Source organism: Maylandia zebra, linkage group LG5 (assembly GCF_041146795.1).
Source record: "Maylandia zebra isolate NMK-2024a linkage group LG5, Mzebra_GT3a, whole genome shotgun sequence".
Taxonomy (NCBI): Eukaryota; Metazoa; Chordata; class Actinopteri; order Cichliformes; family Cichlidae; genus Maylandia; species Maylandia zebra.
In genome coordinates, this window is record NC_135171.1 from 18,598,217 (window position 1) to 18,649,818 (window position 51,602).

Below are 51,602 nucleotides of genomic sequence, written 5' to 3' on the forward strand. Positions count from 1 at the left end.
ACTGAACAATCACTATTCCATGTATGCTCCGAGCTAGGTGCTAATGTCAACATGCTAACATGCTTACAATAACATCAGTTAGCAATGTCCTGTATGAATAAATACAAAGCTGAGGAGAAAAAACACATTTAATTTATATTCTGTCTTGAAACACAAATGATCACAACAGTGCCAGAGGAACAAGGACCAACACAATCATGTAATCATGTGTACATCACTTCATTGCGCTGCTAACAGTAATTTACCACATGTTACGGTAAGCACGATATAAGCATGGTTTAAATTGCTGCAGTAAATGAAGTGACAGCTAGATTTCAAAGCTTTCCTTTCACATGTGAATATAAAAATAACACGCTTTGAGATCCTGCCTTGCTTGTAATTGTGCGTTTTTGGTGGGGCTCTCTGATGTGCTGCAGTTTGACTGTCTGGAAGCTGTCTTTTCCCCAAGCCGGACAGCAGGTGGGTAACTAAACCAAAGCAACAAGCAGTGAAGGGAAATGGGCTTTGAGGTTATCATGGTAATAAGAGCGTTATGACCCAAACAGTCTCTGGGATATTACCCTAACCCATGCTGCTGCCCGTTGGTTGACCCCCCCAACTGCCTTCACACTAGCTGAGGGCTAGGTCTGGTGTTTAAGTCAACTGGACCATTTCTGTTTGAATTTCTGCCATCACACACACACCCACACTGCTGTTACTGTGTCCGGCCTCTTTTCTTTTAGTCAGTAATGCACATATACACAGACAATAGTCCAATAGCGGCTCTTGCTGACGAAGGACAGGAAATAAGTGTTTATGCAGACAAGGCGCCCCTTCCTGTGTGTTTCCACAAGGTGGTATGAGTCTATATGTGTTTCTGCATGTCACCTCCCCTTTAAAATGTTAAATTTGGATATAATTCTTTCTGAAAGATATTTTTCTCATATTTGATTTTCCTATTTCTGTCTTTTTTAATCCACACTGTGTCACCCCCTCCTTATTTCTCACTGCTTTTACTGGCTATGGACAACAATGGAGTTTTGTTCATGGATCTACCTTCACGAGAGTTTTTTCCCCCCCAGATGAGTAAACATCTTCATATTGGGTTTTTCAACCATGAGCCCAGTGCTCCAGTTGTGCAGTATAGGTCACTGGTGAAGTGCTGTAGACGGTAATGTGGTGAAGCCAAACAGAGACATAGCAGAAAGCAGAGAGGTTGTTTAGGCCTGTAAGATGTTGACGTGTTACCATTGCATTCTGCGTGTGTGAGAGTGTGTGTGCATGCATGCGTGTCTGTGCATAAGGACAAGGCTCTGGTCTGTGCTCTCTGTTTGCTTAAGGTGGCATGACTCAGCTTGACTCAAAAACAGAAGCCTGTTTTCGCTTGGGCAGCCAACGGCCTGTCTGACATTTAGTTAGATTTCTCTCTCACACACACTTTCACACTTGAACACATACTCACTTGGCAGCAAGTCAGCATCACCGCCCGGAGCCAAACTGCCCCTCTTGACTCTCTCCGTCTGCAGTCTTCACCTTTCATCTCCTTTTCTGAGCTCAAATGTCCACCAGAAGTTATAAGAAGTCAAGCAATTTCTTTTCTAAAATTTTTCATATAGAATGAAAAGAAATTGTAAAGAAAAGAAACTTAAGAGATAGGATAAGTTGGATGCTGAGAAACAGTCATGATGGTTCTGGGCACATCTAATGCCTCAGGCAGGATGGGAGAGAGCTGGGACCTTGGGTTGGTGTTAGGGGGTGAGAGGATATGGATATCTTATGGTGAGTCTCCATGTCTCTTGAAGTAATGCTCCTTTGAAGAAATGCTTCTGCGATTATGAAGCTCTATGTAAAAGGGTTTGGATGAGAAGTTCTGCAATCGTGCCCTTGAACCAATGGGGTGCCATTCCGCTTCACCCCTCGCTGTCTTTCTCTTCTTTTTAGTTTTGTCACTTTGTTTTTTATATTTTCATTCTTGATACGTTTTCCAGTGACTTTTAATCTATTTATATTTTTATATATGACAGTCATTCCTCTGTCAGATGAAGAGTCCCTGTTCAGTCATCAGTTATTATTTTGAACTGTTTCATTATGACATTATGTAATTACACAAGAAAAGTAATGTATTACATCTTACTCATTACCAGAGATGGGCAGTAACTTTTAACGTGTTACTGTAATCCGATTACCTTTTTCAAGTAACGAATAAATAAATTTTTGCTTGATGCATAAAGTTAAAAGATTAAAACTTAAGTGCATATGAGAGCATGAGGGTGGGAATGGATGTTTGTATATGTGTGTGCCTGTATTTCTGTGTCTATATGTCAGGTTGGGTGTCAGGCGCCACCTCTCTGGGGACATCTCAGGCCCTCCAAGGTTTGGAGGCCTATCTCCCCCTACCACCACTTCCCCTGCCAGTGGCGGACTCCCTCAGACATCGGTGCGTTGGTGGTTCTTTGTGTCCGGGGGTGGGCGTCCAGGTACACACCGGCTCACTCCTTGGCGACCGCTTATCAGGGCCTGGAGCCTGGGGCTCGCTCGGGCCACTTCGGAGGTGGGGTGCCCCCGGCCTCTCGGCCTGGGGCTCGGTCACTCAGGCACGGCTGGCTGCCGGCGGAGCTCACGGGCGTGTCACTGCAACCCCCCCTGGCTTCTGCTCCGCGGCTGCTGAGTGAGCCCTCATCTGGGACTCTCCTCAGCTCTTTCTGGGACAGTGGCGCGGCTGCCCCTCTGTTGGTCTTCCATGGTCTCTTGTGTTCTGGGGGCCTCTGGATGTCTGGAGTTTTGATCTCCTCCATACCTGCTTCATGCCCTGGAGGATGGGGCTGTGGCCCCCCCACACCCTCTAGCAGATTATTACATGAAGGAACCTTTTAAAAAAACAAGCACGTCCATGCTCACAGGTGTACACACGGGTGATCACACCCACAAACTACACCCTTTTTGGCTCCTACCTCAAAGCACACTGTGTTCTGTTGATCTTATGTGCTGCACAATAATGTTTAATATTTAGTATTTACTGTCATATTCCCATATATCATTATGATGCTGTTTATTCTATTACTCTTGTTCTCTTCTGCTTGTTTTCTTTTTTCTTTCTCAGCAGGTGATCCAGGTGATTGATATATGCTTTTTTTTTTCTTTTTTTTTCTCTGCCCGTTCTGTTGGTTTTTGTCTTTTGCCCTTCTCCCCCGTCCCTCTTCTTAGCTGTTTCTCTTTCCCTCTTTTTTTCTCCCCTTCTTTCCCCCAGTCAAGTCTGTCCCGTATTCAGTAAGTGAAAATAAAATAAACAATAAAAGGTGAATCAAATGGACCATTACGGCAAGGCTGGGATGGTCAATTTGGTAAAGTAAATCCGTTGGGCATCTTTCTTTGCCTTTAGACAACAATTCTGATGGCAAAAGAGCCAAACGGGACAGGCCAAAAGAAAAAAAAAAAAGATTAAAACTAATAAAACACATTTTAAAAAGGGACTTTTCCATTTGATTACATTTTGTATGATGGATTATGTAGAAAAAGTAGAATTGGGCTGAAAGATCTATTGCTTTATCACCTATTCAGGTTGTAAATCGTGTTTTTAAAAAGTAACTAAGTAATTAATTACCTTTGAAAATAAGTAATCAGTAAAGTAACGGGATTACTTTTTGGGGGAAGTAATCAGTAATTAGTTACTGATTACTTTTTCAAGTAACTTGACCAACACTGCTCATTACATATAGAGTATGGGAATTCCCAGGTCCCTCAGGGAATCAGCAGTACTGAGAATAGTGGGTGCATTAGTGGGAGGTGTTGAGGTAACAAAAGGGTGTGCACCAGGTGTGGCAGGCCTTTGTCTTGCTCAGTGAACAGGGTTGATTCAGCACAGTCCTCCAAGCTATGTGCAGTCGATGTACTGTACTATTGGTAAGTGATATTTTGATGTTTGGTCAGTTCTCAATGCTTTTAGCCTTGCTGTACTAGGAGCTGGTGTGTTATAGGAACACTATGCAAAATTATCTCCTCCAGGCTAAATGAGTCGCTATAGGTGATTAACTGAAACCTTGGGGGCTGGATGTTTTCTTTAGGGGTATGACATAAACTTAGTTTAAAAAATAAAATAAAATACAAACTGGTGTTAGTAAAGTACATTTTAACTGTGCTGCAACCTCCGTCTGTTACCTTGTTTCTTAACTGAATTCCTAGCAGGACCAGTGGATGTGTTTCTTTGTTAATTGATTTACATTTTTCTTGTGCTGGACATTTCGACTGCAGTTTAAAAAGTAAAAAATAAATAGTGGGCAACAAGGTTATTATCGTTAACGAAAACTAACGAAATAACGAAAACTAGAAGTGAAAAAACATTTTCTTTAACGGAAATAAAAATAAAAACAAAAAAAGGAAAACTAACTAAAACTGTAATGAGTGTTCACAAAACTAACTAAAATTAACTGAATTTATAGCAAAAATGTGTTTAGTTTTCATTGATGTGTGTGTGTCATACAATAGTCAAGAGTGAAAATGAAGTTTAGTTTCCAGATTTTTTCTTGCTGTCTCATTATGCCAGCAGGTGGCAGCACGTTAGTCGAGTCGTCTGTGTTGCTGCTCCGTCCACGTGCAGAATCATGTCAGGAAAAGTCGGGAGAAAGCGCCAGAGTCCAATTTGGGATTACTTTGAATATGACTGTGTTTTGGATAAAGCAAGTGTCTTGTAGTGGAAAGAGACAAATTATGAGGGACATTTCTAAAGGGAAAAAAATCCCACAAACCTTAAAGTGCACTTGAAAAGCTCACACAAGAAGGCTAAGCTAGCTTACCTTGAGAAGGTATGGGAGCATGCCTAACCCTCATCCCCAGAAACAGAAGCTAACCCCAGGCAAGGCAGCGTGATGCATCCCGAGACAACAGGACAGGGATATCTAGTCAACTGCCTTCAAAAAGTTTATCAATTCACTTGAACCAAAATTACGAACACCCGGTGCTGCAAGAGTTAATAGTCTCATTGGGGCCAAGATATACATTTTATAGTTGCCTGGTATCAATGGTTGTTCATCTGCCCTAATTTATTTATTTATTTAAAGAACCCATAGGTGGGAATGTGAGTTGTCTGTCTCTGCGTGTTAGCCCTGCGACACCTGTCCAGGGTGCAGGGTATGGTAGCTGGAATAGCAACATACCCAAGGATAAGCAGAAGAGCATGACTGATATGATGAAACTGGGATTTTGTTACACTTAATTATTGCAAACACAACTAAAACTATAACTGAAACTAATCAAAACTAAACTGAAACTAAGGATTTTCAAAAAACTAAAAACTAAACTAAACTAGCAAACAATTGGTAAAAACTAATTAAAACTTATATAAAATTGAAAATCTGAAGTCAAAACTAAATAAAAACAAACTAATGAAAATTGCAAAACTATTAAAACCCTGGTGGGCAACTGTCTACATGACCAGAATTACTTTCTTATTAGTCTGTAAAATGATCTGAAACAATATTAACCTACAGGTCTTAGCTCCACACAACAACACAACTTCGACGTATAATTGTTCTTCTAGTGTTTGCATATGAACACAAAGCCAAAAACACAAAAGCTCAACGGGACTTCAAAGTGATCACCAGAGTACTTAGCCAATACTTTAGAAAGTAGAAACAAGTAGGAAAAGAGGCTACATGCCTGACTGCTCATCGCTGTCTTTGTTACCTGTTTAAGTTAAGAGTTTGGCTGCTGGGCTGTGGTTGGCATTCACTCAGCTTTAAAAAAAAATCGCTCTGAGTTTTTGGCTAGGTTTGTGTTAGCACACCGGCTCTGCTGGTGGAATAAATCTTGGATTAGCAGAATAATCTTGGAATAAATCTTGGATTAGCAGAATAATCTTGGAATAAATCTTGGATTAGCAGAATAATCTGGTTGTTTCTGTCTTGGATGTAGTTTCCCCTTTACCAATATGCTCATGTCCTTTTATATCAACTCCTTCCACCATTGTTCTCCTCCGGCACACAAATTAAAGTCAAGACAAAAAAAAAGCATGTCTTCATGCATGGTCAGTCATCCAGGTAAATAAATCCCAAGAGGTTGATTCTGTTCATCTGGACGTAGAGTTTTCAGTGGGAGAAATGTTTCGTCACTCATCCAAGTGACTTCTTCAGTCTCAGCTGACTGCAGGTTTCCCCAATCTTATAAACAGTACATTGCACAATGACTGAGACTAGCACCATAGAAGGAGCAATGGGCTGGGAAGTTCCTTGATCCTGTTGTTGACCAACCTGAGCAACAGAACCGACCAAGTGTGTTTGCTTTTGGAACTGTGTTTTCATTCCACCTACTTCAGATACAAGGGTCAGTTCTACAGGCCCTTATTTTTGGGGGACATCTAAAAGCTGATGTGTACCGTAAACCTATACATACAGATCAGTATTTAAGGTTTGACTCTCATCATCCACTGGAGCATAAACTGGGTGTCATTAGGACGCTACAACACAGAGCGAACACCACAGACACAGCGGCCAGGGAAGCAGAAGAACATCACATCAAGAAGGCCCTGAGTAAATGTGGTTATCCCAGCTGGACTTTTGTCAAAGCTGGGAAGGCGCCAAAAGAAAGCTCCAGTCGATCCAGGAGAGAAGGACAACCGCTGCCTAAACTAAAACCTGTAGTGATCCCGTACGTGTCAGGAGTATCGGAACAGTTGAGACGCATTTTTTCAAAACATCGGGTCTCTGTGGCTTTTAAACCCCAAAACACGCTGCGCCAAAAACTGGTCCACCCCAAGGATCGGGTTCCCCGACACAAACAGAGTAACATACTGTATGCTGTGAAGTGCCAGGAGGATTGCCAGGATTTATACATCGGGAAAACCAAACAACTCGTCAGCTAACTCGACAGGCCAGGACTCTGCAGTCTATTTGCACCTACAGGCCAGTGGACGCTCTTTCATTGATGAGGATGTACACATCCTGGACAGGGAGGAACGCTGGTTGGAGCGTGGAGTAAAGGAGGCCGTTTACGTGAAAAGGGAAAGACCATCTCCGAATCGAGGAGGGGACCTAAGGGTACATCTTTCACCATCTTACAATGCTGTGATTGCAGCCATTCCCCAACTCTCTGTGAATGGCACTCATGGCCATTAATCAGTGGTCTTTGATTAATATACTTTGATCAGTAGTTGTTGATCAATGGTCATGAGAATTTGCATTTTAATGCTCAAGGAACTGACCTCCCAGCCCATTGTACCTTCAGTGGTGCTAGTTTCAGTTATTGTTCAATGCACTTTTTATAAATCAACAAAAGTTGATTCTGTTCATCTGGATGTAGCATTTTCAGTGGGAGAAACATTTCGTCACTTGATTGGCATAAAATTATTTTTTTGCAGTAGTAATAATATTGCCTATTGAGAATGCGTCAAGACGATACTGTTTATAAGGCTGGGGAAACCTGCAGTCAGCTGAGACTGAAGAAGTCACTTGGATGAATGAATGAACAGAATCAACTTTTTGGGATGAAAAATGTTTGTTTCCTCCTATCCGCCCAGCATTCAGATATTTGAAGATCCTTTGTAGTGCAAGTAATAGCACAATTGAAACTGTAATGTAATTAAACTGAATTTAGTACAGAAATGCAATACATTACTTTGATCTATGAAACATTCAAGGATGAAAAGGCACCTTAATCAAGGGATGAACTAGTGTTGTGTCTACACATAAAAAACAACTTAGTAAAGAACCAATATTAAATTACGTCTTTACACACTTAATTATTAGTGGCCTATTTCAAAACTGCATCATTTCTTTCTCATTTCTTTAATTGAAGCCACAATATTTCAAAGATAATATAACTTGATTGGCATAAAAACATTTTTGCAGTAGTAATAATATTGCACCAGAATTGGACAATGGCTAGCTGGATAATGCCCACAGTGCTATTAGCTGAAAACTTGGCATAGGCCTACCTATGTGTGGTGTACAATGTGTTCTACAAAAACTGTGAGGAAACTAGAAATGTAAAGAACATAAGTGTCAGGCCTAAAAATTCATATCTGCAGCAGATTAACAGTGTCTAAAAGTCACGTTCTTAGGAAAAAGAAAAAAAATCCACTCACTACAAATGCTCTCGATGGAAGGGTGGCTGTCAAGAAGTCATTCTTAAGGAAAGGTAACATGGGAAAAAGGCTGACATGTGCCAAATTACTCAAGATTTAGACTTAAAATCAATAACAACAGGTCTGATGGAGCCATCTGTAAAACATGGTGGAGGCACTGTCGTGGTTGCATGTTAGTGGTGTTGGGAATCTTGTCAAACTGAACGAATTTGAACACAGAAAACTACAGTCAGATATTGATCTACCATGCAGTACCACCTGAAAAGCATTAATTGGGAATATCTTCATTTTTCATAGGCAGAAACAAAAATGCATATGATCACAGCACAATGGTTGAGCATGTTCACCAAAGAATAAATTAATATGAATAAACAAATGAATAAGTGCCACAGGTGAAACCAGCAGGAGTTGACTGGAATTGCTTTCCAGTCAAGGCAGATGGATACAACATGACAACCAAACTGCAACTCGTTAAAAATAAACATATAGAAAAAAAAATATTTGAGCAAATACATCAAGTGAAAACAGTGACACATTTGAAGTGGCTTATTTGAAGAGTTTCAGTCAGGTTTCAGAGCTCTCCGCAGTATAGAAACAGCTTCGGTGAAGGTTACAAATGATCTTTTTATGATTTCTGACAGTGGACTCTGCTTCTGCTGTTGACCATAATATCCTACTAGATTGATTAGAGCATGCTGTAGCTATTACAGGTACTGCAGTGGTTTGTATCAAATCTATCTAATAGACTCCAATTTGTTCATGTAAATGTCGAGTCCTCTTCTCACACCAAGGCTAACTATGGAGTTCCACAGGGTTCAGTGCTAGGACCAATTCTGTTTACATTATACATGCTTCCCTTAGGCAGTATCAGTAGAAGACACTGTTATGCAGATGACACCCAGCTCTATCTGTCCATGAAGCCAGATAACACACACCAATTAGTTAAACTGCAGGAATGTCTTAAAGACATAAAGACCTAAATGACCTCTAATTTTCTGCTTCTAAATTCAGAAAAACTGAAGTTATTGTACTGTATTGTAACTGGAAATATTCTGTCTCAAAGTGATGCTGAAAAGCTAGTTCACGCATTTATTATTTCTAGGCTGGACTACTGTAATTAATTACTGTATTTAAAAGTAGAATGGGAGGCGAAGCCTTCAGTTTTCAGGCACCTCCTCTGAACCAGCTTCCAGTTTCGATTCGGGAGACAGACACTATCTCTGCTTTTAAGATTAGGCTTGAAACGTTCCTTTTCGGTAAAGCATATAGGGCTGGATCAGGTGAACCTGAACCCTTATTAAGTTTGCAAGAGGTGTAAGCTGCTGGGGGATTCCCATAATGCATTGAATATTTCTTCTTCAGTCACCTTTCTCACTCACTATGTGTTAATACAGCGGTCCCCAACCCCCGGGCCTCGGACCGGTACCGGTCCGTGAGTCGCTTGGTACCGGGCCGCGAGAGTTGAGGCTTTGTATGGTTTTCAGGGTTTTAATCGGTTTTCAGCGTTATTTTGTTATCGTTTTTATCATTAACTCGGTTTTCCTGGGTCTTTTCACGTGCGTTATGAATAAATCTTCTTTTTTTCGGTACTAGTTTTATTTTGTTGTATTTATCCGCGACACCTTAAAGGCCGGTCCGTGAAAATATTGTCGGGCATAAACCAGTCAGTGGCACAAAAAAGGTTGGAGACCGCTGTGTTAATAGACCTCTCTGCATTAATTAATACTAAGCCTGGCTCTGTCAGAGGTTTTTTCCTGTTAAAAGGAAGTTTTTCCTTCCCACTGTCACCCAAGTGCTTGCTCATAGGGGGTCATATGATTGTTGGGTTTTTCTTTTTATGCATCATTGTAGGGTCTGCCTTACAATATAAAGCGCCTTGAGGAGACTGTTGCTGTGATTTGATGCTGTATAAATACCATTTTTATGTGATCACACTAGTAGAACAGTACAGAAAAAAATAATATTTCACACCCTGAATATTTCATTACTCACTGTAAGCACATGACTCCCTCTTGCAACAGTATGTCACTGAAGCCATTTGGCTTGGGCAATCTAGGCTATTTGGCTGAATATGAAAACAAGCTGAGAAGATTTGCACTGATGAGAATAAATATTAATATCAGCTATATGAGTTTTACTGTTTTTTAAGACTATAAGTGTGCCATCAGTCCAACTGCACAGGACTAAGAAGCAGCCAAACAGGAGGAGCACTCCTTGCTAACCGAGAGCCAACATGTAAGCAGTCTCTTACTGTATAGTACTGCCAGCGCTAGGTATCTGGCATCTCCCACCCACACAGATGAAAGCCAATTCCTAAGTGGCAATGTCTGCTCTGAATGCACCTCCCATGTCTGACATAGGAGCCCTGCTCTCAGGGAAAGCGAGAGGGAGAGAGAAGAGTGCCAAAACTGTGAGGGAGCTAATATGTGTGCGGATATGTGTTTGATAACATGGCATTCATTATGTATTCAGTTAGGAGTTATGTCTCCCCCTACTCTCAATTTCACCCTATTTATAGTTCGCTTTTCTCTCCTTTTATGCTGAATTCACAAGCAGCTGGGGTGGATAAAGCATTTTAATCATCCCCAACTGATTTCAGCATTCGCTCCTAAACCCAACTTCAAGTTGAGACAAGAGTAAAGTTACAGTTGTGGTTGAAATTTCCACGAGCAGTTGGTGGAGTGGGGATAGGTTTCTACTTCAAATCCTGGAGATTAGTTTTTGTCCATGCCCTACACTGTGGATTATACCCAATACAACTTTATGCTGATTATATTTATAAACCAATGGATATAGATAACCATTTATTTAATAAAAATGGTTTGATGAAGCAAATAGTTTGGGCTCAGGTGACACTGAAACATACCTTAGTTATGCTGCAATAGGCTTAGTGAGTATTTCTTCCTCACTCACCTCTTTTCACTGGCTGTGTGTTTATACACCGCTTTGCATTTAATAATTAGTTATTATTAAACTCGGTGTGTCTTTTGTCTTGTCACCCTCTACTGTCTTTTTGCACCTGATTCTGCCAGAGGGTTTCTTCCTGTTAAAAGGGAGTTTTTCTTTCCCACTCTCACCAAGTGTTTTCTCATAGGGGGGTTGTCTGATTGTTGGGATTCTCTCTCTCTACAGTATAAAGCACCTTTAGGCAACCGTTGTGATTTGGTGCTATATAAATTAATAAATAATTTTTCATAAGTCTTGCAAGAAAATGACCAAACTGACCACAGAGCAGCATATCAGATTGATCAGAGACTTCCTGCTGCACTATAAAGGCATACATAACCATTAAACCAAATGACTTTACCCTGTCTTAGTGCAAAATCTTTCAGGTGATTCATCAGTGATTCATTATCTAAAGGATGTTCTCACGGCAGAGGGATCTAGCTCACTAGATTAATCTATCTGTCACCTTCTTATAAGAATGATAGATGGTCATTGTTCATCAGAGTAGGGATGAAGTAAGGAGGAGGGTTTGTATCAGAAGCAGACAGACATTTTGTAACGAGAACATCACTCCAAGCTCATACTGGAAGTCAGGGGCTCTTCTACCTGTGGACTATAATAAAATGTTTCTTTTGAATATTTAGTTTTTTTCTAAAGGGATGCTGTTGCTTTCTTTTTGGTCTTGCCTTCTTCACACCAAATGACGTCAAAACACATATCAGATATCCTGGGATAGCTTTTAAAGCACACATGTGAATGGTCATCACGGCTGCCCAGGCTGTGTTCCACCCACTCGAACTGCACAAGCCTGCTGCTCTGCTGCTGCTGCTGCTGCTTCCGTGACACTGAAGTAGAAACAAATGTCTCAATCCTGCCAGCTCTGTGTGAACGTGCATTTGTATGAGTGTGCATATGTGTGAGTGTGTATTCCATGAAAGCCCACTGAGCTGAGGCTCGCTCAGCCGTCCTGCAGCGGCAGTAACTCGATACAGTACACACACATTTTTGTTGCTGATCCAAGCTTGTCTGCTTGCCACGATTTTGGTTTAGTTCAACTTGTTGTAAAAGCCTGCTGAGCGCTGTTAAAGAGGAGAACGTGTAATCAGCATCTAATGAACACAGTATGCTATGTTTTGGAAGATGATTATATGACCTTTAATGAAATTGATTTGTTACTGTGGACTTGTATTTAATTTAGCATTTTAATGGCCTTAAATCATATTTTATTGCAGTGTTTTTTTCCACTGTTTCAGAAGAGCTGAACTGAAAATCTCTATAACCCTGTTCTAAATTTTGCATTATATAGAGTCCTCTCTTTAATACCCTCTGTCTTTCTGTGCGTCTGCCGCCCACCCCCTGTCTCCCATGTAAGAAGAAAAGATTTTGTTTTGAAGGAACTTACTGGCAAAAGCTTAACTGACTCACACAGCTGCCTCCAAAGAGCCCCCTCTCCTCCTGATTTACAACCAGTTGTGGTATTACAGATTTCTGCTTGATATTTACTTTTAGTTTATCTGTATTTCTACAGAGTGTTCAGAGGTGCTCTTTAAAAGTACAATGTGATGACCTATTTTGTTCAATTACTAAGGTAATCAACCAGTGGTCATGTTGTTTGATGAGAAGTAGCAATGATCTGTTTTGCAATTTTATTTTTGGAGTGTCAGACATTTGAAATGCAGCTGAACTGCACCCCATGACCATGTATCATATCTGCTGCTTTTGCAAGCATTTTTAAAGCAATCTCAAATTAATCTTACATAAAAAATGTTTTAAGGCCATGGAATGAAATCTGAGAACCCAGAGGAAACCCATATCTGCACAGGTAGAACATGAAAGAACCAAAGGCCTCAGTCATTAAGGAGGTGATCAGCTAAGGCCGTCCGTGTCAGTTATCTGACAAATACTGTAATGTTGCTTGCTGTGCAGTTCATTGCACACCTGCACATGAAGTTTATGTTCAACTTTTGGTGACTAAAACTCTGTTTTATCTGCATATTCTTAGCTGAAAAATCTAGAGTTTGTCAATTCTGGCATAAAACCCCTCAGTATTTTTGGGGTTGTTTTTTTTTGCACGCCTCAAAAAAAAAATTGGAACACTCAGTCATCATAGTACAACACAAAGTCAGTTAAAACTTCAGGGATATCAATCTGTCCATTTAGGAAGCGGAAACAACTGTAAATCAGTTTCATCTGCTTTGGTGCAAATAAAAGTGACAACAGGTGCACTCGAGAGGCAACAACAAGACAGCTCCCCAAAAAGAGTTTTGCAGCTGGTGACTGCAGAGCTTTGCTCTCTTTTCATCTCTCTTGACTAATTTTCCTCCTAGGTTTGGTCCTCCAGGATGGCACATCCATACTTGCCTTCTGAAGAAGGTTTGCTGTCTCGAGGAGATACCAGGAGGTTTGGTATTTAACATGAGGATCTAGACAGGGCCATAGAAGGGTACCAAACCAGCACGAGGACCACTATCTGCTCCTCTGTGCAAGAGTGAACAGGATGATCGCTGCCAGAGCGCTACGAAATGACCTCCAGTGGGCTGCTAATGTGCATACCACTAGTATGCCCACTAGTTAAAAACAGATTCCATGAGGGTGTGAAGTCCTTTAGCTAGTGCCGTGAAGTTCGATTAGCATTAACCCAGAGAACACTGGAACTGTTTTTTCCATCACTGGTGCCACATTTTCTTCACAGATTAGAACAGAGAATGTGTTAAATAATCTGGAGATGCCGGTGCTGTGATGCCCACGACATCAGTTTGGCAGTGGATCGCAGATTCTCCCAGGTGCATCCTTGGACGATCACACCAGCTGTACCTGCTGTACCCTAGTCACACCTAACAGGGAGGCACTTTACCCATGGCCCCTCCTCATTTGTGGCCTCATGTGACTAGATTGTTTAGGCATTTTTTCCATGACAAAAGCATTGATGCCACTGACTGGCCCTCACATTCCTTATAATGCAAGATTAACTTTGATTTTGAATCCACCCTTCAAAGGGTTGATGATTTTGGTTTCTGCCATTGCTGCTTCATTTTTGTTCTCAAAAAATTCTTTCATCAGTCTGTCCTTTTTTTGAGTCTATGGTTAAACTTCACATAATAAAATTTCACCAACATTCACCAAAATATTGTGAGACTGTCTTATGAGCTCACACACATTGATGCACAAAGAAACAGTCAGTCTTTCAGAGGGAAAGGATTTTGTCAAGTGATCTTGTTTATGCTTCTTTGCTCTTTGTGAAGACTACAGAAAGAAAAATGTCAGAAAAACAGAAAAACATCTCTCTCCCTGCTAATTTTTTTCTGGTTGGACGATTATAAAAGATCTTAACTGTATTCACAATGACTTTAAATGCATTGGGAGACATTTAGAGCAAAAGTATTTGGTCCAAAACATAGTCTCTCTGGTACAATGAATAAAGTCTGTTGTTTCATAGCTTTAGTTGTATAAATGCTCACTCCTTCATGTGTTGTGACCCCTGTGGGCTGAGCACTTATTTGCATGACAAACAAGAAAGAACAAAGTACTCATACTCAGGTTTGCAACACGATGTAGCATTTTTGTAGCTGTGTCCATCAATTTTAAAACTCGCCATCCATGCCAGAAGGTGCATTTGAACCAGAATTGTAGTTTTGAACCATTGTAAGATATGTTGCCAAAGCACCCATGAAAGGTACAAAATTGAATAAGCTACAAAGGATGCATAATAGCTGACAGTGTAATAGAGGTCCTGTTCGAACAATAACCCTTACAAACGTAGCCACACATGAAGGTTACATAGTTGCCGTTTCATACAATAATCACATCAGAAAAGGATCAGGCATATTGTATGAGTTCTGTCTCTGTTGTGGCTTTCCTTTGACCCACTATTAATAATAAATCGAGTATTTCCTTCTCTAGGTGTCTTTCTGACTTTAGTGGAGGAAGGGAGAGCTGTGTTTGCTGGGAGCCATGGGCGAGCGCCTTGTCATGTCAGGGGTATTAATTTATGATTTCCATCCCAGCTTCTGACCTCATCACCTCCATTAGAATGCAGCCTTTGTAATTTCATGGTTAATATTCAATAGCCACTTGTCCCCGGTGCCTGCTTTGTGCATGTGAAATTTCTGGTTTGGGGTGGGGCGTGTTGGGGGGGGGGGGGGGGGGGGGAATCATTTTCGATCTGTTCAGTTTGTGTATGTGTTTGTGCATGTGTGTGTTCATGCAAAAAGGAAGCAAGGGTTGACTGCAGAATAGCTTTCTGCAAAACAGTTGCAGATGTCCAGAGATGTCCTCTGTGTCTCTACTCCCACCGAGGAGCTTGAATTGCGTCTCTGTCTGACCCGAGACATTTGAAACGCCTCCCTCATACACTCACACACATACGCACACACGTACACACACTAATGTGCACATAACTTACAGTAGCTGACCACTTGCATTAGAAGCCAAATTTGGAGGCTCTTGCCATGGCACTCTGCACAAGAAACAGAGGTTGGCCAGCATCTCACACCCAGTGGACAGCACACACTTAAGTATGCATAGACGCGTAAGTGCTGAAGACAGAAGTTGCTTTCATGAGAAAACACTACTGATCACAAAAGACAAAACACGGGGAGACATGAAAGAGGAGAAAGGGCAGAAAAAGAATACAATTTCAAACAGTAAACGTCTGCATTTCTCCACACATTGGCTTGAATACACATTCCTACTGAACAAATTGGCAAACTATTAAAAAAGAACAGATTAAGGAGCTCTGTTATGCATGAGTCCCAGTGTTGCTCTGTTTTCTTCCTCCTCTTAGCAGAGAACTCAGAATCTGTTAGGGTTACATGTATAATGCTGCAAAATCTGACAATGTTAAGTGATGATTGTAACAGTATCAAAATTCCACAAACAAAAAGAAACAGTATTAAAATGGACAAAATTGCCATAACCCAACCCTTCTACCATGCAATCAGTTTATTAACCACAGTATGTGTTCGATCTTTGGTAGTAAAAAAAAAAGATTTCATGACTCTTTGCAGTCAGTACATCCCATGAAACAAGTACAGGTGGTACAGTTAGCTTTATCAGCAATAACGTGAAGTGATTGTTTCCTCTATGTCCTCATCAGTTTGTTCTATTGTTGTGCAGGAATTCTGGTCAACTCCTCTACACACTATCGCTTCAGTTCATTGAGGTTAGCATGAACTGTTTATGCACAGCTCTCTTAAAGTCTTGCAGCAGCAGTTGGGTTGAGCTCTAGCCTTTGACTGGACCATTGCAACACCTTGATTCTTTTCTTTTTCAGCCATTCTGTTGTAAATGTGTCCCATTTCCCAGGCTTTAGCTGTCTAACAAATAGCCTCACCATTCACTCTAGAGTATTTTTATATACAAGACAAGACGGACTGACTGCAAGGTGCCAGGTCCCTTGGCTGCAAAACAAACCCAAGTCATAACTCCTCCACCACCGTGCTTGACAGTTGGTATGCGGTGTTTGTGCTGATACGCTGTATCAATGGCAGCCCGTCCAAACAAGCCATATTTAGAAAGTCTTAGAAAACGACTAAATAAGTGGCTTATTTGGAAGAGGACTGTAGAGTCTGAGATGTTACTCTTGGGTTTCTTGCAATTTCTCTGAACTTTGCATGGTTTAAACATTAGGATATCTAGTCCTGGGAACATTGTGGCATTATCTTATCAGACACCTGAATGCTCCAGACAAGCAAAATGCCAGAAATCTTCTGGTATTAGAGAAGTGCCCACCTTTGCTGATGATTAGTTAATCAAGTGCTTCTGATTCACCCTCTTCATTTTTATGGAAGCAGTAAGGGTGTACTGAGATTTTCATGGGACTGCACAAAGTCCTGTGAAAATGTTCTTTTTTTTTTTTTACAGGACTGTAAGCTGAATGGAATCTGAACACAAATGAACAGCTGGACACCGTCAAGTATAATGTAGGCTGATGAGGGAAACTAGTGTGCCTTGCAGTCCGAATGGGAAGAATACAACTTGACTGGATATTGAATTTTTGTTTTTCAAAACTACTCAGATTATGAACCAGCATGTTTTTAATGTTAACATAACAAACACACCCAGGCTGCAAGCAGGTTTGAAACCAGAACCTTCTTGCTGTGAGGCAACAGTGCAAATCATCACCCTCATAATCCCACAGTGTGTTCACATGAAGAATGAATGGCAGATGTGTGGAGTTCACATTGTTTATTCAGTATTAAACAAAAAGTTAAGGCAACGTTCAGAATAGCAACTCAAATAGACATTACATGGGAAAAATGTAAACAAAACAACATTATAGTGGACTACAATCTACTAACATTTAAGCTGGGATATGGATAACTTTCATACTATTAACAGAGATGGCCAGCCCTTAAATTCAATTTGGAAATTCAATTCTATTCCATTCCCATAATAAGATAAAAAAGCCATAAAAGCCAACAGACATTTCTTTGGTCAATGTGAGTAAAAAAAACCCCAAAACAATAATACTGAGTATGAAAATCACTAAAAGCAAACTTGTTTTCTTCCAGTATTACCATAATAGCTTCTCTGAATACAAGGGAAATATTTGAAATGAGATGATGAACTGTTTGATATAAACACATCAGATCCACATCTCAAAACCATCTCTATGTTCTAGAGATTGATCTAAGTGCAAAACTGGCGCTCATCTAGGAACTTTCAACGTCCAGACAGAGAGTGCTCTCCATCACCAGACCAAGTAAACAGCATTTTCAGTACCTCCAGACCATATCCATTTTCTATAAGCTGGGAAACAAAACAAAATAATATGAAATGACTGAATCATAAAATATATTTAAAAAAATTTAACTGAACTGTACAATTTTTTTTTGTTTTTCAACGCAGACATTAACCTGATTTTTTCTGCATAGTACAACCTGGATTCAAACAAGCTGCACCTTCTTCCTGAGCGTTTATAGTTCACAATTATGTTTTATTTTCTGTGAAGCTACTTTTGGAAAAATGTAGAACTCACAAGATAGTGGCAAATGTTAACAGAGTAAAAAAGCCTTTGTTGGAGAATTTAAGTTACATAAAATAAGTTAAACGCAACAAGCAAGTTCAGTGAGTTTCCCACACTGAATGAATCCTGGTTTTAAAGGCCTAAAAGATTGCCTGCTTTACACTGGAGTCTGAGCTCAGGGAGAAACTGCAGCAGAGTGCTAAGAGCCTTGAAACTTATAGTCTGGGATTTTGATAAACCATAAATGATTAGAAAAAGCATTTCAAATGGGTTGTCTTTGTTCAAGGCATAAAATTTGATGGTAGGAAACATGAAACTACGTATTCATAATTTTACACATCTTAGCCAAGTAGATTGCATGATAGTAAGGTAAACTAACTGGCAGAATGGATATTACTTGCCAGTAATAGTGATTTGCTAACCTATGGCTGTTGTCATTTATAGCAGTTGATAAAGGATAATTAAAAAAAAACTAAAGACATGGGAGAAACACCCTTAAATCATGGGTGTTGACGATGTCCACTAGAGGGCACTCTGCAACTTATGTGTTTGCAACACGTGTTTGGAACAAACACAACAACCAGCAGAGTCTGGAAAATCGTAAACGAGCGAATAAATAGCTACATATAACAGATGTTAAGGAAATCCTGTTTTGTGTGCATGGAAGAAAAAACGATATGGGCCGATATATCGGAATATCAGCTTTTTACGTCACGAAATATCAATATCGAGCTTTAAAATCTCATACTGGCTAGGCTCTACATAGAATAGCCCTTCACTTTTTAACAATAGAGTCTGGTGGTACTATTATATTTGTTGACTCTGTAGCAATGCAGGCACATAAATGAAATCTATTCCAGTGGTACAAAACTATTTTTATTATTTATTCTCCATTGTTAACGAACCAGTGTTGTTAAGGAAATGTTAACTTTGCACACACCAGAGATATTTGGTTTAGTCTGGTGACACAGAAGTAGATCCCTAGATGAAGCACCATTATATGAATATCCACTTGGAATATTTTGTAAATAAAAAGAAATAATATTGTTATCACTTCTACACATGCTATAACCTTGGATAATTAGTTCTCCCTTCATAAACCTCTCTGTACTTTAATAATGGCATGTTTTCCAGGGCTCTTTGCATCAGTTAATCAGAATGTCCCTAAATTTGAATGATATGTCCAGTCAGGTATTAATTAGAGATGCACCAATTGCATCTCTAATTCTCTAATTCTAATTCTGCAATTCTGGGTGGCTGCTGATGCTATTAAAGATTTTTTTGTTTTATTTTAGTTGTTATATATGCCCCCATTTTCTTCCATGGAACAACAGAAATCTTCATCATAAAACGTATATGTACTGCTTGAACATTATAAAAGCAACATTTAAAGACCTCCCATGTACCCTTAATGACAAGTTTTGACACCTTAGTATATATCAATAAAGACGTAGTTTGATGACCATTAGAATAGTTTCTGGGTTTTTCCAAGGGTAGCTACACAGGCAGAGACCACCCTGACTACGATATGATGCGAATGCAGTCATCTTGTTCTACAAGCAGACCTGAAATATGAGAGAAGCCGCTCAGTTAAGAAAAGAGCTTCAAAGATTACTACTAGTAAGGTTTCAAGGGGTAAGGAGTTAAAACATTTCAGCCCTTCTTCACAATGTCACTGAAAATTTAGTCAGCTGAACACTGATGTCAAAATCAGGCACTCCTCTTGAGTAATATTTGCTGGCTTCAGAATTTTTTACTTTGCTGTCAGGAAGTTGATTTAAACTGTAGTGTGTTTTCATCATCAGTGTGAGATTGCAACCCTTAAAATAGGGTTTAATCAAACACAGCCACATTAGCCAGGCACATTAGCACTTCTATTTACATGTAATTATAGGTCAAGAAACTGAGTTCCAGTAACAGTAAACTATTAAAAAAAAAAGGATTTCTCTAACAGTATTTCATCAGAGAAAAGAGAGATTTGTATCAAGTAATTATAAAATGCACAACAGATCTAGATGACATCTCAAGAGGTATTGAGTTGAAGAAGGTATGCGCCGGAGCGCACGAGAGTGCAGGCCTGCTATCAAAAGTGTACCATTCATACTACGAGCACATGGATCTAACTTAGCATAATGTCTTGAGATTTTCACTCAAGGAATTAAATTAGATGTTGAGCAATGTCTGCCTTACAGAGAGCCCGGCAAAACCCGATAACACAGAAATGTGATTTTCACATTAGAGGAGAGATGCAAATATCTTAACTAAAATCTACAAAACAAGGATTAATAGAGATTTGGTAAAGGCAAAGAAACTACTTGAAAATTCAGGCCTTAAGCTAAGCCGAGGCCATTTGTTCACATAGCATGAACGACGGAGGAAAAATGAAACGTATTAAAAAGGAGATGATGCCTTCCAGACCTTCACCAGATGAGCGAGAATTCATTGAATACAGTCAAAGCCCCTAAAATAAAATGTAAAAGTAAACAAGATGCAAAATATTAAATGAATTTTCACATATTAAAAAAAAAGACTCTACTGCAAATGCTATCAACCATTCGCTCTGTGATGTCTGTTCCGTACAGTACTGATTTAACAGGACTCAAATCTAGGCTGAAGCACAACAATCTCATGATGATCTCTTTTCACAATAGGTCAGTCAGAGAAAGATGCATATTAACAAAAAAAAGTCACTAATATTGCCACAAGCCACCATTTATGTTTTCTCTGTTTTGTACAATGTAACAAGGACAAAGACAGGGCTGGATTCAACGTTTGACTGTGTGTGTGTGTCACAAAGGCCAATGTACGCAATCAAACTACCAGACTTTAACCTTGGAAAGGACAGAAGGACAGACTGCGTTTCTACTGAGATCTGAGCATCCATTTTCCCATTATGCTGCTGCTCTTATCTACAGAAACACTAAAATCCGGTTAAATTGAGCCATTTTCTCATTTGCCTTTAGAGGTCATTTTTCATGCTTGGAGAACTCCAGTCATTCAGACGGCACAAGGGGCTCCATTGTAATAATGGCTTGTTCCATGAGGGTCCAGAGTCTGCATAGCCTGGCATACGCTCATAGACCACAACTACAATTCAGTCCACACCATTCACCCAGCTGTGTAGCAATGACCCAACAGCAAAGACAACGAAGTGAAGTTTACTGTGTCATTGCGTGATCAGTAAAGGAAAGAATAAATCACCGGTGACCGATTTCAGCATTAGGTCACAATCTTTCGCCTGTAGGAAACATTGGACATTTTGCGGAGCCTACAAGACCAGCCAATACAGTATGAACCGCAATGTCCAGGGAACAGCGACTGGGTGTAGCACTTCTTATATCTGACAAGACGCTGCTCGAACTTGCTCCTGGGCTTTGTAAAAATGCATAGCAGATATGTTGCGTTGGCTAAGGGCCTCAGGAAGAGAAGCAAAGGCTGCAGCACTCCATGCAGATCTCCAGGCAGTCTGCAGACTCACAGCAGGCGTCAATGATCCCACAGTCCATATCACAGGGCAGGTCACAGTCGCCACATTCCTCGGTGATGCAGCAGCAGCAGAAACACGAGTCCTCTCCCACACAGGAGCCGCATGTGGCACAGTCCAGCATAATGTTGCACAGGGTTAGAAACTCACAAAAGAGACACGCCAAAATACAGTGAACACAGCAGTCTAGAGGGAAAGAGACACACAGAAAGAGTTTCGTCAGCTAAGCCAACTTCAAAAACCGAAGTGATGTGAGATAAACCTGGATCTTAATGGAGGACTGCCGATTGGGAGTTATTAGAGTGACAAGGTTAACAAATTCTGACATTTTCCAGCCTGAAGTTTGTTCTCCTTTCGATTTTGATTAATCCATTTTCAGCTGCCATATACAGCAGGTTAACATTTATACATGCAATTTACATTACAGATTATAATAGGTGAGAAGTACTGAACTCAATCAATTACCTTTTTTGATGACTTTTTTAGTTAAAATGTATTGCCACAGGGAAAATATGCTAGGGGAAAACACAAGTCTGCTCTTCTATTATGAACGGCCAATTGGGGGAAAAAACAAAGCAAAAGTGAACTTTGCTATCACTCCCTCCCTCTCCTCCTGCTCCAGTCTTTGTGTCAGCATCGGTATCTCACCGTCCTGTGCCTCTGTGGGAATCTGGGAGCTGTTGCTCTTGGAGCTGCTCTTGCTTCTCTTGCTGCTCTGTGAGTTGATGGAAGGGTTGGACCGCAATTTCTTGGTGTGTTTGGGTCCCGCTGAAGAAGATGAGGAGGTGGATGAGCCGCCTCTCGGTAGGGAGCCCAGCTTAGGATTCCTGACCCCGTTGGACTGGAGTACATGCGTGTGAGGTGTGTGCGTGTGATTCGGACAGTGCGTGTGAGGGGAGCGTGTGTGTGCGTGGTTCTTGGCTTCACTGCGTATCTGGCTGCTGGGCTGTGACCGACATGGCTGGGTGTGGTGGATGGGCGTGGATCTGGCTGCCGGTTGAGCTAGGGATTAACAAAAGTATATCCATTAACAGCAGGCTCACATAAACTTTATTTTAAATGAATATCATTTCAAATCAGTGCAGTTCAGTAAAGATCAGTGTTGCTGTACTTATGATTTTATGTGCTCAATCATTTGGCTGGACAAAGAAACATTGATCTTCATTTCATACTTCACCTAACAAGGATCAAATCTAAAAACTTCAGAAAAAAATCCATAAAATTTTACAGCATTTATACAAACGGGATGGAACTATTTATATTATCTGTTGGTTGTGAGGAGTCTTTTGTGTGTAATGAACCTGTTCTGTGTGAAGCTCTGAGACTTGTCTTAATGTCCGGGCAGATGCGGTGTCATCGAGAGGGAGGTTTCGGGAAATTGAGTCCAATTACAGAGTCCACCCTAAAGGAAACTGCTCATGGGAAGCACTATGTATTTACTGAGCTGAACCCTGAACTTACTTGTCTAGACTCTTTCACAACTAGAAAGAAAGAATGAAGAGTTTGACAGACAAAGAGAGGAGTTTGTCTCTAGGTAGAAACACCTCCATGTGATATTTTCTGCAAACATACTTTTGTTCCAAGATAAACCGTACCTAAAACGCTCAAGCATTATTCACAAGTGTTAAATTTTGCTCAGTAATTTGTATATTTTACCACCAAGTGTTATGGAGTATTAACAATTCAGCTAGAAAGTAGAGGGGCAGAAAAGCTCAGTTTCACTGCCAAAGCAAGCACACATACTCTGAAAATGAAATTATGGAAGCCTGTTTAAAAAAAGAATAAATCATGTTAGTATTTAATACGATTCTATAGATATAGCTCTACAGTTCTTCCTTACCTAAAACCATGTGCAGTGAAAAGGTGTGGTAAGAATGAATGTGGCGTAAAAGACCAAAGAAAAGTCTAACACACACACACACACACACACACACACACACACACGCACACACACACACACACACACACACACACAGAGTGATCTGTAACTATGAGACATGTCTGGAACATGGAAACTGTGTGTTCGATAAGCACTCAGAGACAGATAACCCAACTAGGCATGGTATGATTGGCTGGTGGCTGTGGTCACAAAACCAATCTGTGTTATTAAAGATTCTGTCATTCAGTGTTTTTATAACTTTGCTCCAGATGTTTGGCAGACTGCAGGCCCAGAGTATGTGAATATGTACATGCACAAGTCTGTTGACATGATCGCATGTGCAGGGCCAGTATGAGGAAGCCATACTTTCTTCTCTAAAGTATGTCAAAAGTCTTCCATGTTATTCTCTTTTTTTTCTTCTTTTCCCTTTTGTGTGAGAAATTCGTACTGCCCTCTGTGTTCACCCCTTCTCCCTTACACTCTCTGCGTATTGTCACTCACTTTTAGCCTTTTTGCACAATACTCTATTGTAACACTCTGACCCTAGCAGAATTTATGTTGGAAAGCGAAGAAGGGGGTTAGTCAAACTGTAGCGGTACTGTGCACAGTTTTTCACTTTCCTCTTTAGTTTCTGAGAAAATCACATGTCCTGTGAGTTTGTGGTGCGTGAGTGTGCCTGTGCGAACAAAGTACATAGGTGGATTTGGCAGAGAGAGGGACGTGGAGTGAGGACTGTCTCCAAACAGAGCTTGAGGTTAGGCTCATACACACATATATGCATACAAGAACACGTGTGAACACACACTCATGAACACACACAGAAAAAAAACAAGGTCTCTTTGTCTGTGATCAAGAAAGTTAGTTAGAAAGATGAAGTGAAAATAAAATAGGTCGCTGCTTGTACATTTTTGGACCAGGAGGATGCATGGGTGTGACACATAAACACAATGATTCAGCTTTAGAGGGAGCTGGGAGCTGGTTAAAAATAACAGCAAATAAAGAGCCAAATGATTGCGGGATTAACATGATGAGACTGGGAAACCACAGTGTGTGCATGTATGGCACGTACACAGCTGCGTTGGCCACTGGGGGTCCTGCAACCTCTAGTATGAAATGTGCATGCGCAGGTCTATCGGTGCCGAGTATGAGTCACCCTCGGATGAATGCAGCAGCACGCTGCCATTTACACACCCTCCACCTCTTCCTCCTGTCCTGGCGGTTCTCAGCTACATAAACACAGCGACTGTGAATTCTGTCTGTCTCTGTTCTAGCTGCTCTGTCCCACTGTGTCCTGTAAAACTATAACATTTCTAATCAAACTAAATACTTAACCCGAATACAGCCTTAACAGCACGTGAAGAAAAGATGCATGCAGGATGAGCCTCCTGACTCCTAAATCTATATGCAAGCTTTTGTGCACTATTAAGCCAACAAGCTTAGCAGAGTAATCTAGATGTCAGAGTATTTTCTGATAACTGTGAACGTTAAACTTTATATTCTAAATGAAAACAGTAAATTTGGATTGCTTCAGGTTTTTCCCCAGTAAACATCTATATGTATGCATTTAATTATGAAAATCCAGAATGATCTGTACTGCATAACATACATGGAAACAAATCAGTTTCTCATCATCTGTGTCTGTGCATTTGAAAACGAAGTGCATGTAATGTCCCCCAGCTCCCATATTCCCTCTGAGTTTTTTTTCCTTCATAGTTTGATTGTTTTTAAAAAGCTGGCCAATAAGTGCGAAGTACTAAAACTATGAGAATTGGAAAATGATAAGCGAGTGTTGTAAAGTGCTATTTAAAACAGTTTTCAATGAGACTTCCCCACATTTTTGGCTGCTATACAGAGCTGTAACCAGCATTACAGTGTTAATGAGGCTTGTTTAGTTGCACCCACTCACTATGGTGAAAAGTAATGTGAGAGCAGAGTTCAGTCAGAGGCACAAGAATGGTGACTCAACATGAGGTGTGTGCAGGATAAAAGTGTGACTCAGTTTTGGCCACAAGGTTCAAACTGCTGTCATTTTAAATAACAAAATATTTGTTCTTAAGAATCTTGAAACTTATCATTTTATCCTTGTATCCATGCAGTTTTAAAATATTGTCACTAAATTCACCCATAACTGGAATATACTGTACAAACCATTCTGAGGCGTTGTCGCTGTTACTATAAGTATGGTTGTTTAAATTACTGTGGATAAGCCTGAAAACTTTGATGGATTTCTTATAGTGTTGTTGCTACTATTCATAAAATTAGATTTGAACACAGAATCACAGAAACCAAATTTCTGCAAGAGACAGATTTAAAGATTTCTTGCAGTTATGTTAAAACCAGTGTTGAAAAAACAATTCTGAAAATATATTTTTGCAAGCAACCAATTACTTCTTACTGTAAGTGCTAGCTAAGCTATCAAATGGAGGAGTCTGGTTTGCTTAACTTAGCTTCTTACAAGCATTTGAAAAACAAAGCATTCTATGAAATCATGTAAAAAACTAAGTACACTCTTACTATTAGGAATATATGAAGAGATTAAGAGTGTAAGTAGCAACCGTGTGCTAAGTGATTATCTGCAAAAAGTGAGCGCCTCTCTGAAAGTTTTGGCAGCTGTTGAAGTCAGTGACAGTGCAATTAGAAGAAGACTGAACAAGTTTGGTTTGTATTAAAAGGTTGTCAGGGTAAAAGAAGATTCAAGGGCAGAGAAAAACCAAAGTGAAAATGTTTGGCCATAATGCACAGCACCACATTTGGTGAAAACCAAACACAGCATATCAGTGTAATCACCTCACATCACCCGTCAAGCACGGTGGTGGAGGGGTTATGATTTGGGCTGTTCTGCAGCCACAGGATCTGGACATTTTGACTCAATGAGTTGACCATAAAATCGTCTGTTTATCAAAATAATGTAGAGTCAAATGTGAGGTCAAATTTCAGAAAGCTAAAGCTTGGCTTAAATCGGGTCATGTAGCAGGACAATGATCCCAAGCACATCAACAAAACTACAGCAAAATGGCTGAAAAAGAAAAGAATCAAGGTGTTGCAATTGCCTAGTCAAAGTCCAGACTTAAACCCAAGAGAGCTGTGCATAAATGAATGCCCGAAAATCTCACTGAACTGTAGCAACGTTGTAAAGAGTGTTTCAAAATTCCTCCACAACAATGTGAGACACTGGTAGTCACACAGAAAGTGATTACTTCAAGTTATTGTTGTTGGAGGTGGTTGTACAAGCTGCTGAATTATGGGGTGCAATTTTCACAAAACGCACACTGTGGCAACTAATTAAAACGCTCTACACCTCTAAGTATTTAGGAAAGCCAGCGCAAGATCAAAACAATCTCTCACAAAGCTAAATGATTACAAGTTGACTTTGTGTCTGCACATATTTGCAGAAGCTTTTCTATACTACAAAAAACAACAACAAAGTCTGACTTGCAACTTGCCAAGTACAGTTCTATATTGCATTTTTGCACTGAAAGATGAAATATGACATTTGGAAACAAATGCAACATTTGCCTCATTTGTGTGTTTTTCAACAGACAACACAGTGTGCAAATCACAAATTCAAGAAGGAGGCTAGGTCTGAATTTGAAACCAAAGCCAGTCAACATGCAAGTATAATATAATACACAACAGCATTAATTACTTGACCTGAGTTACCAGCCAAACACTTTGTTGACACATGACCCCTGTGACATCTCATAACTGAATCGCCATCCTTCACCTTGTCACCATGCTATGTGCATATTTACAAATGACTAAAAAGAGATGGCAAAGAAATGGTAAGGTGAAAGAGAATCTAGTCACGAAAACAGAGAGGGAAAACAGTTTGAGCCCAGTGACTGGTCTTTAATTAAAAGCAACGTTAGATTTCCCGACAACAACACGTTGCACACTCCTCCCCTTTGATGACAAGATAATAACAAACAGCTCTGCTCTGGGTCGCCTTTTTTCTCATATACATTCATCTCATACAGTGAAGATGCTGCAAAATAATAAAGATAAGGAAATGGAAGTATGAGAAATATTTCTTCAGTTGTGTCGCTGATTAGGCTACGCGTTTTATTGTTTCCAGTACCAGTGAGTGTAAGCAGGAACAGCTGTGAACACGTGTGTCCTGCTGTGACCATGACGTCAAAGACAGTGGTGTTTCATGACATCAGTGACTGAAGTGTGTGTCTGAGGGAGCTTGGGAAGGTGTGTGTGTGTGTCTGTTCCACTTAAACCATAACACACTCAGATATGTCTGCAGATCTCTTGGCACTTTGTTCTCAGCCGGCTTGCCCAGGGCCAGACACATAATGAAACTGTGATGTCATCACCGGGAGACAGAACATACGAGCTGTGGATTTTTCTGTTTATGCTTCTGTTTCTTCACGCCGTCGCTCCCAAACACTCTGATGCACACGCAGACATATACGCAGATGTCACACAGCCATGATCTCACCACAGACCTGAGTCACAGCTACTTTATGAGGTCTACATGCTCATTATGAAGCCAGATACACAGATGATTGATTGACTGTTTGCAGACCATATTTAAACTGCATTCATACTGATAGAGGCCCTCAGACGTATAATTATGCAGACAAGCAGACATAAGCTGTCAGTATTCACCTGAGTGAGGGATAAAGTTTAGAAACTAGTATTGTTTCCTTTGTGGTCATTGTGTGATTGTGTAAGTTTTAAATGGAGAAAGCTATGGATGAAGGCAATGAGGACGAGTCCATGGAAGCAGATTTTGTTTAAGCCCACTATAGTTACATAACTCACTCTGTGCAGCAAATGGAGCTGGTGGGTTTCACGGTTTTTACTGGCAAATAAAGCAGAAGGAAAGAGACAGGGAAAGGCAGACAAACTTCTAGGGCTTCCAGTTCAGGTCTGAAAATAGACGCACACAGCAGACAGGACAGGTAGAGGCAAAAAATAGTCCAAGACAGCAGACATTCACACACCTACTCAGTTCAAAACAAACTCTGTTAACCTACTTATAGGTTTCCTGCCTGAAATCTGAAATACTCTTTATATAGTTAGAAAAGTAGGATGAGACAGCATTGTGTGTTCGTGTTTGTCACAGATATTGGCCCTGGATTCCAGGAAATGCGCTCAGAGTTTTCTGACTATGCTCAACCCCCACCTTCTCACCCCCGAATTCCTCCTTTCATTCATCACACTTTCACTCATCACCATTCTTTTCTTTAGACAAATTGAGACTCATGCTTTTTAGGTACATTTGGGAGTGTTTTTACTGTGAAATTTGACCTAATAACATATAACATATTAGAAATAGTTTAGAAGTTAAGCCGAGAATGTTGTAATTTCAAAACAGAGTAAAGGCAATAAAAATAAATGCCATTTGGTAATGACAGCAAAATTGTGCAATCTTTGGCTTTGACACAGAGAGTTTGAGCTACTGCACAGCATGGAAAGTAAAAGCAGCTCCTTTGTGCAGACAGAAAATCACTAGACTAGTAATAGGAGGGAGGAAAATGGGTTTTGGTGCTAACTGTGTGACTTTGTATAGAGAATTGTTAGGTGTTGTGCTACTAGTCACCAGCAAATGAGCAAATTGATACTGAGGGCTGTGCATACACCCAGTGTAGAATGTGATGACTGGACAGCTGGAGAGGTTAGGAAGTAGTTTAGACTTGAAGGGCGTAAATAAAGCAAACACAATAACCTCTCCTCTTGCAATTTTCTTTCTTCAGTGCTATTGCCAAATAGGTATTTTATTTTACAGCAGTGAAAAATGTTACTGGCATCAGTAGACCTGTTTCACGGGTCGAATTAAACAGCACCAACAAAGACATTAAAACTGAAATCTGGATTTGCATTGCAGCAATAATAAAACAGACAAATAAATCACACTGACTTTTTTTTAAAACGATTCAAATCTACCATAATCCCAAACAGTATGTTGTGTTGTTAAATCTATTTTCCTGGATGAGAACTGATATAGGAATATGAGAATATTTATTTTGTTTATTTTTAAATTTTATGTACCCTCCAACTTAAATCTTGTCCCACAAGCCTAAACTAAAGATGATGAGGATGACAGCTCGAGCAAGCAAATGGATAAATGGTGGAAGAATGCCATATGTGAATTTGTCTCTAATTGCCACATTTCATTAACTTTGCATGCAGTTGCACCTACTCTTAAATGTGTTTTTGTTGACCAAGTTATAAATCCAAAGAAGCCGAAACACTGGCTTCTTTTAATCTCATCCAAGTACGCTTAACTCAGACAGGCTCAGGTGACTCATTTCAAAACTTAAGTGTGATTCATGAAGATATGCGACCTGTAGCACAGTGAGACTGGTTATGTTTCCTCAAAATACAACAAAAGAGATGAGTCATTGCAGGATCGTTTTGATGGCTTGGGCGAGATCAGGATAGTTGTTAAAGAAGAGTCTTTGCATGCCATGTTGCATTTGTTGTCTCTCTCAAACCAGCATAGCAAGTAGCATGACATTATCTGATCATTCCCTATCATTGTGTGTATCATGCACACACACCACAACAATCATTGCAAGCAATTTTAAGCTATTAGTGCAGACTATTGCGACAAGACAAATAAAAAAATAAAGAAAAAGAAATTTAAATCAATCCACCAGCTTAGAATGTAAGTGAAAAGTGAAGAGGTGCATTAAGTTGGGGGAAAAAAAAGAAATTTGTATGACACTGAGGTGGTAACAAAGCATACTCCGTCGCATTACCTTTTAATTTTGTGTATATATATTTAGCTTGTTGTGTACTATAGTAATATATGTGCTTTTACAATGTATTTGAATTGCTGCTAGAACAGTGTAATTTCCAATATCCACCTTCACTATATAATGATCTCTATGCCATGGGCCTGCTCTGTGCATCATGGATGAGTTTAGTGGGGAGAGGCAACAAATAAGCTGTACCTATAGAGGGAATATGAAAGATTAAGTCAGCTTCTGCTACCAAAAACTTGGGCTAATGCAGATGTACTTGCCCTCTTTCTAATGGCCAGTAGCGGGAGTCTCTTCTGTTTGGAAGAAGAAGTCTCACTGCATAGATGTCTTTGAGAAAATTAGTTTGCTGCTAACTTGATTTATGACCTCTGTAAACACTTTCTTGAAACGTTTATTGTGTTTAACATCATCTGTAAAAAACATGATTTTCATTTTGTTTATTATAATCCCCATTTGAGCAAACCAGATGCAGGGCTTGTTCGTAATGCAGTGTAGCTACATTACGATTCACAAGATGCTACTAAACATGTGGATTTGACCATGTGTATCAGTCAAATTCCCTCCTTGCTTTTTAGGCCTTTAAAAAAAAACCCAAAGATGGTGACAGCTGGGGCTACAGAGCAGGTGATTACAGAATTACATGAAATCTATGTGATTTGACTCCTCTTGTTTTGACTAACTCAAAGTTGAATATTAATAATAATAAAAACCTAAAAAAAAGAAGAAGAAGAAAAACTAACTTAAGAAAAGTTGCTGTCATGCGACTATTTTTATTACGGTGATATTCTAACAAACCTGGGGAAGGATTAAAATGTAGGAAAGTGAAAGAAAAGAGTAAAAGGTGTTTCATTTTGAGTGTTCAGACTTGGGTGCACACTTGGTTGTATTGGGAAAAAAAATCAGAAAGCTAACCTACTTAGCTGACAGATGTGGATGTAGATATTTCTGTCTGCGTGTATGATTACCTGACCTATTTCTTGAGGGTGTGCAAATGTGTTTGTTAAAGGTCAGGACAATGTGACTCATCAAACCAGTGATCAGTAATGGAAAAAAAGTCTCACTGGTCTCTCAAGTGTGCGAGTGTGTCCCGATGTGTGAATGTGTATGCATGTGTGTTTGTGAGGGTGCTTTACTCACATGTGATACTCTTGTAAGGTGCTGTAAGCGCCAAATCTGGATGGCTGGTGCCGGAGCTGCAGTTGTCGCCATCATCGCCTTGCAACCGTTCCGGGGTGCCATTTAACCTCAATATGAGGGGCTCAGTGTAGGTGTGGGCCACATCTGCAAAACACACAGGTACACAGACACACACACGAACAAGTTAAAGAAAACGTCTAAAAACAGATCTCAGTGTTTTAGATTTACTGTATGTTATGTGCTGAGTAGCTGGGTGGACTTTTATGAATGTATTAATGTTTATGCTTGAACAGATTCCCAGTTTTGTTTCCTATTATCAAAAATAACCAGCAAGCTGTTTCCCCACTTGTGGTAAACTTGCCTACTCTGTTGTCATTTCCCATCCACCAGCACCTAATTAATTTTAACAGAGTAGTTCTGCTGACTTCAACAAAGCAAAAGATTTTGTCTATGTGTTGGTGTGTGCTCTCTCTGTCCTAAACTTGCATCTGGAAGTAGTTAAATCCAAACCCTTGTGACTGTTTAGGGGTCCATGTGTATGCTTGTGAAACCTGAAATCTTTGTGGGTCTATATGTGTGTGCATGTCTCTTTTTGCAAGCCAGTGTCTGTTGAACACATAAGAGTGCATGCACACAATATATATGCAGTAAATACATGTCTGGGTGTTTTATATGTTCAAAGGTACCATGCAGTCCTCTAATGAAGCTGTTATTATACAAACACACACATGCACTCATATGCACACCATACACACACAAAACACAGAGGCCTTCAAAGTGAGGCAGGCCTCTGAGAGGTGAAGACTCATTCCTGGGCAAATGGGAGCCAGCTGGGCTTGATAAACACACACATACAAACCAAACCACGTCCTGTGCATGGACTCAACACTTCCCGGCTCTGTTTATTTACTCTATCCACTCTCCCTCACTCCTCTATCTGTTCTCTCTTTCCTGTCCCCAGCTTCTCGGGTTCACATTCCCTTTTGACGCAGATACATTCCTGTGCATTTCTGGCATAATTCTATGGATCCATTCTCATTTTTATGGCTGAACTTTTATACAGTCTGTCCAGTAAAGACCGTATAAATGTAATATTCAAATAAATAAGCAAGCCACAGGCTTTAAGCAAACTGAGTAATTATACAAAACAAGAAAGACAACCCAAACAAACAAAAAATAATTTTTTGCAAGAGCTGTGTAATTTTTTAGAGTATACATAGATGGTCGTGAGATAGGTTTTTCCAATATATGCTGCAATTTACTGATAGCTGTGCAGTAGGACGAGAAGGAGAAAAGATATAGTTATCAAGGTGAAGTCATAAACAGCAGCAAGCAAATCATTGGGTGATTTAGCTAAATGAAAAAAAATCAAAATACAAATCAATGCACATGACAGTAAATGTAATTACTAAACTGAGAAGCAATGACATTTGCATTTCTTAAGATGTCATTTCTAGTAACATGCATGATTAAAATTAGGTCTAGGCTACGATACTGTTAGCTGTTCCACCTAAACATATGAAAACAACATGATGGGATTTCACAACTTGAATAAATATGTTTATTCATTTGAAAAAATGTTGTAGAGTTGCGCAATAATTGCATTTTAATGCCAATCTTAAGGTCAAATGTCTTTTGGTTTTCACACACACTAATTTGTCTTTTGTCCTATTATTTATTACTGTTAACACAGTTTTTGGGGTTCTGCATTGTCGGTCAGATAAAATATCAGACTGTTATTTTTCTTAAATAGGTTTTAAAAATTTTATAGAAAAGAAAAACTTTCTGCAATAATCATTCTAATTCCACATTTAAAGCTACTAAACTTTGAAATATATAAATTGTAGTATTAACTACAGACATCTATATAGCTTGATCACTATGAGCACTGCTATGTCTGTCACATCTGACAAAAATAAAACTAAGTCCATATAATATACACGACGAAAAAGAGGCCGTCAAAAGTATTATGATTTATTTTATGTTAGAATTTATTTATTTATTTATTTTTTACATTGATCTGTTGGTGATTAGTCTTTTGGAAATGTTGCAATGACAAACCTATTGATCAGCCACAACTTTAAAACCATGAAATGTCCTGTGGTGTCTGGCACTTTCAGGACATTGGCAGCAGATCCTTTGGGTCCTGTGGGTTGTGGCCTCAGCGGCCTGTTCTGCAACCCGTGGATGTTGATGGGTCTGGGGAACGTCAGTATTTGGGCTCTTTGTTGTGTTCCTCGCGCCATTCCTATGTAGTTTTTAGACGCTTTGCCCTGAGGCCATTGGGCTCTTTAGCATGGAGCATGAAAATATGTTACTTGAGCTAACCTTGATGAAAAGGCCTAGTGTTTTAAGCCTTGCGTGATTTTCTTGCAAAGGTTTGCGTGTGTTTGTATACCTGTGCATATGTATATATCTGTGTCTCTCAAGGGCGTTTTGTATGTGTGGGTAATTTTGTGTGGGAGACCATGTGAACAGGAGCTGAGGAGACGGGAAATACTACCTGCTTTTCTCTTCTATTTGATAGCAGTACACAAAACTCACACCCATACAAACACACTTAAAACACTTACCGTACACTCCAATAATACCTTCCTGCATCTCACACTCACTCTCATCACACATACTTTTATCTCTGCCATGTGGAAGCGATTTTTCCAAGACCCATATTTTGTCCATTAGACTCAATCAGTCTGCTCAGATATGAAAACCACTAGTTAGAACAGCTGTCCTGACACCAAATGTCTGATTTAGAGGTAACTGTGTGTTGTAGTCGACATGTATCACTGGCAAGCAGTACATGTCTATGTACTATGCATGCAATAACCCACCTTTATATATTTATCAAATTCCTTAAATAACACTCAGTGCTGAAACTCAGTAAATAGTAAATTAGAAGCAAATAAAAAAAAACAGTATGTGTAACTTCAGGAGGCTAATCATAAAGTCATTGAACATTGTGTTTCATATTCCTATAATCAATGATAACGCTATCACTCAAAATTGCAAGTAACATATAATCATCTATTGTTCTACACAACTGGTATCAATTTGATAAAATGTTTGAGAATGGATTGTAAAAAAATAATAAGACACCATATGCTGGTAGGCAACAACTGAGTCTGATAACTTTAGACAGCTGGCAAGTTTTTAAAAATATTGAGATCAGTATTATAGTTTATTTTTTAAAAAGGGCATTTATCAGTTCAAGTCATTGTGTTTCTCGTTTTTCCTCATTCTTTGGAAACTGCTTTTGGGGCCAATTACCACAGTCACACAAAGCACAGAAAAAAACTCTTCTGAAAACTAAAAGTCAGTCTTATTTGAGTCCCCAGTAAGAATCCAATTGAAATACAGAATTTGCTAAAACTAAAACAACTTTGCAGCAGAAGTCTACAGAATACCGCAGACACTGTTGGAAAAACCCCATGATGGCTTAAAAACAAAAACAAAAAAAACAATAAAAGTGGGATAGGCTCCATTCGTGAGTTGCAGATGGGACACATACAAACAGTGTGAATATGAAACTATGGTTAATAAATATAATTTTTTGAAAAATAAATAAAGAGTTTGCTGATGCTATCGTTCAAACTTTTATCAAAAGAAATTCCAATTGTTATTGTTAATGATCGACTTTAAAACAATATCGGGTTTGAACTCTGAAGCAGGGCACGTCAGAAAAAGGGAGCACCCCAAGCCGTTTGATCATATGATCTTATGTACTCTTGAATCCTTCACTACAGTTTGTCTTTGTTTTTTGACTGTGGGGTAGCAAGGGTTAAAAGTGTATGGGACTTTTGACTTAGCTAGTCAAAGCGTTCCCTTTGTAGATGTTCGAACCCACGATTGTTGGATCGAAACACATTCCCACAAACCCTCAGTGCCATCCAAGCAGGCCATCAACCAATTTTGCGTTGGCATAAGGATCAAAACACATAACCGCTCGACCTCAGAGCCAGTTCTGAGGACCATGAAAGATGAGCCTCTAATTAAAATCAGACCAGACCAATCAAGAGCCGGTGAGGAGATACGACTATGTGTTTACACTTGTGGGTATTTGTTTGTGAAAGCTTGACTATATACCTGTGTATATTTCTGTATTTGCAAGTTCATGTGGGTTTGTAGTTTGGTATATGTACACGTGTCGGTGGCCCTGAAGGGGCGATTCAGAGCAATTTTAGTCTCCTTGTAAACAAACAGTTAACCATTAAACCAAAAACATATGGATCCCATAGGGTAATGATTAGCATAAACACAACACACACAGACACTATTTACATGAACGTGAAAATGATGTGACATATCCTGAATTACCTGAAGGGAAGCATTTCCTGCTGTTCCTCCTGGGGATGGAGTGTGTTGGTTTATAGAGAACAGAGGGCTGAGCTGAGTTTACCTGCTTCCTTTCAAACTATCTCTACACTGTTTCTACAGCTCCACTATGACATCTTTAAAAACGCAAATGTCTAATGTGTATGCAAAAGGAGGTCTCTTAGGCCCTGTGGCAAAGACAGTGTGCCTGGAATGTTTTCAGACACTTTCAAGGTTTCCATGTTATGCTATATTCCAGACGCCTTTTTAAAATGGATTACATTCATTTATTCATCCATGTAAACCCACAAAGACAAAACAAGAACAAATTTGAAATGTTTTGTTAATTCATTTTCAGCAAAAGACCAAAATCGTTGATAAACACCTGGTGTATCCTACCATAATCAATTGTCTTTGAGATGCTTCTACAACTTGACTTGAATCCAGTGCTTAATTAAAATAATCTACACACACACACAGCTATGGGTATTAGGGCTCACTGTTGATGGTGTGTCAGAGTGAAAACCAACCCATGAGGTTAAAAAATGAGAACCACCAACAGGATGAGTTTAACAGTCTTCTATAATCTGGCCAAAGTGAGTTACTGGGGATGGGCAGCCTTGGTCAGGCAGGCTCAAACAAACACTGTGGTCTTTTTCTGGAGTTGGCAGAACCTTAGAGAAGAACACGGCGCAGTACTCCAACAGCAAAGGCCTGACAGAAGCGGTTACTCACTAGCAGGCACATGACAGCATGCTGGGAGTTTGACATTTTAACCACATTTAGACCAAGAACTCTGGTCTGATGAGACATAAATTAAACCATGCCACAAAACAGATACTTGGCATCACTTCATTAATACCATCTGCACAGTAAAATGTGGTGATTGCAGTATCAGGAACTGGGAGGTTAATATAGATAGAGAAAAAATCCTGAGTTGAAAACCTTTTCGAGTGTGGTCATGACTCCAGGATTGGAGCTATTTCTCTAGCAGCTCCATTCCCGCAGGGGCAGATACAGGAAATCTTTCATACCTTATGTAACAACTCTCTACAATGCAATGAAGGTTATCTTATTTTGTATCAGACTGAGGCAAAAGCTACTTTTCAACAAGACAAAGACCTGAGGCATGCTACTACAAAACATATGAGTGATTCTGCAAAAGGCCTAGAGTGTCCTAACCTGGCCACAGTGGAGTATCTAAGAAGAGACCTAAAAAAGGGTGTGGGCAAGCTTTCCCTATCTAAACATTAAGGAGCCTTGAAAAGAAAGAAGTAGCAGCAAGCTTAAAGGATAATGCCAAAGAAGACTCAAGGCTGTAATAGCTACCAAAGGTGCAATAAGTATAGGTCAAGGGTCTTAAAATTGTGTGAATGGTATAAGTTAGTCTCTTAGTTTTAGTACATGAATTAAATATTCAAAATGTTTTGTCATAGTAAAGTACTGTGAGTGCAACTCAGAAAATAAATAAAAACAGTCAAGTTTAGGATGAGTGTGCAGCATGAAATATTGAAGTGTTAAATAGATGCAAAAACTTTCTGTGAAAGCTTTATTTAAACTTTTGTACATTTACTGACAGAAAGAAAGAAACAAACATGTGCTGAAATAAAGCAAAACCTTCACTGTGTGATGACAGCTAAAACTCTAAAAACTAAAGCTGTTTAATAAAGTCAAAATATCCCCACCATGTGACTTTTTTCACTATTTTTTGCACAAATTTTCCTTCTTTTATAGAAATATTATTTGGATGTTTTGAAATATTTGAATTTGTGTTCATAAAACAAAAAAATACATTTGTAAACGACTTCCTTCTTAATATTTTGTGACAATATTGACACAAATAAATGTTGCAGTTGTGTTCCTGTGTTCATACAGCATTTTAAAACACTTCATTCAGGCCCACTAGCAGAGAAACTAGCATAGAAGAAGACATGCCGAAGAGCAGCCGAGCAGTTATCTGAGCAGCAGTAATGATTCGAACTGATTGAAAACACACACACTATCAGTGGGGTGCTGACCAAGATGGAGTGAAATATAAAGACAAGAACACAGATCTACGGTATAGGTGAATTGTTGTAGTCTTAATCACTCTCCCTCAGTAAATGCACACGTACACACACACACACACACACACACACACACACACACACACACACACACACACACACACACACACACACACAAATTAAAAGGGAAGAAGAAGCAATGTTTAAACTGCAATTCTAGCCAATTGGAAAATCCCACACCAAGAAACTGACACTGACATAAGCATACACTCACAGAATAAGTCGAAAATCAGAGATTATGCTTGCTGTGAGAGAATGGAGCAGTGTAAGCTCATTAAAGACAAAAAATGTCTGCTGCTGAACAGGCTTAAGGAGAATTTAATTGTGCCACTCTGTCTGTGAGATTCTTCTGGTTCGTGGGAAAATACTGGCTCTTTGCTAACAGATGCTACACGGCTGTGTCTGTTAGCAAAGCAGCTAACAGAACTCTATTTGTATTAGAATGTAAACACACCTGATGTAAAACAAGGACACTGTGCTTCAGTCTTAGTATCATGAACAGAGTAATGTATCCAAAATTCACTAAGATTTGACATTAGAAAAACATTGTTTAAAACGGTTTTTATTTAGATTTTTTTTTAGTTTTTAGGTCTTTATAATAGTGTACAGTAACACTTTCCTCTTATTGCTTTCATGTATTTACTGTAACTGTATTTATTACAGAGGTACTGATTGATCAGCCAGATATCGAAACTGGACGATTTTGAGCGTTATGAGCCTTGAATGGTGACCACCCTGTCAGCTTCACGTCAGATTATGAGCAGGTTACCGGTCAAGTCAGATGCGGCAGCATGAGCCAACAGTCGCACAGACACTCACAGGCATACGCTAACATGTTGTTAGCGTGGAAACTCTTTGCTGTAAGTGAAGACGAAAATGTTGGGGACTGTTGGGGGACCATCGTGGAAATGTTTGAAACAAAAATCTTAATCAGACATTGACCAAACTTATGAACACACTGGAAAATGATGGGAGTAACTGAGATTTGTTTTGTTAAATAAATCAGGTAAAGATTGGTGTACAGCAGCTAATTTTCAGTTAATTATTTCTACTTCAGCAGTTCCAAGTGAGACTTACTGCAGCTGTAACTTACCACAATTTGGGGAAAATTGCAAACTTTGATCATTTCTTTTTTTATTATGAAAAAAATATTTTGCATTGACGAAAATTCTATTTTTGTTTGTATGTGTTGACATGTAAAAGTTCGTAGGAAAAAATTTGAATTGGCAAAAATTTGTATCATCTTAGTAGAGATCCAAGTGGAAGGGGAGGGGGAGAAACACGAGGAGAGGGGAGTTGAGACAACAGGCCTTTTATAAAATCCAACAAAATCCCTGCTTTGGAGCTGTCATTTCAAAGTGATGTCATTAAATATGACGTCTGGCACAGCTGCATTAGAAATTGCTTTGTTACAGCCCAACTACTTCGACATTTTATGATCCCAGATGCCATATAAGCATAACAGTCTTCATGAGAACTTTTAAAATTCAAGCCTACTTTTAGTTCACACCACTGTGCAATGTGACAGCTTACTACAATACGATTTGATTTTTTTTTTTAAACTAACACACAAACAAACAGAGAAAGTAAGAAAGTTACAAAGCCAATTGCCTTAAATAAAGATAGAAAGAACATTTCTGTAGATCTTTTTTTTGTCACATGTAAGCAGTAGGGGTGCAACGATATTCGTATCGATATTGAACCGTTCGATACAGTGCTTTCGGTTCGGTACGCATATGTATCGAACAATACAAATTTTGTAATTTATTTTATCAACTTTCCTTCTGACGATGCTGTCTGTGTTGAGCGCTCAGTGAATCTGCGTTCGACTACTCCGCCTAGGGTCGACAGTGCAGCCTAGGCGGAGTAGTCGAACGCAGATTCACTGAGCGCTCAACACAGACAGCATCGTCAGAAGGAAGAGCGCAGGGCAAGCTAGTGAGACAGAAGTTAAGCTCTCCTTACAACATGGACCTCCCCCACCCTCATTCAGATCTGGCGTTTGGAATTATTTTGGTTTTCATGTGACGTATGACCCTGAAGGTAAGCGAGTCATGGACTAAAGTAAAACAGTATGTTGGATGTGCCATGCAATGCTCAATTACATGGGTGGGAACTAGTGTGTTAGCGCAGTTAGCTCGTTAACGTGTTGGCCGTCTAGCCCCATGCACGGGCGATCGGCGGTAGCTCGTTAACGGAGATTTGCCGTGTAGTGGCGTTAAGGTCATTTCAACGAGATTAACCTGAAAGCACTAGTGGGAACACAACGAATATGACTGCACATTTACGCCGACATCATCCTAGTGCAAAGACAAGTGGAAGCAGAAAAAAAACAAGCAAGCATGCTACTAACTTTAGCCGAGTCATTTAGACAGCTGTTAGCACATGATTCTCCTTATATGTTTAATATGCTGCTGAGAATATAGCCCAGAAGAAGCGGATAGTATAGCTTTTATTTTGGAAAGAGACATTTCTCTGTAATAAACTCTCTTTTCCAAAGATGAGTGATTCCTCAATCAGATACAGGGCTCGCAATATCGCTAGCCCGACGTCCTGGAGCTAGCGATTTTTTTCAGTCGGGGTACCAAAATCTATCTCTGCCCTGCCCGTCGGGCTATTGTAGGAAGGAAAAATATATGTCAATGCTTTTGCATTCTTTCAGAAATGTAGCTGGGTAATTATGTCATTGGCATCGGTGAGCCACTGTCAATATGTGACATATTGAAATCGCGTTTGAATTTGCTCTTGTTTTTTTGCTTTCACTTTGCAATCGCGCAAACTGTGTATAGAGAGCGACAGCACTGATCTGTGAGTGATGATAATTTGTGCACCAATTCCTCTGACATCGTCTTATTAATTGTTAGCTTACTATGCAAACATGACAAGTGAAATCTCCCGCAGCTTAAACATGTGAGAGGTTGATCGCGCAGAGAATCGCTGAGCTTATGTGAGTGCGTGTGTAAAAGCAGCAGGATTTATATTTGACTACGATAACCTGGATGACTGAGAACCTTCACAGACAGATATATATTTTAGTTCTGCTGAGCCAAATAAGAGAGGTCAGGGTGAAGAAGTGACAGCCAAAGAAAAGCTTACCACAAAACGGAGAAGTTATGACAAATCAGACTATAAGGCAAAAAGAAAGTGCAGCTTTATGTTTTCATGGACAAAAGAATTTCTGTGGCTGCAATATGACGAGCTAAATAACCAGGGCTGCACATAAGTGGTCCGCAGGTGCGCATTCGCTGTCAAAATAAAAAACACGCACAAGGGTTAGGGTTAAATTTAAAAACTGTACTTTTGAGTTAAAATATATATTTATAATTTTAATAAATGACAAATTAAAAAGGCATGAACATTTTTTTTGTATCGAAAAAATATCGAACCGTGACACCAAAGTATCGAACCGAACCGTGAATTTTGTGTATCGTTGCACCCCTAGTAAGCAGGGGTCATGTGTTTTTACCCATGACTGTTTCTTGGAAAATGGGTAATAACGCACAAAGAATATACCTGTGTTCCCTTGATTATCAGTCGTCTGACAACTCATCTCTCCTCCAGATGCATTTTAACAAGTGAGTCGTCCTTCAGCACAGAGTTCATGATGGAGGCAAATAGAGAAATGTGAAAAAACCTGAGAGAGGAATAATGATAACTGAGGACACTGTATGCTCATTGTGTGGTAGTGACCTGACTTCAAGCATAAACTGCTTTAATATCTATTTAACTATAAATAATACCATTACTTACAAAACAAGCATCATAACACACACACACACACACACACACACACACACACACACATATATATATATATATATATATATATATATATATATACATGGATGATCTGATATCGTCGTGTTGTTGGTGTTGTTCCCACATCATCATGAAAATGTTGTTCCAGGTTCAACATTGCAACTGACCAATCACATTCTTGTGACATTATTCTTTTGCGCGCCAAGCCATTCGTGCATTTATGAAATTCCAATGTTGCAAGGACAATATCAATTCTGCTTACCATTTATTAAAGGGTTAGGGTCAGGGTCCGTTGATCGGCGGACAGAGACGGTTTCTCGCAGCTTAAGTACAGTTTTTTGTTTTACGGCGGTTTTTCCCGAAGTCGCAAAAGTATGACGTCACAACATTCTGATTGGTCACTTGCAATGTTGATCCTGGAACAACATTTAGTATGATGATCTGGGAACAACACCAACACGACAATATCAGATCGTGCTACATACATACATACATATATACATACATATACATATATATATACACATACACATACACAATAAAAAGCCCCTTGTTCAAATTTGTAATTTGTGATCTCATACCACGATGACATTATCTGTACAACAGGATTGATTACGATTTAAAGAAAGTGCTATAGTAAATCATTAGTGTGAGAAACAGAAAGAGCGCAGGCCACCAGAGCAGCAGCAATGAGCCATTCTCAAATGTTTGTGAGGTAGTAAAGTAAAATAAAGCACACTCATTTTCGTTGGTCAAAAACGCCATAAAAATGCCTCAAACTGCTCTGAGTTTATTTCAATCTCTGTGAGAAACCAAATTAGACACAAGCCTCAACAAACCTCAAGGACTAAAAAAGGACAAGCAGGAAAATAGCATCTACACACGCGGGCAAAGAGAATGAGTTAGTGTATGAGACAGAGAGATGAAATAATAGGTAGAAACAGGTTAGACTGTGACACAGAAGGTGCATTTTACAGAAGAGAGCACCAGGCTGATCACAAAGGCTGAAGAGGCATAGGATGAAGAAGGTGGTCACTTGCTTGCTTTCATCAAGCTTTTTTGATGTGCAGATGTTGACAAAAATTGTATCTGCAAGCACCCCACCCCCCAAGAAATAAATTAATAAATGAAGCAGTTGCTTGTTATTACGTGTAGCAACAGTCAACAACAGGCACGATTTAATACTTCAGTCTTCAGTTCATTTGCAAATTGCTGGGACTGCACGTTTGTCATGTCTGGACAGAGTCAGGCAAGCTGTTACACTCTTGTTCCTATCTTTATGCAAAGGTAGCCACTTGCTGGATGTTGATCCATAGTAAACATTCAGTTAAATTAGAATTTTATCAATCATGTTAACTAAAAAAATAAAATACAGAAAAAGAAAGAGTAAATCATTTTAGTAAAAATCTAATCTGTTTGCTGTAATATAGCCTCACGTGGCTTTTTTAAAGGTATTCAAATTTATTGTTGCATTGGACTAAGCACTGTAGTTCTATACCCAGATGATGACAGCAAACTCTATGACAACTCACAGGCTGACACAAGAAGTACCTCACACTTTGAAAGCCTGAAGGTCATACTTCAAAGCAACTGCCAGAGTAGAATAAGGTTAGAACTATGATATTCTGCTGTTTATATGCGAATGACACAATAACACTGGTGTTTTCTTATTTTGCTTTTCAACATAAAAAAAACCACACAAGTTGTTTTTCTCTTATACCCATTCACCAATCTTGAGTCAGCTTAAACTCTGTCCCACAGAGATCAATGCAGTCAAATAAATGCCAAGATTTTCATTTTGCTTGGTCATAACGTCAAACATTAACTAACTACAGCTGATTGAAATTGCTTTCCATTGTTTCCATCAATGCTGGAAAAACAATGGAAGTCATCTTAAACTGTAAATTCCAGCATCTTAAGACGCTGATAGCTATTTGAAATCTCAAATAACATTTGTTAAAATTGTAATTTCACTATAAAAAAGGCTGCAGTTCATCCTTCATGCAGGCAGGGAACAAAGAGAAAGAACCAAGAAAACAATGGCAGAGAATCGGGTAAAGATTACAGAAGAAAGGAAGAAAAAATAGAGTGCAAGAACTCCTAGTGGTTAGAAAGCCTCAGATGTGGTAAGAAAAGGCTCCTTCACTGCATCTTCATGCCTGAGAGAGAGCCTTACTCACAACAACAAGAAGAACATGTATTTTAACACGCACATAACGCAAGTTTATGGACAAGTGATGACTGAGAGAGCTTCATTCACCTTCAGATAATCAGACTGTTTTAATATTGGAAGACAGGAGTGCTAAATATTGTGGCAAAGTATCAATTGTTCTCAATTTAATTATTGCTTTTTTTTAACTGTGAAGGGTCTTATCTGCATAACTTGGTAAAAGTGTTCAGAAATGAATGCAGCGCAGCACCTTTGAATCAATGCTAATCGGTGCTCAGAAGACAACAATGAGAATGGGGATGCCATCTCTCAAAGCTAGCTTCCTACCTAGCTAAAGCAGCAAAAAACACATCTGATACTGACGCATCTGTGAAAAATATGCAAAGCAGTCAATTCAATACAATTTTTAGGCTAGTAAGGAGCAGGTAAAGAGACAAAGATACCGTTGGGTATCTTTGTTGGCCTTCAGACAACAATTCTGACGCTAAAGAACCAAACGGGACAGGCAAAAAAAAAAGAAAAAAGGTAAAGAGACTAAAACTCACATCATCAGTTATGCTGGTTAAGTACCTCTCACAGGAACAGAGGATGCCATCCTAGAAGCTGTTACCCTCATTCTAATTATGGACCAGTGGTCAAATCTTTCTTTGAAGCCTAAATTAAAAATATACATGGCTGATTTTGCACACGATCTCTGGAAAACTGACTACTCCTGCATGTAACATACAATAGAAGATTGACTGCATGAGACAGTCTTACTTCTGGAAATTCTCTGTTTTGTTTAGTCAAGGGAGCTTTCTTAAAAGAGCATCCAGCGGACAGGTCACAGGACATCTACTCGCTCACTGTAAATTCCCACGGTCTTTGAAATGGAATGCTGGAAGGTTAAAAACGGTTTGATGTCCAATCATCCGCTTCAGACATTTACTTTCTCGCATGCAACTCTGTTGAGTAATGTCTAGAAAGGCTCAAGGATACAGCGCATGTGTGCAACCGCCCCATGTTTCTGTTGTGGTGTTGCAAAGCAGCCCACTCTTGATGCAAAGGGATAGGTAAAGGTCCAACAGAGCTAAAAGGATGACCTTGTTGCTCTCAGCAGTAGCCTGAACCTATATAACTTAAACCTGCTCAAACACACAGACCAGACGGCCAAAAGAAGCTTATCTTTAGCAGAAGAAGGATCATTTACACTTTGTGCTGGCTTCCTGATGAGCAAACAGAGGTAAAGTCAGCACAGCCGGGAGAACATGTTTGGGCACAAACCTTCAATTTAATAACTCTCAAACTCTCCAAGAGTTATCATTAAAAATGATGCTGTACTTATAGTCATGGTTAACCACAATGTAGCATTGAACGGAGATGTGTGTGTTGATGTTAAACACAGTAATGATAAGAGTTGTGTCTGGACTTGAATTTCAAAAAATAGACAGAAAAAATAAAAGGAAATAAAAAATTTTCATCAACTATTAAGCATTTTTGTGGCTGGTTCCCATGGCCACAAGGCACTTAAATCTCTGCACACTACCCTAACTGTTAACCACACCTACCCTAATTACCCCATAGAACCTGCGCTCTGATCTACGTACACTCAGTGCTGTTGTTTTCCCATTGAAGCTTGAGGAGACTGAAGTAATTTTGGCTCATTCTGCATGAGTCATTCACATGAAAACAGCCCGAAGCTGAGTCCACATCTTCCTCTCCCCGCCTCTGTGTCAGTTACCTCTGAGCATGACCGATCTCTCAAAGCCAAAGGGTCACAGGTTCATTCCCAAATTCCCAGGAGCCTAATTGTGCCATTTAAGTGTTCCATAGCGCTGAATCAGTCCTGACCACTCAGATCACCCAAGAGCACGGCCCCTCCTCGGACCAGTCTCAGCAATTACCTGACTACACAACAGTTGTGTCATTAAGAAGGCTTTTGACCTTATAAATCTCAGTAACATCCAGCAAAAACACACAGTGGTTTTCCCAGGATAAAGTGTGAGTTTCTACAGTGTAGCCCCCTCCTGAGTCTACCATTAGAGATTATTAATTACTCAGTCTCAAACTTTTAAACACCACAGTGACTCAAGACTTTTCCACTTTAGAGAACTCACATCAACCTATATTACACTTTCGCTGGGGTGAATAAATCCATTCCAATGTTGTTTTCAGAAAACTGTATTACAATAGTTCTACTGTACAGTCAAACACACTCTGGATGACCTACTAACATAACAAGCTTCACATGCATGAAAGTAAATGGTGAAGCTTCACTCTCAAATAATCGTGCTCCATTGTTTTCATACCAAATGGCTAATCTCTTTAATAACTAACTCACTTTTTCACTACTTTCAAACACCGCCTCCACAAAGATGACAACATTGGTTATTGTAAACACTGGGCCTTCGTGGCACGCATGGAGTATGTTTATGTTTCTTTTTTTCTCTTTTGTTTTTTCCCCCAACAACCTCTTTCTTACCATCACCAGGGCAGGGCTGTGGGCTCGGACAGCTGTTTTCTCTCTCTGCGTTTGAGCTTGTTTGCAAACTTGGTTGTGGAGCTGGCAAACCGGGGTCTCCATCGTTAGGTGGCTCTCGCGAAATGGCAGCGGCACTCCTCTCCTCATCCATGGGCGTAGGCCTGGCTCTTTAGGGAGGAGGTGACTGAGCCTGAAGCAGGGAGACGAGATAGCCCAAAAAAGAATTTCATAGAGATGAGTCATGTGGAAGATTTCTCGTTTTCTTTTTGATATGAGCAAGAAGCTAACAGACTACAGGTACTGCTGAACCACCATCAGCGCCTTTTGGCAGGATCCTCACCACAGGAAGCAGTGCGTGTTTACAAAGGAAACGTCTAATAACAGCCTGCTTTAAATAACGTCTTCAAAGTATGCTTTGACAGTAACAAGTATTTATTTATATATAACACTGTAAGCCACTTCAACACTGCAACGTGAGGTAGAGAGACAGGAATAGGTCAAGAACAAAAAAAGTCGTATAAGTCAAATAACTTACTCATGAAAACAGACATAATTTCTATTTTACAAATACAAATTATCATACTACATGTATACAAATCTCGGAAACCAATAACACCGCACTTACTGCTTACACTTGCTCCTTGTTTAAAGTAAAAGACGCGTTTTTGAGAGCCCTCGACCATCGGAGCAAGTTTTGTAAATCATTATCGGGAAGTTCAGCGTATACCTCACGTGCCAGTTTGGGCACGCGCTTTTCCTGCCAAAGTAACTCAGCTGGGCAGCTGTTTGCGCGCTCCCGTAGCTCGCTCGCTCCGCACTCGCTGCCTCCCAAAAAGTTTTGACCACCTTTGCCAAGTTTTAGAGCGAAAAAAAAAGTTCGAAGAAGCAGAGTTTGGTAAGCTTCACCATCAACCACCCACCCCCACGGGTGAGTTTCTCAGTGTTTTAAACGGCATGGCCACAAAGTTTGAAGAAGTTTCGGGAAAAGAGAAAAGTCACTGCAGCGCACGCTCACCAAGAGCTAGCTGAAACATGTATACTTGTAACGAGCTTTTTATAACAATAATAAAGTGTCATTTTCCATAATAAATTCAGGCTGAAATATTGAACATGAACGCAAATATGAGTGATAGCTAATGACGGACGTGCTCTGGTTATCTTCACTGCATATCTGCCCTGCGCTTTCTCGACACGAGTCTCTGCATGCTCAGACCAAGCTCCGCTCCAGCTTGAGGATAATTTCTCTGCCTGAGTTAGTGCGGCTGAAAAATCTAAATGCAACTTACTTTGACAACAATAACACCGCAGGAAAAAACTTCTTACCTTCTTTCTGGCTGGAACTCTTTGCAACTGGGCCTTTGAACTAATTCATTTTCTGGTCGCTCCAGGTGGACTTCAAGCCCTCTTCCAATCCAATCTCCCCCCCCAAACTCTTGTCACTTCACACGAACACCAAGTCTGTCTATGGCTCATGCAGGTAAACTAAACTCCAAATTCAGAGCATTTTCGCCAGCGGAGATAATTCTCTCTCCGCCTCTAAACTTTCTCACTCCTGCTCGCCCCGTCCTCCAAACCAGATGTTGGGAGGTTTAACGCTGCAAGGCTGAAATCTCTTTGTCTGCGCTGCAGGTTTCCTCGCTTTCTACTGCGTTTCTGCACCACCTTACCAAACTTATTTACAATCTTAAATTGAGTACCCGCTTCGTGCAACCCGTTTCGCCTCCTGACTCCTTCTATATCCTACTTGACTCAGACTTCTGCTCCTGCTGTTGGACAGGAAACTACAGTGAGCAGTGATTGTGCTTCCTCCAGGCTAGAAAGTAGTTGGGCTGAGCTGTACTGTCATATAATTACCCCCAAAACCCGAACCAGACGCAGGACTAACTAAGGCAAGCTTTCATCAGGAATTATGAGCCCAGAAATATGTTTTGGCACTAATAATAGTCTGTAAAGATAATCGTTTTTGCCAAATTGCAGCAATGCAGTTAACATTTATGCTCAAAAACACTTACACAATACAGTATGTTTACAGTTACTTTATTATCTCTATAACATTTTAATGTATCAAACATAAAACAGGCCACTGTATGACATTCTCTAGTTTGCTGTGGAGTCTCTGTCGTTTTGTATTCTTAATGAAAGTCAATAAAAGTCCCGTATATGCAGGAAAATATTCATTAGCTGCTGTTTTAAAAACAAAAATATAATTTAGCAGTGATAGTAACTTATTGCGTTTTTTAATTACTAGTGTTTGGTAAGATGCCAAATCCATGTATAGCGCTTTGACACAATCTGACTAAACCTTTGTTTTTCCTTGCAAGAAACAAACAATTTTTACAGTTTCTAGTTTATGTCCTGCTGCTAGTCACTTTGGGGATTTTCATCATTCATTCCGGCGCTCTCAGAGTCTTTTAAGGCCAAGTTAGACACTCAGTGATTCATGTTCACAGTGTGAAGTGTGGACTAAAGAGTTATAACAAGAGATCTTGCGGTGCACATTCCTGCCTTGTACTTACTGTACATACCACTGACATCAGCCACTTGTTTTTCAAATCTGCTACACTGATAACAAGTGCCATTATTAAAACTGGCTCTAAATACCGGCTCTTTTGAAAGTAGTTTATCATCATTAGTATTAAGTAGAAATAATGAATAAGAGAGACATTTTTTTATGAAACAAATGCATGTCAGCATGAATCAACATATCAAAATATTACACTTCATAGTCATATAAACACACTCAGATGACTTCAGTGATGGTGATGCTGAAACAGTTTGAGATTAAACCATAAATGTATGATACATCTGTTATATTTATTGTTCTTAGTGTAAGCGACGCCTAATTTGTAGAGATAATGAAGATTTATAGTGCTAACTAACCAATGTGGTGACTGGGTTTGATAGCTTTTAAAAATCCCATTTTCAGTTTTGAAATGAAGGTTGGTAAACAGTTACTAAGTACGTTTTGGCATCAAAAGAACCGGGGGAAAAAATTACAATACTCTAACAAGAAACGAGTCTTGTTGAATTAACATTAGGATGACCAGATGTCACTCTGTAAGTGGGACTGCACGTGCTTTTTATTCTTAGGTTGATTTTCCTTTATTGTACCTTATGCTACATAAATCCTCCACCCCTGTTGTAATTTAAGTTCAGACCAGCTAATAGTCAAAATACTTTTTACACATAATTGAAAAATAAAATATTAGAGAGGCTGTTCATTTATAAATGTTGCTAATGGATGACTTTTAAAAAAGTACTGATATCAGCATTTCAAAGTCTCTGTGAGATAATTCCTATCAACACATTTTGAGTGGTTGCCCTCCCTGTAGCTTTACATGCATAACTTCGTCATCTACTGCAGGCCAGTTTTTAACAGAGTGGGATAAGTGCTCTCCCAAATTTTATCATATTAAAATTCAGAGTTCATCTTAGGTAATTTGCAGCATCACAATGTGCTAATGAGGAGATTCTTGCGTTTTTATGTGATATCAAACTTTCAGCTAAAAATCATACAGTACAATTAGAGTTAGGTTAACACACACACACACACACACACACACACACACACACACACACACACACGTGCCAGATAAATTAACAACATACAAAAAAAACCCTGGAAAGTGGTTGACACCTGGGTTAGGCTCCCGCCCACCCTGTGACCCTGAAGTGGATAAGCAGTTAAGAAATGGATGCGTGGATGAATGGTGGCCATTAGCCCACGGATCCATTAATGTCTTGTGTGTTTTTAAAAGATCCAGTTTCCCCTTCTGCTCTAATTCCTGCACTGAACAATGGCACCGGGGACATTTTTGTCATCAGCCACAGAAGTTATTCTCTCAATCATCTTGCTTCTGTTTTTATTCACAGTACAGCCTAACTGCTTTAATATCCGTTGCTTCCTTTTTTATTTAGACAATTATTTATATGCTGCTTCACAGGTGTTGAGTGTTAATTTAATTAGCCTTATTTAACAGGTTTTTCTTCATTATTTAAACATATTTGTCACAGAGTGTGTGGTAGGCGCCGCACACCTTGTCAGTCTTCTGATTGCTTTTGTTCTGGTTCTAATGACAGCATTGTGTAGAGGTGAACAGGTACACTGGATTGTTCAGGCTCTAATGGACCAGCCAAATGAATTTCCCACTGCCCTTCCATATTCCACACCTCCAGCAGTGCCATCAAGTCAGCATACAATAATGGGAGAGAGGTTTTTTTTGTTGATGCACATGCAGACACTTTCTCCTAAACCATTTATTCTGTGCAGAGGAATAGCAAAAGGGTAACAGCTTTATAATTTATGTCAAATGAATAGTTTGACATTCTGGGAAATACAGAAAATCAAGCCAATTCAATGGACAAGGCACTCAAAGCATTAAGTAGAAATTTAAATGTGTGAGAATTTTGCAATAGCATATATGCTGGTAGGAGTATTTTGGGGCAAAGTCATTAAACTTTTAGGCAGTTTTGAAAAAAATCTGATTAACCAGTTCATGTGGTAGATGCACTGTTTATATCTCTGTGACCACTTCAAGTTAATTTAGTGTCTTTTGTCCCGCCAGGACTTAAATCACACACTTGATACATAGACCAGAAATAAGGGGAACAACTAGTCTGTATTTGTAACTTTTAAAGCATAATTATTAACACATTTTTGTTCATTTGTTTAATCGGGTCAAAAACTGAATTGTAAAAAGAAATATAAAGAAATATTTATTGGTTTAAAGATGGTCTTGTTGGACTATTTTTCAGTTACCAAGCAACAAGCAGAATCTCAGTAATTCACAGAGATGAGAGTGAGACACTCGCATGTAACTGTTTCTTGTAATGACAGTCTAAAAGTATGGAATAATTTGTCCATTACCGTTCACTGTAAGCATATGCAACAGTACAGTATATGATCTGCACTGTAGCCAACAAGTCAACAATATCACCATTTTCACTGATCCCAAAAAGCTGAATCTGTTGGATGTAGCGTTTTCAGCAGGAGAAATGTTTCTTCAGTTTCTTCTCCTGCTGAAAAAGTCTGCTTACAGTACTCATTTTCTTAAATCAGCTGAGTCACAACTATACGTTAAAAGCTGGTATTAAATATGCAGTGCATACAGGGAGGCTATAAATTCTAATTCAGACTCAACCACGGGCAAATGGTCCAAAGGCAATCAAATCATTCTTAACTATTCTGAATGGATTTCATAGTACACTGACCTGAACTTCATTTGGGTTAGGTATCTGATGCTTTAGAGCAGGGGTGGGGAACACAAGGGCCGGTGTCCTGCAGGTTTTAGATTTCACCCTGGGCCAACACACCTGAATCAAATGATTAGTTCATTGGAGAACCTCAAGACACGTTGAGGAGGTAATTTAGCCATTTAAATCAGCTGCGTTGGATCAAGGACACATCTAAAACCTGCAGGACACTGGCCCTTGAGGCCTGGAGTTCCCCACGCCTGTTTTAGAGGCTTTACAGTCCTCTGATAACCAGCAGGGAAAGAACAGGTTGCTGTGTTTAGCTAACTAGTGCCTAGGGTGGGGGACAAAGGTGAGAGAGCTGCTCCACTTCTCAAAGGGATTCTGAGCGTACTAGATGATCTCATGTGGTGGGAGGACACATGGAGGAAATGTCGAGATTGAGAGAGGAAGT

General features: G+C 39.6%; 1 protein-coding gene across 3 annotated transcripts; it reads right to left on the bottom strand.

The window, feature by feature from the left end:
• Positions 1-17,170: 17,170 nt before the first annotated feature.
• mdfi (MyoD family inhibitor) lies at positions 17,171-51,261 on the bottom strand. 3 transcript variants are annotated; one of them, XM_004545084.3, is made up of 5 exons: positions 51,167-51,261; positions 45,956-46,145; positions 31,189-31,332; positions 22,099-22,452; positions 17,171-21,636 (listed from the first exon to the last, which is right to left on the bottom strand). In XM_004545084.3, exons 2-5 carry the CDS (start codon positions 46,104-46,106, stop codon positions 21,383-21,385), a joined length of 903 nt encoding a protein of 300 aa, XP_004545141.1. In that variant the 5' UTR covers positions 46,107-46,145; positions 51,167-51,261; the 3' UTR covers positions 17,171-21,382. The 3 variants fall into 3 exon arrangements, with proteins under 3 accessions (XP_004545141.1, XP_004545140.1, XP_076740041.1); XM_004545083.3 differs by lacking the exon at positions 51,167-51,261 and adding an exon at positions 47,279-47,724; XM_076883926.1 differs by lacking the exon at positions 51,167-51,261 and adding an exon at positions 46,581-46,725.
• Positions 51,262-51,602: the final 341 nt, after the last annotated feature.

Coding starts and splice junctions, on each gene's coding strand:
- mdfi (XM_004545084.3), bottom strand. CDS start 46,106: ATGGATGAGGAGAGGAGTGCCGCTGCCATTTCGCGAGAGCCACCTAAC. Junction 31,333..45,955: donor ACAGCCCTGCCCTGGTGATG/GTAAGAAAGAGG, acceptor TGTGTTTTGCAG/ATGTGGCCCACACCTACACT. Junction 21,637..22,098: donor TCCCACAGAGGCACAGGACG/GTGAGATACCGA, acceptor CTTTCCCTCTAG/ACTGCTGTGTTCACTGTATT.